General features: G+C 46.0%; 1 protein-coding gene across 1 annotated transcript; it reads right to left on the bottom strand.

The window, feature by feature from the left end:
- Positions 1 to 36120: 36120 nt before the first annotated feature.
- Positions 36121 to 69642, bottom strand: LOC119437218 (uncharacterized). The gene is made up of 8 exons (XM_037704267.2): positions 69622 to 69642; positions 67829 to 67908; positions 65595 to 65665; positions 63022 to 63273; positions 60223 to 60353; positions 55783 to 55877; positions 49008 to 49119; positions 36121 to 36381 (listed from the first exon to the last, which is right to left on the bottom strand). Exons 1-8 carry the CDS (start codon positions 69640 to 69642, stop codon positions 36250 to 36252), a joined length of 894 nt encoding a protein of 297 aa, XP_037560195.2. The 3' UTR covers positions 36121 to 36249.
- Positions 69643 to 72089: the final 2447 nt, after the last annotated feature.

Below are 72089 nucleotides of genomic sequence, written 5' to 3'. Positions count from 1 at the left end.
CTCAGATAAACCGAGCATTGACAAGGTGCTATCATTGACTGAAAAATTTGGTATGGCTTCTATAGTGCCCAGATAAATTGGTCAAAGAGCTCAGCTCTTTGGTTTGGTTTATGGGGATGTACGCCGGACCCAATATGCTGGTATAGAATGGACAACCGTGCCACCTAAATACCTTGGTGTACATTTTTATCAATATAAGCTTAGTGCACATTTCTGGCGAGAACGTGTACCGGCACTTCAACGCCATGCGGTTACCTTTACGCCACACCGCCTTTGTATATTTGGTAGAGTGGCGGCTTGTAACTTGTTCCTGGCTACAAAAATCTTTTATGTACTGCAGATACTTCATTGTGCCCGGACTTATATTCAACGATTTCATAGTATATTTGCTACTTTTGTGTGGTCCTCTACTTTTGAGCCTATGAGACGAGATAATATCTTTAGACCCGTATGTTCTGGCGGACTTGGCCTAGTGCATCTATATGTGTGACAGATTGTTTGGCGTTTCTTCTTTTTTTCGAGATACTTCACACCCAATACTACGATCATTCATGCAAGTGAACTTAGTCAATGCATTACCCAATCTTGTAGTTTCATCCCAATAGTTTGAAAGACCTTGTTTGTGGGGTTTTATGTATGAAGTATATTTCGCTGTGCAGTTCCTCTTGGTTCGATTTTCTACTGAGTATCTCTACACAGTGTCCAGAAAACAACTGTACAAAGATTTGATATCAATGATTTTTCCCACCTCCCCTTTACGTTCTACATTCTCCAGTTTGCCAGGGAATGACGTACTTAAACGAGTCCGCAAGATGCCTTTATCCCCATGTACAAAAACTATTTTCTTTGATTTACACAGTGAAACATTACCTGTCAAAACTTGGTTGCACAAAAAAGGAATTTTTGTATCCACTGTGAATTCTCGCCTTTGTGATGTACCTGAGACTATAGAGCATTGCTTCATAAGTTGTAAAGACGCAATATTGTTTTGGGATGTGCTCCAAAGAACTCTCAAGAAAGACTTCATTTTTAATCACCATACCATCCGATACTTGATTGCACCCCACGCAGAAGACGTGCCTTTTGATATGTTTTTCTTAATTGGACTACACAGCTTATGGAAGACGCGCATGTTAGACAGAAACGCTGAACCTGTTGTTTCGGCGAAATTTCACTACGATCAAATGATTGGTCACTTGAAGGACATATATGACTTGACAGGGTTTCAACCGGATTGGTGCCATCTCTTGTTACGTTGCTTGTCGTTGCCACCTTCAAGGATCAAAGTTACTTGCCACCTGTTTAAGAACAAAGCTACTTGTAGTTTTGTGCGTGCAGCTAGGGTATGCTTAACGAAAATTTAGGTCATTTCTAGGCCATGAATATGAGATGTGTTGGCTGGTGCTTGCACGTTTTTCGCAGATAGTATTTCTCTCGCATATACATGATGCAATAAATACCATGTGAGAATAAAAAAGTGGCTGTGTGGCCTAGTGGTTACGACTCTCGCTTTGAGACCGGGGGTACGCGGGCTCGACTAAGCGCGATAGTGTCCAAAGTTTGCGAAAATGGCCCTCGTCGCGAACAGTGATCCGTATGCAGTTACTGGTTGTGTCAAATCGGAGAAGGGCCATTTCAGCAATGAATATTGATGGACCACTGTGTTCTAAGGCGTCTGTGAGCGCCTGCTTCGGAATATATGTTACGTGCACTTAGTTGAGAGGCCTGATCAAAACGATCTAGCGGGGCCGACTCACCCGTTCGGCGTGCAGTCTTCTTGGTGACACTTGGCGGCGATAGTAGACGACGTTTCTCTTTCCCCCGTCGTCACGAGGTTCGGTGGTCCTGATGGAAGGGCCTGCTGACATGTCGGGACCAGCTGGCCTGTTAGACAGTTTAGATGACGGTGTAAACTGAGTCGCATCCATGTTCTCGTTTCCGTCAGATAAAGTTGAACAATCACTGCATTTCGATGGAAGGCTCGTGCGTTTAGGGGTTGTTGTCATAGTAGACGTCCTGATGAGAGCCGGAGCGGGAGACGTGCCGGGTGTAACAGGTTCACCACCGCTGCAGCCGCGGCCGCCGGTAGCGTCCGAAGCGTCTGGCAGCGTCTGAAGTGTCACACTAGGATTAGGGTGGTCAGTTCACAAAACATAAAGAAAAAGGACAATACAGTGAACCTTCACTTGAACGAACTTGAAGGGACCCCAGAAAAAAGTTCGTTAAAGTGAAAGTTCGCTGACCTGAAATAGCTATGTTGCAACTTGTTATCAGGAGCTAGAGAAAACATCAGCTCTTGAAATGAAATTTGAACCCTTTTATTTGCAATGCTGCTTATTTGAATGTGAATTTCTGCTTATTTAGCATGTTTTGAAGAATGCAATAATTTTTGCTGCACTTGTGCCCTTAGGACGGCAGTGGTCATGAATCACTGTGTCCAAGCTCTCATTAACCTTCTCCGGCACACTCTGCTGGGCAGCGAATGACTTCAATTTTTTCAAGTACATAAGTGCTTCTTTAGCTGAAATTCTTCGTGCTTCTTCTACAAGGGTTACTTCTTCCTCATCCTCTTCTTCCTGAGGTAGGACGCTCGTTACAATCTCTTCTGTAGACAGAGTGGCGCATGTCTCAACGCGAGAGTCACAGGTGACATATATAGTCCTCAAAAGGCAAAGCGCTGCCTGTACCCAGTCTTTCTGACAATTCCTTCCAGCCACCGGGTTCAGTGCTGTCATCAGTGTATCAGCTGTCATTGGCTGGCTACGTATGTAGCCAGCCAATCTAGTTTAAAGCTGAAGGGGTTCGACTGTTCGTCACGCGGTATGAAGCGCCGTTATCAGCGTAAAAAAATGGCCTCCGCGATGGGAGCCGGTGGCGCGCCGCTGGCGGAACTTATCGCGAAGGCCACGGTAAAGCTATGCTACAGAAAGTGCGGTTGCACTTGTGATCAGTATGGCGTGGGAGCCATTGGATGGTGTCACAAAACATGTTCATAGAACTGAAATGCGTTCTGCACTATATTTCATTAAAATGAAATACGTTAGCATTGGTTCCTATGGCGCTTTGGCGGGGGACTTAAAGAAACGTTCGTACAACTGAATAGTTCGTTCAACTGGCCTTCGTTCAAGTGGTATTTTACTGTACTTGTCCGAAAAATTAGGGGCAGATTCACACTAGTCGTGCAAAGACTGGACAAACAGCGAAGCTGGCGACCCCACCTAGCTTTATCTCGATTCGGGCAAGTTTTTGCGAGGTTATCCTTGGAGACTCAGTCACGTTTTGCGCAAGATCACCCCAGAATCATCGACAGCCCAACTAGCAATGAGCACTCGGTCATTAAAGTGTCGAGACGCTTCTGGACGCTCAAACGCTTTTGCTCGGTTTCGCGGGCTCGTAACTCCGGTACCTCTGGGTATCGCCGCCGCTTCGGCGGCGCAGTCAAGGTTAATCCAAATAGGTCGTGAAGGTTCGGGCGAAAAGCGGTTCAGAACAAATTGTCACCGACATCAGCAAGGGTGGTTATGATAGCTGCGATTGAAGTGCGACTATGTGAGGAGGGAACAAACATTGGGAAGGAAAACGCATTTTTTAAATAAAACGAGACATGGCTTGATTCACTGAACGAAAATAAAATTCCTAATCAATTGTATATATCGGTGGCGAAGAAAAGAAAAGACAATTCTAGTCAAGTTTCTCATTATCCATAAATACTATTGTTCAGCGCCCAACATAGGAGGGGGCGTTGCCACCGCTATATCTTGCAATGCCATACAGCTCTTGAAGTGTACAGAAAGGCGCACTCGTAAACTTCACGTGTTGCAATACGCCCCCCCCCCCCCCCCCCATACACGTTTTTGCTTCTGGACGTTTGTCTCAATTACGTGGCAATGGGTAGTTTCATCGTTTCTTAACCTGTTCAGTCAAAAGTAGTGAGTTACGACCGCCAGATAATTGTTTAGCTGATTTTGTGCGCTGCGCTGGTCGACGGGCTTGGCGTCCGAAGATGGGACCAGCCCTCTACACCCAAAGCTTTCGTCGGCCTCCAAAGAAAGTATGTTCTGTGCGGCGGTGCGATTTAGAGACTCGTACGGCTCCCCTTTTCCTGTATCGCTTTCTGCGCTAAAAGCTCGAAACGCCCATCAAATCGAATGGCGGGGCATTTGAATTACAGCTCTAATATACAGGCCACCAAAACGAATTTCGCGCCTTTGAGAACAAAATGACGTCACTTCTGTTTTTAACGGATATGGCGTCACATTATTTTTTCTTCCGCCAGAAGTGTTCCCTCGTCACACAGATGGCGCTAAGCCCCGTGAACCGCCTGGTGAATCACCATGTTTTGAACGTATGCGCTTCTATGGAAGCTTCGCTACCTTGGCGCAATACTCGGGATACTCTGCACGGCGCGGTGACATCATGGCTCGGCAAAGCTAAGGCGAAGCGATGTGGCGCACTCGATGACATCATGGCTCACGCAGCTGTGGCGAGGCTCGGCGTGGTCGACGCAGCTGGGGCGAAGCGTTGCTATGATGACGCATGGCTGACGTCATCGCCAGGGGGAGGTTTTGCGGCGTACACTCGACGGACCATGCCTCGAGCTTAAACACCTTCACTAGTTCACAGGGGTATGTGCCATGTGCCCCTAGGATCCTTTCTGCACAACCGCCAGGATCAGCCCAGATTTTCTGTCGGCATGAAACGGACTTAAGAAAAGCTTAACAGCTCCGCTGTAAAAAGACTGGCTTTGCGGCGTAGGCTCACCATGTACCCGAGATTCACTCCCTCAGCAAGAAACAAGCAACAGATCAACGAAAGAAACTGGTAAAACCGAGCAGAGAGAGAGAATAAAACATTTATTGGTGAACATTAATACTCATTTTGTGGTTGGACCTCCTAGTTCGGAAGACCATTGGCTTTTGCCGCCGTCCGGGCTCGGTTGACCAAGGCCTGTTGCTGTTCTGAGTCCGAGTTGGACAGGGTCGCCTCCCACTCGACTATCGTCGGATTATGCTTGGCCGATATTTTCGGATTCTGTTGGCACGCCCAGACCATGTGGCATAACGTGGCCGTCTGGGGACAGAATTTACATTGCGGATTGTACGGCGTAGGATCTATCTTTGATAACACATAAGGATTAGGAAAGGACAATGTTTGTAAGCGTCTCCATGCTACCTGCGTTGCCTTATCTAATTCGGGATCAGGCGGAGGTAAACTGCGTTTACTCAGCCGGAGGTGTTGCAGGATCTCAGAATATGAAAGGAGGGGCTGGAGAACGTCTTGGTCAGCGAGAAGTTGTGCTGTGTAGGAATCGGCGGAGTCCCGGTGTAAAAGTTATCGGGCGGAGGCATGAGCAATCTCATTGCCTCGAACTCCCGCGTGGCCTGGTACCCACAGCAGCTGTTTCCACTGACCCTGTTGACGATTGGCCGCAGCCTGTTGCAGTACTGACTGTGCGAGGCGGCCGACTTGACCACTTGCGAAATTACGATACGCCGCCTGGGAATCCGCTAGGACAAATGTGGCTCTTGGATTACGCATGGCTAGGTCTATACCGGCCTCCTCCATGGCTGTGATGTCTATTCCGGTGGCCGAGGTGCAGTCTACCACCTGTCCCCTGTGTACAACGGTCGCCGTGGAGCGGTTGTGCAGGGGTCCGGCGGCATCTACAAAGAAGGCACCTGTTTGATCTGAATACTTGTCGTAGACTTTGGCTCTGGCAGTTGTCCTGTTTTCGTGGTAGACGGGGTGCATATTACGTGGCAACGGGCGAGTGATGATATCCTGCTGCCATTCTGGTGGTAGTAAACCAAGCAGAAAGACAGTAGCCGAGGGGAGGCACGTCTGCCTCCGCCATTGGCGCAATCAAGCCCCCCCTGGCTGCAGTGTATCCGAGAGTCGAAGTTCCAAATAAAAGGATAACGGGAATTGTGAGATACTCCAATATCCACGAAAAGGAATTTCAAAGATTATTACAGCGAAGCTATATATATGTTGCTAGGCGAAACCAAAATCCGTCCGTCCGATGTGCGCAGAAACTATCATCATCAGCAATGACTCGAGCGTTATCTTCTTCCACAGCCGGCTCGTAGCGCCCCTCGACGCAACCGCGCGAACGCGCATGTGCCACTGCTCCCGTGTTCGTCGTCGTCGTCTTCTTTTGTAGCGTTAGTTACACTGGCCTAGCCAAGCCCGTTTCGCGCGGCACATCAAGAGCCGTGCTGCGCATGCGCAAAAATCAGTGATGTCACATGGCTTGAGCACCGGAGCCACCGGAGCCGGCACCTCTCGCGCACTCCGCCGCCGCCGCGCGCGGCTCACCGCCGCCGGTCTGCGCATTCCAGAGGAGTGACGTCGTAGCCGTGGTAGACGCCGGCGCGCGCTCGCTGTGCAGTCGCCGTCTGACACTGCGCTGGAGCCGCTGCGCTTCTGACTGGCGTTTGCCAGTGTGGTATAGCCATGGAGAAGGAGAGCGCAAATGCTGCTCAACAGCGCAGAAGAACGGAGAAGCTTGACTGATCGGATCCCGAAGTAGTTGCCTGGCAATTAGCGGTTGAGCGTAGGAGACAACCAGGATAGCTAAGAATAATCAGCTGAACCTTTGCTAACGCTACGTATATCCTGGCATAGCCGAGCTAAGCCACTGCAACTTTTTTTCGGTATAGTGATGGGAGCAATCGAGAAAAAGAAGTGATCTATTATTTCGTCCTCGGTACAGGAAATGAATGGGGAGGAAAGCACCATACCAGACCAATGTAGGCAAAACTTTAGCGAGGGAATCCGACAGTGTAATTTGGTGATCACCAAATTACGCTCTCATTTGGTGATCACAATTACGCTCTCTTCAACCGCAAGTATCTCTCGTGGAGTATCCCTTGCTATAGCGGATCAATCCACAGACGTGTAAGGTTTCCCGGCTTCCTGCAGCGCAATGACCCGTTCGGTCATGCTACGGTTGTACCTTGTACAGGTTGCTGAATATCCGCTGTTTACCTACCGGCAAGGAGCTTGTGTAGGCTTGCATTACGGCTACACTTGCCACTGATAACGTAAAGCTCTCACTTCTGCTTGTGTCGCCGTTTCGCAAACAGCTCAAAAGCTGTAAAAATGAGCATTGCCGGCTCAAGTGCAGTTCCTGAACAGAAACGTGCGCTAAGCCGTCCCTTATTCTCTAAGTACTTCGTCGGGCCTTTCATTAGCAAAAACTCGAATCACTAGAACTATATCACCAACGATAGAGGCGGAACGCAAATACGCTCGTATACCGTGCATTGGGTGCACGCTAAATAACCCCAGGTATCAAAGTTAATGCTTTAATATGGCGTGCCTCGTAATCAAGTCGAGGTTTTGGCAAGCAAAACCCCTGAATTAATTACGCTGGACAGCAAATACACGTGATTTATTCTCACGCCTTGTGCGAAGCTACAACTAATATAATTAAATACGCATTAGATGTATGGACGAAGGCGCACGAAATAAAAAAATAATTGCCATTTTCACCTTAGCAATCAGCTGCGTCAGTCATAACTGTCTTGATGTGTCTCACTTCACAATTCCCGCATCGTAAACGACATCGTCGCTGACTTGCGTTGCTGATGCATTGTTTGTAACAGCAGGCGCGCGCTGGTGGTCCTCTGCAGCGGCGGAGCCACCGGCCGGCCACGATGGATCACCTTAGCCCGGAGAGTCGACTGCAGAGACCAGGGTGTCCAGGAAGTCGCCCTGGTCGAACAACGAACTCACCACTTCGTCGCCGTCGTCCAGAAGCGCGGGTGACCGCTGTACAACAAGTCGCGTTTTTGTTGGCTGAATCCGCGAGCTAACGTCAATTGAGCGGTGGCACGGCCCTTCCTTTGTTCGCCCTAAGCAGTGACGGTAGCAGAGGCCCTGTGAACCGATGGACGTTGTAGGGCCGCGCAGCCAAGTAAGCCGACACCGTGGCCGTCATCCCAGGGACCGGCGTTCGTTCACCGGCGTACGAAGCCTTGCGCTGGTATACGGCGCCTTGCTGGTGGCGCTGAGAGAACGCCACAGCTTGCCCAGGCGGCTGCTCACGCGCTGGTTGGTTGCATGGCACATGTTCCTTTGCGTCGATGGTGGATGATGTTGCTGCTGGAACACCGTGGTACTTCGACCCTGGGCCACGGCCGTGGAAGTACTCGGCTGCTGCTCCTGGTCCCCGGAACGGTCGTTCTCGAGCTTGCCGGCAACCTCCTTGGCCCTGTGCTCGTGCTGCTTGCGCCAGTGGGCCCCACGCACTTTGTACACGTAGTCCGCGTACTTTCTTCGGTGGACAGCGGCAGCTTCGGCCGCCTTGCGCTGGTACGGCTCCTTGCTGGTGGCTCTGAGAGAGAGCCACAGTTTGTCCAGGCGGCAGCTCACGCGCTGGTTTTCGTTCGTGTTCTCGGCGGCCGCCAATCCCCACTTCTGCGCGAACAGCATGAAGGCGTTTGGAGGTCGCGGAATATGCGACCGAAGCTCGCAGCTATGCTGGTCTACGATGGAACCGCCAATCCGGAATCGGAAGCCTGACCAGGCACTGCCACCGTCGCTCCTCCAGCTGCTTCTGCGCTGTCTGTAACCGCAAGCACTGAATGCTTCGCAGGCGCGTACTCGCTGTCCTCTGCTGCAAAGGAGCCAGAAACCGACGGCGATGGATGACCTTCACCGGAAGCCTCGTTTGCGGAGCCCAGGGTGTACAGGAATCTGGCCTGGTCTTCTTCGTTTTCTTCCTCTTATGACCTTACCTCGTGGGGCTGTTTTGTTTTCCTTTTAACTCGTGACTCATACCCACTACAGGAAGTTGGCCAAGCCTTGAGCGGATAAAGCTGATGAATATAGAATATATAGTGCACTTGCAAATTTGCGAAAAACGATAAAATCAACATGACAGATGCAAGAAAATGAATGACGTAGCCTGAAATAAATTGTACTACTACTGCTGTTACGACTAATAATAATAATAATAATAATAATAATAATATTAGTCAATAATATTCACAAACGAACTAAATTTAATTGAGAAATCACTTGGAGTCAATAATAAACTAACGGACGGAGGCTATCCCGACTATAGCGACTATCAGGCACTGCCGGTGCTGTCGGTGGAGGAATTCCTCCACCGACTATCAGTAGCGCATTATCTTTCTTTTCAATTCTACACCCTCGCCGCCAACACACTCTCGCTCGTTACCTCACCCACCTGCCTGACATTTTCTCCCCTTTAGAAGAACCCTACCTATATATACTGTGCCGAGGAGAGCATATGTCGCCTTGAAGAAGACAAGTCCACTTGTCGAAACGTTGGCTCATGCTCTCACCTTGTTCTCGTGTTGCTCATCGTCTTGAATTTCCATCTCCCGCATTCCCCGTGTTTCCCCTTTTGCAATGTCAAAACGCGATCAACTAAACACTGCACACGGGCATGCAGTGAGCAATATGTCTGAGAAGCGAGCCATTTTTTTTCTTTTTTTTTTTTTTTTTTTTTTTTTGGGGGGGGGGGGGGGGAGCTTCAGCATAGTTGAACACACTCAACACCAGATTTCATCTGACAGCCTTCCAAAACTTGTTTGGCGGTTGGTACAAGGCGTCCTTTCAGTGGTTATGGCGTCCAAAATTTGCTGCGCGCCGTGTACGTAGACTTTCAAACCACGCACCGCGCCATGAATTTTTGTGGTCATTGTATCCGGGAGAGGGGGGCGTGGCTGACGCTTCACAGATGGCACATAGTAGTAGTAGTAGTAGTAGTAGTAATAGTAGTAGTAGAAATAATAATAATAATAGTAATAATAATAATAATAATAATAATAATAATAATTACCAATTAATCAATCATTTATTTATCGTGCCCAGGAACAACCATGAGGTCTAAGTGCTGGCGCACGTATACGTAGAAAAATAAATACAGCAGGGGAATATCAGTAAAAAAAATGTCACAGTTTCGCCCTAAGGGCGAAGCGATGAATGCGATAGCAACACAGCAATGTCATACGAATTAAGGTGAGCGGCTTTGGTAGCAATATGAATTGTAGTAAACATGAGCTGATTAAGTAAGCAGGTGTGCTGCGGCGTAAGTAGACCGACATGAAGAGAGACTCGATGACCACGAGAAGGCGCGTGTGAAACGGTGGTGTTGATGAGAAGCGCTTCCCGTGGGCAGCGCGTGCGAAGGGACACACCTGTAGCGCTGCACTGCCGACCCGGGCAGCATTGCATGTGTAGCGTGCGTTGGAAAATGTGGCCCGACTATTACTAACTGATTGAAGAAGCGTGGTGTGAGCGCGCACAAACAAACATGAATAGATCACACTGAATGACTGCAGACAACGACCGTCAAAACGCTGGCAGCGAGCGGATATATACGCCGCAGGAGCGGGCGAAGATACGTGCGGTCTATCGCTTCAACGGAAACTGAGCGGCGAATGCGCATAAAGGTCAGAGCCGTGTGGAGATAAGAGACGGTGCGGTCGAACGAACGACGAGCGCGGTTGTTGGCAGCGTAGAAGTGCATGCGCCCCCCCCCCCCCCCCCCCCCCCGCTCCTTCCGGCGCTGGCTTCCCGCTTCCTTGCTTGCGCGTGGGAGAGATAAGAGACTGTGCGGACGAGCGACGAGCGCGGTTGTTGGCAGAGAAGTGCCGGCGCTGGCTTTCCGCTTCCTTGCTTGCGCGTGGGAGATTGAGTGCGTTCGCTCTCCGTGATAGCGCGCGTCCCCGCACGCTGCCTCTGGGGCATACGGCGCGCGGCGAAGATTTTATCTATACGGAACCTCACGGCGACGCCGACGGCGACGGCGACGGCAGAAATCCGGTTGAAGTGTCCATATAATTGCTATCGCAATAAAAAAGAAAACAACGAATAAAAAAATAACAATATTGAAAAGAAAAGTGTACACACAACAAGCCGCAAAGTGCATACATAAGAAAAGGAGGAGAAGGGAAGTTGAGCAATATCTGAAACTAAGAGACAACGCAAAGCTCAGAACTGAATAATGACAGCGAGTTGTGAAAAATATCAAGGTCATGAAACTGGGCGTTATAAAGACTATTATGTGGACGGCTGGTGATCTTGCGCGAAATACGAAACACGATACAACTGAGGAGTTCGGGGCTCATGAGGATACCGTGAAGGAGTTTGAAAAGAAACAGAAGGTCAGCACAATTACGTCGGCAGCGAAGTAAGGGCCATGACAATAATAACCCGACAGTGCTAGAGCAAGGTCCAGCGTCCGTGCTAGCAAAGCGGTGATGATATATGCTTAGAAACTTTTTCTGGGCCTGATCTATAATGTCACTGTTGGAGCTAGAGATGCCGTTTCAGACGACCGACGCGTATTCGAGTTGAGGAAGACAGATTGTTGTGTACAGCCGCCCAAATCTTTAACTAGCGTGCGCGAGCGGCGACTTTTCTTTGTGACAGCGCCATATATACGTCCCATGCCCCCACTCATGAGATAAGCCGAAGAATATGGATCGTTCATTTGTTACTTGCTGACGCAAACGCTTTTCTTTCTTTTCTTTTTTTCATCTGTATAAAGGGCCGTTATCTGCACCGTGCGTGCTTATAGCTTCAGTCATATCGAAATGTCATGGCTAAGGGAAGCCGCTAAGAAACTTGATCTGGCTCACGCACCAATAGTCAGGATCGCAAGGAATAACCTTCGTTACCGTCATAAATATTACAAGCACTGTGGCTGCATCTGAACAAAACAAAAATGTGTTCGTAAAGCATCTTATGATACGTTTAGGGCTTGCTGAAACGCTAAAAAATAAAAAAAATGAAGGAGTGCACCAATTCGGTTGCGCGCAGGCCGTCCAGTAGCGGGTGAAGTCACCGCAAAGCTCCACTATACGGCAGACATGGGACGGGGGAAAGGAGTCGTATAGCGCCGGTACGAGGTCGCTGTCAGCCTCATAGATGAAAACAGATGGAAAAAAAAAGCGTTTGCGTCAGCAAGTAACAAATGAACGATCCATATTCTTCGGCTTAACTCATGAGTGGGAGCGTGTGACGTAGCGTTAAATTTTATTTCCTCGATTGCTTGCTGATCTTCTGAATATAAAGCACGAGCAAAACCATTTACCTACTCAAGCTGCCTGTTCGTCTGAAGTGCGCTAATATGGGGTGACGTCCTTATGAAGGAATAGCCTAGCAGACGATGGGCCCAGCTGAGCGCGCTTTGTGGGCATGCGCTTACTCTCGCCCTGTTGGCAACTTGGCTCCGTCGCATGGCGCTGACGCACAGAAATGTCGCCGCTCGCGCACGCTAGTTAAAAAGATTTGGGCGGCTGTACAACTTGCGGAGCGGTGTAGGAGAATTGAATTCTCTCGATAGTCTGCAAACAGAGCCAAGAGTGCGCATACCCCGCATTGCAACGCGTTTAGTGTGAGTTGAAAAGTGTAAGGTTGTATCAAAACGTACACCGAGATAATTGATCTCACGGACCCTAATGGTACAGAACCTACCAAATAAGAAAAAAGAAATTCTTGCTGTTTTGCGGGTGAAAGTCATGACTTTGGTTAGGTTAGGTTATTATCTGTGCACCATTTAGAAAAATAAAGCAGGTCGGACTGCACGATGCGACAATCATCAACAGTGTGAATTGCCTTAAAATATTTATGTCATCGGCAAGGAATGAAGAATGCCGAATGGCGGAAAGAACGTCATTAATAAAGATTTTTAAAAAGGAGTGGTCCCAGTACTGATCCCTGAGGGACACCGCTAGTTTCCCCGTAAGAAAAAGACGTTTGGCCATTGACGTTAACATACCATGATCTATCAAAAGATAACTCCGCAAGAGATTTACAATCGACGATTCAACACCAAAGTGTGTGAGCTTGATCAGAAGCAGTGAGTGGCGGACCACATCAAAAGCTTTGCTGAGGTCACAATAAATGGCGTCAACTTTCCCCCTTTGGAGTGCCGGTGAGGAGATCTGTGTCACGAAACTTGTGAGATTTGTGATAGTGGAGCGGCCGGTGAGGAATCCATGCTGACTCTGGATCAATGCGTTCTTCACAGTAAAGGACAGTATGTTGTGAAGAGCAAGCTCAAACATCTTACACGTGGCACAGAGAAGAGAAATCGGGCGATAACTTGAGCCATCAGTTTTACAGTCAGACTTAAATACATGAAAAACATGAGCAGTTTTCAACATGCGAGGGAAAGTGGAAGTATTCAGAGAGTTATTAAATATAGATGTCACATCTGGTGCAAATATACTCCCGTAAGCTTTTAAAATTGCGGAGGGGATGCCATCAGGGCCGCAGGATAGGGAAGGCTTCAAGCGCTTAAGGCATTCGCTGATCAGCTTTTCATCAAACAACACAGGAATAGACGTAGGAGCCGTTGTGTGCTGCTGACTGACACCATTGTTGAAACCTTAAGGTTTATATAAGGCAGAGAAATGGGCAGCAAAACAATCCGCGGCTGCTTGGACTTCTATTCCTCTAGAGTCGAGCAGGTGAAACACTCTACGCGATTTCTAGAGCGCCTTGCAGATATACTTCCAAAATTCCGCCCGCCGGTCGGAGACGCTCTTCTCCAAGAATGCAATATATGAGTCATAATCCCGCTTATAGAGGCGCTTGCAGAGAGTTCGAAAAAAGCGGAATTCTTCTCTCCACTTATTAAGCACAGGACTTTTGATTTACGGTGCGCGCGATCTTTTACTTTAGGGCAGTGAAATCGGGTGATAATTCATATGAGAACCAGTGGGGATATTTTGAGTGTTTAGGACTGTACTGAGGAACGTATATGCGCATACTGCTCAAAACAAGCTTCGGAAACTGATCTATTTGGTCATCGACATTGGTTTTATCTGTGACCAGTGACCAATCTGTGGCGGAAAAGAAATCGTACAAGCCAACATATTCATGTGCACCCCGCTTGAAAGCAAAGCGAGAAGATTCATTAAAGCCATTGGAGGAGCTCTGCCTCAAGGCTGACATAGAGGCAGTTACCTTAAGTGAGGGGTGAAACTTATCGGGACGGACAAGGGAAATGTCAGAACGGGAGACATCTATAACTTGAGCATTCGAGAGGCAAATGTCTGAAACGTTGCCACAGGAATTGGCGATCAAGTTGTGCGGCTGAAGAGAACAGAAGGACAGAAAGTCCAACAACAGGCTGCATTTGTGCTCTATGTAATGATTATAATGCGAATATGTAAGCGTGTTCCAATCAATTCCCGGTGTGTTAAAATCACCAAGAAGGATTACTATGTGCTTGCTATGGGAGGATAAGACATTTTCATGAGAAGAGATGACCTCATTAAACAAGACAGGGGAAATATTCGGTGGTACATAGAAAGTTCCGATTAACAATTTTTCACAGCACACTAGGCTGATTTCAAGCCAAATCGATTCCTCAACACTTTCTTTGTCGTTGCGCCTTACACATCTCAGTGTCAACAGCAATAAGTACACCACCACCTTTTTGTTTAACTCCACTGAAGTCCCTGTCACTGCGGAATACATTGTAATGTGGGGGAAAAAATCTGAAGAGAAAATTTCACTGCAGAGCTATGTTTCGGAAATAACAAAAATAGGAAAAGACGACGAAATGACATTGGCGAAAAATTCACGTGCCTGGTGCGAAGTTCACGAACGTTTCGGTAGAAAATGTCCAGATTACACACCACTTTGAACCTTTTGGGGTTTTCTCGGAAGCATGAAGCATGCCGTCGTGTAGCACCCCACGGAAAGGCTTAAACAGGCATCCCATTGACCACATAGACGGGTCGTTCAGGCGCTTAAATGCTTCATCATCGACGGCTTCATCAACGCAGACGAGAAACGAGGCGTACGAATCGTGCCTCGTCTTGAGGCGTTTGCAGGCATTCGGCGGTGCTCCGACGTTTGGCAGGTGAGCAGTCAAATCAGCAGACGTGGACACAAAAATGGCTTTCGGTCGCGGGGCGCGTTTCGCCACAGATATTCTCTTGCCCTCCCCAGCTCCAAAACAGGTAGGCCGACGTTCACTCCATGTTGCCTTGGAGAGCGGGTCAACGGTGGCAGCACTCGGTGAAGCGGTCCGGACGGTCGCAGCATACGTTTTCTTGGACGGGTGGAGCGGCAGCACAGCAGGAGAAATGGGCGCAGAAGGCTTGCCAAGCGCATCACGCAGGGAACGCACCTCGACCCGTAGCGCGCCTATTGACCCTTTTCGCGGAGCAGTTTGTTTTAGAGAAACGAGATGGCGCTCACGGCGGCGCGCCATACCTCTCCTCAGAGACCGCGCACGAATACGAAACCATAACTGCTTCTACCTTGCTTCTGTGCGATCAGCTATCGGAAATGCAACTGAGTTTTCACTAACACACTGTGCTCCAATCATGCTAGATTGAATCATGTGGATGGAAGACGTGTGCAGTAGTTGGCTGGAAAAATAGTGACTGGCATTTAAAGAATAGAATGAATCTGTGCGGCCAAGTTCGCGGACCGCTGCTGCAACTGTCCGAACGTGTTACCGGCACTTCGTGATGTACGGCTTTCCTCGGGGATACAGAAATTTGCTCATCCGCCAGCCTTGTATCGCTAACCTTCAAAGAAAGGGCTTCATCCCCAGAACTTCGGCAAGAGTGAGTACCACTCGTTAAACAATGACGAAGGGAGTAGCGCTGCTTCCTGTCATAGTAAGTTTCGCGCACGTTATCTATACACATCTGTCCCAAATGGCAGGAAAACTTACGCCCACTCTATCGCCGACGTATCAAGAATAAGCGAATGGGCGCACACTTGAATATATGCCCACTGTATACGCACAATAAATGAGGGACTACACCGATGGCGCACGAATGGTCGAAGCTGAATGTCTTGTGACGGTCCGCAAGACTAAGCGAGTTACTAGCTGTAATATATATTTGCTACAAGGTATTACAGTGTACAAAACAGCTACGTTTCAAGCCTTGTGCGCAGCAAGAACAAATGTATCGGAACTGAGCACACCCGCGAGCGATTAGGCAGAAAATAATCAGACAGTGGCCGCGTGCCGAGGAACTTCACTGAGTCAGAAACTGACAAGCATGCACTCCTGCACAATACTTAACGAATAAAGAACAAAGAGCAAAACACACTAATCCTGACTGAATTCATGAGCGGAATGTTTGGATAGCTTGGCATAGATATTTAGCCCCGCATTCAGAACAAGCACCATATACGCTTTGCGCCGTTTGGACACAGCTTAATCGGCTCCGAAAGCGCTTTTGCATGTTCTCTGAAGGTGTGATCAAAGCTTTGTGTCGTCCACCTAGTCACCGTCTACGATACCTCCGAAAACAGAGGTTTTCTAAGGCGCGCCGGCGTCATACACTTCCATTGTAAACAAGAAGGCAATGGAGGCAGTTGAGGCAAGCAATGGCCGCGTCACCACGTGATCTAACATGGCATCGCCCACAGGATCGCCGCGAAAAGGGTCAATAGACCGTTTTTTCATAGGCGCCGCCATTGCGTAGGCAGTTGCGCCATCTATGGGCAGTTGGCATGCTGGCTTGGGCGAACGCCCGTGTTTTATGCTGTGGTATACGCTCAGCGGCAGTTTCTGGTGGATTTTTTCGCACTCGCGCGGTCTATTTAGCATGAAATGGCGTCTTCTACGTGGGGAATGGTCCTGTGAGGCGTAGTGGAGGAATTTAAGTCTGAATTAATTAAGCGGCTGGAGTAACTGCTGGTGTTAGGGCGGACGGAGCATCCAGCGCGAGGCGTGCCCGTTTGTTTAGCTTAAAATCAGCCTCGGATATCAGTTAGGTATTTCTGAAAATTCGTTTCACGAATGTTACCTTACTGAAGCATTCTCAGCACTGTAATTCTAAGCTCTGGCTTAGCTGCAACGAGTAGTTACCAAACATTTGACGATCCTGGGTACCGCGTGGGTACCGTTCTGTTGGAGAATAAGTCGTGCTGTTTACTTTGACAAGCGTTCAAGTTGTTATGTGTAGATACACTGGGCGACTGCCTTGTTTGCTGGTCAAGGTTTCCGCCTACACACAAAATAGTTTGGTTAATAATAATCGCATACCGTACACTGTGAATCACACTTTTCGAGTGGTCGAACGACCAGCTGCAGACTGTGCGAGCGCCCGAGGCAGTACTAAATGATGTGTTATAGATCTGTTTGTTCTATATACTGTATGGTCCAAGTGGTGTAAGCATGCGGCACGACCATGCGGAGTTTTATTGCGTCGTTATCCCGTGTTCTGTTTTACTTTGCCGCAAAAGGACATATGAACTCTTTTTTTTTTTTTTTTCAGTCTCATAAGTTCAGTCATTTCGACGCATTCACCCACGTTACGGAAATTGTGTTCTTACAAATAGCTGTTGGTTTCTCTTTATGCGATCCCCTTTGTATATTGTGCCTTACAGGGCAAAAAAGGCAATGCCGATCTCAGCACGAAGTAATTGTGTGTATCATGTTGGCGCCAACCGTAGTGCTGGCTGTGTTGAGCAAAGCCTTCGGCCTCTTGCAGGAGGCTAACGTAGACATAGTGATTTCAAGTCTACTAGACTTAAAATGCGTGAGAACGATGCCGGTGGCTAATGCAAATGTTTTACAACAACTCTTCGTCGAGTGAAAACCGACACATCCAGCATAGTTCATAACACATACACACACCGCGGCTGATGATGCGCGTCGCATTTTTGCACATCCAAGAGAAATTTCCAGATACTGCAGCGACTGCTGCACCTAAAGGCTACACAGTGGTTGTTCGACGACCTCGTAAGAACTGACATCCCATAAATTGCAGTCAGAACTATCTAAAACACCTCCGAATCGTTCCGCAGCGCGCGACCGGCAACACATTCAAGCCGCGTCGCGCCGGCTCCCACAAGCCAGAGAGGAGGAAAGGCTCGTCGCGCGCCCTTTCCTCCTCGCCCGATGAAAAGGTCTTATGTCTCGGCCTGCTGAGTGGATGCCAGCGCGTTTTCCCTGCGCAAACTTTCGCTGCCACACCGCAGCCGCACCACCTCATCGCTGAGAGAAAGGATATTCTCTCGAGAGCCTGAAGGAGAAGGCCACGGAGGGCAGCAATAATAATAATAATAATAATAATCAAAATAATAGTAATTATACTATAATTATACTAATAGTACTATTATTATTATTATTATTATTATTTCTTGTAAACACAGCAGATTCATGAGGCCTGCCAAAGCCACATTGTGCTTGACTTGCAGAGCGTTACAGACAGCATACAAACTGTTACAAGAAAACAACAGTAGCGAAAAAAAAAAAAGAGCGGTTAAATTCGTATATATACGCCGATACGCACATTATGCGCATCATTATAATACATGAACGTATATACACGCATATATTTCTTGCGAAGCACATTTGGCGCGAACAATTTTTGACCGTACCACGTGATTAGATTGCACGGTACAATAAAAGGGAATACATGACTATAAACAACCAACTAAGTTTAGGAACTCACAATAAGCACTCGAGGCGTGCCGGTAAAAACTTCGTTTTATATACATCTTTCAAAAAAATCGATATCAATTGTGGGGTTTTACGTGCCATAAACGCGATCTGATTAGAGAGCTTTAGATTAGGCTACACCCAAGCGTTGGGGGACGCAACCTTCCGGCCTACCAAAGAATGCCAAGCGAACACGAAAGAGCGCGCCCGTAATGGTGCTTGCGTCCACCAACGCTTTGGTGTGGTTTGGGTACACCCTATTCTAAAGCTCTCTATTATGAGGCACGTCGTAGAGTCGAATATAGGATAAATTTTGTCTTTAAAGTACACCCAAGTACACGGACGTTTTTGCATATCGCCCCCATCAAAATGCGGCCGCCGCGGCCGGATTCGAACCCGCGACCTCGAGCTTGGCAGCGCAAGGCCATAGCCGCTATATACCGGGTGCCCAAAATTAAGCTTTACGGAATTTTTAGAAATCGCCTGTGGCAGCTGGTAGCATAATTCTTATCGTTGAGCTGGGTTATTCGATGAGGCGGACATTAGTAGCACGAGAAATCGAAACACATATTCAACTAATTAAAAAAATTTACTAATGGACTTCTTAGTTAATTACTCAATTACGACACATATTGCAATTTACGAATCGTAGCCGGTGAGTTTGCAAGACGCATCCACTTGAAAGCAATTTCCAGGATGACACCAGTTTCGAGATATTATTTCCCAAAGTGTGATACAAAATACATGGGTGTTGCAGTTACTTTTTATGCTTGAATGTATAAAACAGCATTTTGGTAAAAAAGTAAGTGGAACAACAGCGCATTTTTACGGCGAGTTTCATATGGCGCATATACCTCCAAACTGGAAATTCTGCAAATTCATTCCATGTGGATGCGTCTTGCAAGCTCAGCGGCTACAATTCGTAAATTGCAATATTTGTCGTCAAATAATTAACTAAGAAGTTAATTAGTCAATTTATGTAACTTAGTTGAATATGTGTTTCGATTTCCCGTGCTACTAATGTCCGCCTCCTCGAATAACTCAGCTCAATGATAAGAATTATTCTACCTGCCACAGGCGATTTCTAAAAATTTCGTAAAACTTAAAAATGAACACCCTGCATAGGCTGCCGCGGAATGTAAAAGCCTATTTCGCCCGCATAAAGAATCTACTGATTTCTACTCATTTTACAAGCAAAATTCTACTACTATTTTTTTATGACCTATAGCAACACTGTCTTAGGACATTCCACGCTAAGTGTCCAAAACGCGCCACTCGATCAGCTCAGATTTCCTTGTAAAGAATCACGGTTTTTTACTACATCGCTCAAAGTGATTTTCCAGTTTATTTCTGCCGAAAAAAAATTCATTGTCACGCGGCGTGCTTACAAAGTTTGCTGAAGTAGGTGAACCATTTTTCTGTGAAAAAAAAATAATATAAAGGGTACTTTAGTGTACAAACGCTGCACAATTTTGCCTGTTGGAACATATACATAGTTTTTTCTTTAATATGTAATGTTTTTTATTAGCAACGTCGGTCGGCAAAAGTCCTTTAAAAGCCTCAAATTTTGACGATAATCTGCCGTATTAACCACTTTTGCTTGCAAAATTACTATTTATTTGTCCACTGTAATTATTTTATTTGACTGTCCTAGAGCTGTACTCTATAGTAAAAATTATTTTGCGCCAATGCATATATTGTACGAATTTTCTGAAAGAACATGACAAGCATGCCATTAGTGCATTTGACAGCCGTCTTGTTGGCGTTTCATTTTCGTCATTATTATTTTTTTTTGAGCGACATATGAATTTTTGAATTAGGCTCGTGTATATATGTGTACACTCGGCATAGTTTCGTAACACCAATTCACCGCATAACAAAATGTATGTCATGCTAAGCGTTGCCCATTGCTCGGCATAGCTAAATAGTGCGCTATGCGGCAGTGGCTGTGTGGCACTGGTTATGTGGCACTGGCTATGTCATCATCATCATCATCACCAGCTTATATTTACGTCCACTGCAGGACGTAAATATACATCTCACCCCATCTAGTTTTCTGCCGTCCTCGACTGCGCTTCCCTTCTCTTGGTACCCATTCTGTTACTCTAATGGTTCGCCGGTTATCCATCCTACGCATTACATGGCCTGCTCAGCTCCATTTTTATCTCCTAATGTGAACTGGAATATCTGCTATCCCCGTTTTCTCTCTGATCCACACTGCTCTCTTCCCGTCTCTTAAAGTTAGGCCTAACATTTTTCGTTCCGTCGCTCTTTGTGCGGTCCTTAACTTGTTCTGGAGCTTCTTTGTTAACCTCGAAGTTTCTGCCCCTTATGCCAGCACCGATAGAATGCAATGATTGTACACTTTTCTCTTCAACGACAGTGGTAAGCTCCCAGTCAGGATTTGGTGATGTCTGCCGTGTGCACTCCAACTCGATTTTATTCTTCTGTAAATTTCCTTCTCATGATCAGGGTCCCCTGTGAGTAATTGACTTGGATAAACGCACTCTTTTACAGACTCTAGAGGCTGACTGGCGATCCTGAATTCTTGTTCCCTTGCCAGGCAATTGAACATTATCTTTGTTTTCTGCATATTAATCTTCAACCCCACTCTTACACTTTCTCGGTTAAGGTCCTCAACCATTTGTTGTAATTCGTCCCCATTGTTGCTGAATAGGACAATGTCACCTGCAAACCGAAGGTTGCTCAGATATTCGCCGTTGATCCTCACTCCTAAGCCTTCCCAGTCTAAGAGCTTGAATACTTCTTCTAAGCATGCAGTGAATAGCATTGGAGAGATTGTGTCTCCTTGCCTGACCCCTTTCTTGATAGGTAACTTTCTACTTTTCTTGTGGAGAACCAATGTAGCTGTGGAATCTTTGTAGATATTGCCCAAGATATTCACGTATGCCTCCTGTACTCCTTGATTACGCATTACCTTTATGACTGCTGGTATCTCTACTGAATCAAATGCATTTTCACAATCTATGAAAGCCGTATATAGAGGTTTATTGTACTCCGCAGATTTCTCGATTGCCTGATTGATGACATGGATGTGATCCATTGTAGAATAACTCTTCCTGAAGCCAGCCTGTTCACTTGGTTGATTGAAGTCAAGTGTTGCCCTGATTCTATTGGAAATTATCTTAGTGTATATTTTATACAGTACTGAAAGCAAGCTAATGGGCCTATGCTTTTTCAATTCTCTAACGTCTCCCTTCTTGTAGATTAGCATAATGTTGGCATTCTTCCAGTTCTCTGGTACACTTGAAGTCATGAGGTAATGTGTATGAAGGGCCGCAAGCTTTTCAAGCATGATATCTCCTCCATCTTTTATTAAATCGACTGTTAATCCATCTTCTCCAGCCGCTTTCCCCCGGGTCATGTCTTGCAAGGCCCTTCTAACTTTATCGCTATATTTATAAAAGGAGCCTCTGTATCCTGTTCATCACTACTTCTAATTAAAGTAGCTTGTCTGCTCTGGGTACTGTACAGGCCAGTATAGAATTCTTCCGCTGCTTTTACTATGTCATCGAAATTGCTAATGATATGACCCTGCTTATATTTCAGTGGATACATCTTGCCTTGTCCTGTGGCTAGAAATAGACATACCCGATACGAAAAAGTGGGGATAACTCACCAAGGAAGACAATGTCTTCAACAATACGCGATGGTTACATAAACGAACAATCAAACGCGGTAAAAAAGTCCGACGTTAAGTCTGACAGCGTTGAAACACGTGGGCTTAACTACGGAGTTAAGTCGAGAGCGCGATTCGAAGAAGCGCCTGGCTGTTGGTTCCTCGCTGCGGTGGTTGCTGCCGAAGACGGGGGCTGACTCGGGTCGCGCGTCGGTTTTGTCGACGACCCCGGCTTGGGGTACCTAGCCTGCCGTCCACTACTTGTCTGACCCACTATAGGCGCGTCCACTCGCCCAGACTTCGTTGCCAAATCTGTCCTTCGCTGCACGCCGGCGATCACGTGAGGAACCGGTCGGGTGGCTCGCGGGACAATAGGGAGGCCTACATAGTGCCAACATATATGCGAACGTCCACGCGGATTCGAACGTTTCCGCACGTGTGTATCCTACTGAAACCTTGAAACCTAGACTTTGCGCAACAGAATGACATGCAGAAAGAAAGCTGCTTCTCACCGCATATCGGTGTGTTATGCCTGCCTGCATGTCTCAGTCAGTGGGAATAATGTTCTGTACGGTGCGCGCGAGCGCAGGGCAAATTGTAAGCGCCGCGGACAACATCCTATTACATTTCGTGACGCCTCGCGGTCAGTGACAGGGACTTGCGTCAAAAATCGAACTAGTTTTGCGTGCATTGAGAGTTACAAAACCATCATAGAACCAGGGGCGGATCCAGGTTTTTTCTGAGGGGGGGGGGGGGGGGGGTCAGCTTCTGTCAATGATGATGATGATGATGATAGTAGCCTTTCTTATTTACCGAAATTCACCGTTTCTACTCATGATAAACCCGCGTTTTATACGTCTAGAGCAACACCTGTAGCCCACCGTGGTGGCTCAGTCAGCTCGGGCGTTGCGCTGCTGAGCACGAGATGGCGGGATCGAATCCCTGCCACGGCGGCCGCATTTCGATGGAGGCGAAATGCAAAAACGCCCGTGTGCTTGCGTTGTAGTGCACGTCAAAGAACCCCAGGTGGTCAAAATTAATCCGCAGCCTTCCACTACGGCGTGCCTCATAATCAGAACTGGTTTTGGCACGTAAAACCCCAGAAAGAGGCAGAAGACCTGTAGTGAAGCCAGATATCTGTTTCTCCGAGTTTATAGGTAAAGGACGTTACTCAATACAGCCATGTGCTTGGCGACTGTGCCTGATAATACAGGGTGTTGAAAACTAAGCTTTACGTTTTTCTTAAAGTTAGGCACTGGGAGGCACGCGAGGACCACCTGTGCAAATAAGTTATGTAGCCAGGGGGGCAGAAAGTGAGATCATAATAATCGCTGTGAGCAGCCCAATTAACTAAAGTTGAACAATTATTTTTGTCGACTGCAGTAAGTGGGTATGTTTGTATTGAAAACTTAGAGGCAGTCGTGTTCTTTAATGCATTCAATAAAAAGTTAATTATTCAATTTTAGTCAATTCGGCTGCTGACAGCGATACTTATCATCTCACTTTGTGCCCCTTGGCCACATAACTTATTTGCGCAGGTGGTCTTCACGTGCCTCCCAGTGCCTAATTTTAAGAAAACCATAAATCTTAATATTGAACACCCGGTATATCTAGCCTGTATTGCTTCTTAAAATAAAACTTGGGATGATCTGTTGCAGGTTCGTTATAAATGCGTAAGCACGGGTCCGTCTTTGGAGTTCTGTTGGGACACCTTGTTTTCCTTAAGGAGATTCTTTGTGTTCGGCTGAGACACCTTCGTTTGCTTTGGAGCTCTAACGCGGCAACCACTACGCTGGTTGTTTACGATATGGGAATCACCGCGTATGAAGACTCACGACACCACCTACAAGAAGAACGATGTAGTGTCGTAGCCGAGAGCACGAACCAGCGCCTTCATGTTTTGTTTCCCACGCGACGCCATCCTTTTACACAAGGCGCGCATCTGCTCCCGTTTCTCTAACTACGCGACGCCATCCTTGGCCCGCGCACTGGCGTTGGCCGCTTGCGTCACGCTCCCCCACTTCGCAGCCGCTGCTCGAGACTTCGCCCCGCTCCGCGAGAACGCCGACTCAGATAAATGGATCCAGCGGCTTTGACCCTCCTATGCTTAATGTACGGCAATAAAACTGCGAAGTTACAATGAAAAACTTGTAGCGTACGAACGGTACTGTGCTCGTACCGTATTGTCAATGTGTAACTGTGATCACAAAAAAGTTGTCGTAGTTTCACCCGAAAGGCGAAGCATCAATTGCGATAGCAACTTAGTAGAGAGCTATACGGAGTAAGGATAGTAGTTTTATCCGCTGTACAAACTTGGACATGCAGCAGCACCGGCAACACACAGCACTGTTGTCGACGCCGTCGGCGTTTTGCCCGCGTTCGCACAAAATGCGTGTGGCGTTGGTGACTGTTGCCGGAGCCTCTGATATAAATAGGCACTTGGTTCCGCAGCTAAACGTCGCCTCCCTTCCCTGCCCCCCCCCCCCCCCCCCCGGCCTTTCGTGCGTCAGAAGAAGGCGCGTTTGCTCTACATATATGGTGATTGTAAAGAAGGAAAGAGACGCCTACTTCTGCAGCCCTTAAAGGGAAACTGAACAGGTTTCCAAAAAAATCGAGTTATAAGCACCATTTGATACTTTTGAACACCCTGAACACGAAAATCGACAAGAAATTTGACATGGCGCAGCCAAAAACGCGTTATTAGCAAAAAAACTCCGAGCTGTGACTGGGCGGCGCGCGGCGCATCCGGCTCGCATCGATGATTGGTGGAGCGCACCGTGACGTCAATCCATGGGTCCACGAGAGCCCGCCGCAACGTGACAGCTTCTCACCAGGTACTGCGACTACCTTCTAGATGATTTCGCACGGTTCAGTTGCTGTTATGGATAATTTTGATCACTTAGGGGTGATTGGCGTGACACCATACGCGTTTGAACCAGTGGCCCGACAACGAGAAACACCTGCGCCAAGCGCGAGCGCGATCGCCAGCGCGGAAGTTGGAATGGGCGGAGCCCGCCGGATCCGAAGACCTAATTGCGACATTTGCCATTGCGGCATTTGTGCCAGACAAATATACGCCGCACGGAAGTGATTTTTTTTTTTTTTCTTTTTTTTTTTTGCAGTATAGCTGTGCTGTTTTGTGACCCACGGTGCTAGGAGCAGCGTTCGACATTGCCTTAGCAGTCAGAGTGAGATTGTATTACTTCATACCGCGCGTCCTTATAACAGAACACGGAAAGAAATACTCGTTTTGTACACAGTAGAGAGACTCGTTTTGTACACAGTGCATTCTAGTGTTGCTGGTTTGCAAATAATAAAGTGCGACTGCCGAATTGCCCTGAAGGTACACATCGCATGGAAATTATTGTATTTGCAATATAATTTAACTCAGTGTAGATATTACTTCCACCGATGCATTCTGCTGTGCTGTGACCGCAACAAACAATGCGTGCAATCATTGCTGTATTCTATCTTTCAGCGAATGCGGAGACGCACTGTCAGCACAGTGCATTTTGCAGTTACCAAGTTACTAAGATAACAATACAAGGTGCAGACGTGCCAGACAAATATACGCCGCAGGGAAGTGAATTTTTCTTATTTTGGCACTATAGCTGTGCTGTTTTGTGACCCACGATGCTAGAAGCAGCGTTCGACGCCGCGACGGCGTGCTTGGGCTGCTTGCAATGTCGTGCGGGAATTTGACTAAAAACAAAAAAGTGTGCCACTGCACGTTGTTATGCATATCTCTGCGGTTTACTGTAGTTCTATTTTATGCTTTTTGGCCCTCGATTCCCGGTTGTGTTGAAACGATCAGAGGTAAAAGCCCACTCCTGTCGTTTCACGCTTTTGAACAATCCGCCGCTTTCCTTAAAGCAAGTGATGTAAGCACTCAGGCGTATGGGCACTTAGGTATCCGATTGAAACTTTATTTTAGGTGTCTTTTCTACGTGACGTATATTTCTGTTGCGACAGGTGTTCCTGCATGCACTGCAGTGCAATGGAAATAGAAGAAGAATGTTTGTGCTGCCAGGAAGTAAACAAAATTCTTGCAAGACAGAAAAAAACAAAGTGTGTCACAGAAAGCTGCTCTCGGTGGCGGCGATTCATTTCGTTTATGAGCGAAGATCGATGGCACCACGCCTGGCCTTAGTCGACCAGATTTCACCGGAATTCCCATTGCACGCATCAGCGATAAACTCTGATGGTAATCACTGTCCCAAAAATGTTTTGAACAGAGAAGAGTGGTTCTTGAAGGTTTGAAATTAATTCGTTTCACCGCTGCGATCCACTGAGCAGCTTGTTTTTTCTGCCGTGGGAAATTGTGAAAGATGACGTCGTCTCGGCCGCCGTTGGTCGTACAGCCGTAAGCAGCGCAAAAGGACGGCATGGTGACACTGTATGCTTCTTAGACGAAGTTCTTGCGGTAACAGTCCTTTGAAGCGTTAGCCGGAAACGCAGGGTGGAGATCTTGATCATTTGCGACAAAGGCCACGGATACAACCCGACTGACGCGCAAAACCTGCACACGCTTTCCGCGCGGGTGCCTGGGACCCCTATATTGACGTCATTTCCGCTAGCTTTCCCCTTCCGCCGCCGCGGGCTGACTCCGCGAGCCGCGGTGGGCGGAGCATCGCTGCGATTTTAATTCTTAATTACGCCGCCGCTACTTGTATGATGAAAAAACAAAACTTCGTACCGGGGATTTCAAGTGTCTGCGCTTCAGAAAAACGTCACTTTTTAGAAATCTAAAACCTGTTCAGTTTCCCTTTAAGAAATCCTTAGAGGCAGTCGGATTTTGTGTTCTTGAAATCTTTGTGACTGTTTTTCGCTCACCTTACGTCCCATTATGTTAGTTGCTTGCATGCTGAGCCGCTTCACTGACCAGGAAATCAACATATATTGAACATTGCCGTCTGCAAAATGAACTTTAAGTGGTGAGCAGCCATGTGCAAAATCCGACGAAACAACAGGACTACACAGCAAGCGACGATGGGCAGGAAATGCATCGTTAGAGGTTGCAAGTCAGGTTACCAGACCTGCAAAGAAAAATAAATTTTGTTTGATGTTCCTTCTGATCCAGAATGCCTCAAAGCCTGGGCTCAAGCGATTCCTAGGAAGGACCGTACGCTCTGCACAAAGGATGTAGTTTGCAGCAAACATTTCACAGACGACACGATTTTGAAGAAAAGATACTTCTCAGAGCTAAGAGGAGAGATCTTGCTTGACGTACCAAAGGGAAGCGTTCTTTCGGAAGCTGTAATTTCTTGCATTTTTCCATCTTCTCCCGCACAACCTTTGCTGGGCCACGTACCTTGCACAGCACGTTGTTCGCCCCACTGTTCTCCCCACAGTGCTGAACTTTCCGCCATGTAGTAACCATTCAAACCATAAAATGTAATTCTGGACAACACGAAACGGTACCTAATTGATGTACGCACAGCAATTGGTCCCGGTACCGTAAGTGGTTGCTTCGCAACTGAGGAGTGAAATGCTTCTCGTTTACAAACAGTCACGCGCTCTCGTTCAAAGTTCTGCTTTGCTGCCAATCAAAAGCAGGCGTGTCCCCCTCCCTGTTAGTGCGCTCGGAGACCCCGCAGCGAGATTGCCAATGCGAGAGTACTGAGTACTGTCAGCAAGCGCGCGTAAGCCAAACTCTTTAAGAAATAGAGCCGCAAAACACGATATTTTAAAAAGCTTCGGATCAAGCACGTGTCTGTTACACGCGAACAAATAGTAAGTTGTAGGAAGCGCGAGAGCCAGCTTTTAATGCCAGCATGTTTCCCTTAAATAAGCAGAGAGACCGCACCTGCCACATGCCTCAGAGCCATGCATGCCACATAGAGACGAGTAATCTGTAGCAGTAAGAGCGCCCGTCAGGGAATTCAGATTTCCCGCGAAGCTCCGGTTGTAATAGCAACATTAGATAAAACCTTTTCTGTCTTTAAGTTGCATCGCACCGCCGATAGGTATCTGCTGCCGGCACTGGGCTGATCGGCGCGCACCTTTGCTACTTTATCTGGACGATCTCGCCTCGCAAGCAAGCCGAGAAGTGTCCCCACCTAAAGAGTATACATCTTACACCGTGATCAGGATGTAGCTGGTGCTCTTAATCTTTGACATTTTTGCACTGAGTCAAAGCGCTACTACTGCTTGCCGCGACAGCTGCTGACGAAACCGCGGCAACCTTGCGGTTATGAAGGCAGGCGGCCGACGCATGCCTGCCTTCGAAACTACCATTTGCTGCACCAAGTATGGACGAATCCGCAGTTGCCATCGACACGACCATGCATGGCGACTGTGCAGTTATGAAGGCACGCAGCTGACGCGCGCACCGAGACAAAATGAAACTACTGCTTGCCGCAACCGCTGCGGACGAAACTGTGGTGGCTATCGACGTGATCACAGATGGTAACTACGCACTTATGGAAGCACGCTGCTAGCCGCCAACGCAGTGTACGCGCGGCGATTAACGCAACAATAAGGGCTTTGAGGGCACAAATAAGCAGAAAGCATTCGGGCATTGCTGTCAGTCACGTATCTCGTACGATTGCCACTGAGGACCATGGCGATGTGGACTGCGCAGCTACGTCTTTTGACGCTAGTGCCGTTTTTGCTATTTTGCGGCGCGCATTTGTGGTGCTCCGCGCATTAATTTTTTATTCCTCCGACGTATATGTCAGTACGCACGCTATCGGCTCCTACCCTATTTACAAACGGGAGAAGTGCGCATGTTGGTAAGTTAAGGCCTCCGAGATTGAAGTGCGAAAGCTTAGACGCGCTGCCCGTTTTCAATGGTTGGGTGGCTACAAGCTGCTTGCGGATTTATTGCGCAGTTCGCGCACTGCCGTTACGCGCTGTGATGTGCTTTTTCACACTCGGGAATGGGTAATGGAAGTTTCGCCGCACACACTTCTGAAGACGAGTTCGTGTCTCTTCTGAAACCTCGCGAACCATCCTTCTGACACTCTGAACGATTCAATGTTCCTCATTGCAGCGTACGTCTCACTTTGTGCCATGATGAGGTCTGCTCAAAGGAGATGCGCGTTGCGACAGTCAGTAAGCCACCGGAGCAAAGCTTGTTCAAGCTGTGGATGAGCTGCGGTTTGCAACCACTTTCTTGAAGCATGAAACTTCCCGCTTTCGAAGGCTTGAAGAATCTGTTGTTCATTTTTCACGTACATTCCCAACGCTCTCCGCTTCACATTGTACTTGGTCATAATGTGCTGTTGTGATTCACCGTTTTTCAGAGCTTGCAAAATTTCCACTTTAGTCGCAAAGTTCTTGGCTTCGTACTTCTGCCGCTTTGCCAGCGTTGCCATCACTGTAGCGCACGATGGTGGTGGCATGCAAACACGGTCACAACGAAAAAAATAACTCCGCAAGAAGAAACAGTCCGCAAGAAAGGATGTTGCCGACTCGACAACACAAGGGAAAATGGCGTCGAAGGCGCACTGGAGCGAGGAAACAAGACACCGACGTTTGGTGACGCTGCGATCACCCCCACTAGTTGATGACGATGGCGATACCTCTTAGGTTTCGGTTTTACTCCAGTAATGCCAGCGCTGCTTTATCACACTTTCGTGCAGCAGCAGCCATCAGCGTTTGTCCGAATTAAGCGGTGCGGGGCCAAATTCTGACGAATTAACAAAGGTTTGGTCCCATAGACTAACATGCACTTTGGCCGGGACCAATAGCGCCGCCTGAATTATCCAAATTTCCGAATTAACGGGTGTCGAATTAACGAGCTTTTACTGTAGCACAACATCGATCAAAAAGCCGAGGACTGCTTTGGCATTAAAAAGCGGTTCTTCACTAATAAACATCATGGGATGAAGAGGGATATGATAGCGGTATGCTACAGGAAAATGTTTTCTTCCCTCCGCTTTGGCTTCCCAACACTCCAACAGGACGTGGAGGACCGTCAGCCTCTCACCACGTCTACCACAAGTTGGTGGTTCATAACCAGTAAGCAAAAAATTGTGGGTGGCGTACGCGTGTCCTATTCTAAGAAGACACAATAGGACATCAATTCGTCGTGTTTTCGTAGCCGAGGGCCAGAAACCTAACTGTGGCTTAATCAAATGGAGCTTATTATTAGTTTCAGCGTCCCACAAGCATTGCCAGTGGCTTCGTGGTTTCTTTTGAAAGAAAAGCTTCAAATCTGTTGTAGGAACAGCAGCTGTAGAGTTAATAGCATGTGATGTGACTGATGTGGCCATTTTGTCTCCTAGCACATTCCCCTCGATACCTCTATGGCCAGGCACCCAGCATATTACAAGCTGGTTAGATATATACGCTCTGCATAGAGTGGAATAAAGCTCAATGAGTACTAGATTTTTCTGTTGACTTTTACGCCGCTTTGGGAGTCTGTAAATATCGTTTTTTGAAGTTTTGATTTCTTTATGTGCTTTACAGCTGACAATAGTGTGTAGGCCTCAGCCGTAAATATGCTTGTTGCATAAGATCCCGTAGCATGTGACTTAGAAGCGTCTTAGTAAAATTCTAGGCACGAGTACTTGGACTGGAGTTCTACGAAATGCATTCGGATTTTGACCTCTGAAGCGTGCTTTGTAACTTCTACAAAGGATATATCACATTCTATTACCTGCCGCTCCCAAGGTGGTAACAGCTTGGCTCAAGGCATTAAATGATGTTGGAGGAGTGAGATATCCATTTCTTCACTAAGCTCCCTGACACGCAGTAAGAATGGCTGTCTTAAAGCGGGACGATTGTGAAAAAGCATAGCACACGTCATATCGTTAATAGTATTAGAACACAGATGCTGATGATTAGAGTGGACTTTGAGAAAATATGTGAGACTGGTGTATGTTCTCTGCAGATGGAGTGACCACTCATTTGATTCGACGTATAAACTTTCAATAGGGCTTGATCTGAAAGCCCCCATGGCCAGGTGGATACCCAGATGGTGGACAGGATCCAGCATCTTCAGCGCACTAGGGGTGGCAGAGCGATATACCGTGCTACCATAGTCCAATCGTGATCAAATGAGACTCTTGTACAGATTCATTAAACACTTGCTGTCGCTGCGCCATGTTGTGCGAGATAAAATTTTCAGTAAGTTCATTGTTTTTAGGCATTTCACTTTGAGATATTTTATGTGTGGAATGAAAGTAAGTTGAGAGTCAAGTACAATGCCTAAAAATTTGTGCTCTTTGTTCACAGGTATTTGTTGCCCATACAGTCCTACACAAGGATCTGGAACCAGGCCTTTCTTTCTTGTAAAAAGAACACAAGAACTTTTGTGGGGGTTCACTTTGAATCCGTTTTCAAGCCCTGTTGTACTTATCTCTCACACACTGTAAGGTGGCAGGATTTGAAAGCTATTTGTATGTCGTCTACGTAGACGGAATAAAAACTAGCTGGCGGTAATGAAGCATGAAGCGTGTTCATCTTCACAATAAACAGTGTACAGCTGAGCGCACCTCCTTGGGGTACACCAGTATCCTTGAATTGATGCAACAATACATTGCCGATTTTCATGCGGAAGGTACGTTTAGACAAATAGCTTTCTATTATGTTTAGCATATTTCCACGGATGCCCAATCCCGACAAGTCTTGCAAAATTCCGTAACGCCAAGTTGTGTCGTACGCCTTTTCCATATCGAGGAATATCGACAAGAAAAACTGTTTGTGTACAAATGTGTCACGGATATGTCCTTCAATGCGCACAAGATGATTAGTTGTGGACCGCCCTTCTCTGAAGCCACACTGATAGAGATCAAGCATATTGTTCAGTTCACGGAAATGCATAAGCCGGCGATTCATAATTTTTTCTAAAAGCTTACAAAGGCAACTTTTGAGAGCTATCGGGCGGTAACTTGCCACCAAGGAAGGGCCTTTACCCAGCTTCAAAACTGGAATACCATTAGCTTGCTTCCATGAGGATGGGATGTATCTGGCAGCCCAGACAGAGTTGAAAAGGCCCAGAAGTGTCACCTATGTGTCAGTGTGTAAGTTTTTAATCATGTCATACATGATTCTATCAGCGCCCAGTACAGAGCTCCTGCATCCGCTCATGGCAGCTCTCAGCTCGGCAATATTAAATGGACGGTTGTATGGTTCCTTTAGTCGGCATTTACGATCCAGTGACTTAAGTTCAACTACTTGTTTATATTTTAGGAATGCTTCCGAGTAATGCATGGAGCTTGACACACCCTCGAAGTGCTCAAACAGAACATTGGCCTGGTCTTCCAAGGTATTCCCTTGGTCATCAACTAAAGGCAATGGGTGGATTTCCTGCCCCTTTAGCTTTCTTAGGCATTCCATACTTTGGACTTTTGGGTGTAGGATGTTATGCCACAGAGGAACCTCTCTCAGCTAGCCCTCTTTGCCTGTCGCTGCATACACCTTCCCTCGGATTTTGCCCGTTTAAATTCTATAAGATTTTCTGCAATCGGGGAGCGACGCAATGTGCCCCACGCTTTGTTCTGTTTCTTTCGTGCCAGCCTGCACTCCTCATTCCACCAGGGGACCCGTCTTTTACATGACAAACCTTTTGTTTGTGGAATGAATTTTTCAGCTGCATTGAGTATAAAACCAGTAAAATACACAACTGCGTCATCAATATTAAAATCGTTGATAAAATCTTGTGTTAAGTAGGTGGACTCTTTAAAACCTTTCAAGTTAACTGATGTTATTTTCCAACGGGGGGCATGGTTTGGACTGTCATGTTCCTCCATCAAGGCCAACATCACAGGGAAGTGGTCGCTGCTAAATGGATTCTTAACGACATTCTATTCTATATAAGGAAGGAGGGTAGCAGAGCCTATCGCTAAATCTAAACAAGAAAATAAACTATGGTGCATGTTATAATAGGTGGGCTCTTTTTTGTTAAAGAGACATGCACCAGAGGTTACCAACAAGTAGTGTATAAGCCAACCCCTGGCGTCACACCGGGAGTCTCCCCAAAAGTGCTGCGAGCATTAAAATCACCGGCAATAATGTATGGTTCCGGGATCTGGTCAATTAGAGCATAAAATTCTGTTTTGCCGAGTTTATAGTGTGGCAGTACATAAATACAACAGATTGCTACCAACTTGTTGAAAAGTATCCCTCGCACGGACACCGCCTCTAGTGGTTGTCTGAAGAGAGATTTCTGGCATGCAACAGATTTATCTGCAATTATTGCTACACCTCCGGACGAGGCAACAGCATCATCACGGTCTCTACGGAAGATTGCATATTGTCTGAGGAAGTTTGTTTGTGTGAGATTTAGATGTGTTTCCTGAACACACATCACTTTTGGCTTATATTTATGGAGGAGTTCTGTGATATCGAGATTACGGAGAAGTCTTCTCACATTCCATTGTAGGATTTGTGTGTTCATTTTGATAGATTTTTATGCTGTGTGTTCAAGAATACAAAGTTAGTTCACGGGCTCTTTCCAGGCGCCGTGACACGAGATTTTTCTTTTTTGGAGCGGTCAATGGAATCGCGTGGCTCTTTAGGTGCTGGCTGCGCCCTCATGCTTGGTGTTGTGTCCATGTCCTCTTGCGAGGCGCTGGACACGCACTCTTGCGGGTGCTGGGTTTGCTTTGAAAGCCTCGCCTTAAAGGACGAGACCTTGGTGCCCACCAGCCCGAAGGTTGATGGGCCCCGTTTAGATGGCGGTGCAGCACTGGCTGCACCTGCCGAGGGGGCAAATGGCATCACCGCTCGCTCACTACATGTGTGCCAGACAGCCGCCGGGGACTGTTGTGGCGCTGCCCCCTGATGCGCCACTTTGGCAAAGCTGGTTTTTGGCAGGTACAATACCACCTGCGTGCCTCCTTGAAAGTTATGTTTTCCTTTACTTTAATAGTGACCATTTCCTTTTCTTTTTTCCAGGACAGGCACGACCGCGAGTATGCGGCGTGCTCCCCATCACAGTTAACACAATGTAAAGAGCTTTCACAAGACTCGGAGGAGTGTTCATGAGCACTGCATTTCGCACAAGTTTCACGGCCTCGGCAGTTTTGTGAACTATGGCCGAGCCGCTGGCATTTGAAAGATCGGAGAGGATTTGGCACATATGGCCTAACAAGAAGCTTGATGTATCTGGCCTTGATGGATTCGGGCAGAACACTTGAGTTAAAAGTATCAGGTGCTTGGTCTGGATTTCCTTGCCGTTGAGCCTCATCTTAATCTATTTAACATTGATTAAATTCTGCTCACTGAAACGCTCCAGGAGTTCAGCCTAACTCAGCTGCAACTGATCATCATCTGATACAACACCAAGGATGGTATTCATGGTACCATGTGGCATTACTGTTACTGGAGCATCTCCAAATGACACTAGGTTGGGCAGTTTCTCGTATTGTTTCAGATCATGGAGCTCCAAGAGGAGATCCCCGCTTGGCATCCTGGATGCTTTATAGCCTGGTCCAAAACTATCAGTCAAAAACTTTGAGACAAGGAAAGGTGAAATTGTTCGTACTGATTTATGTGACTTTTCAGGGTGAATAACATGAAAGCGGGGGAAGTTCTGCGTTTGGCGTCCAAAAAATTGGAAGACATCTTCGGTGCGCCCTCTTTTCTGACGGCAATCAGGGAGTATGGGGGAATGGTTCAGCTATAAGTATTGGTGCATTTTTCGGCAGCAACACCGGCCACCCACCATGGAGCCCAAAGAGGGGACGCTGCAGGACCTGGAAAAGCCAGGTCCTGCAAACGCCATCTGTACGCCACTACTATAACCAAATACATATAACCAAGGGTGGTTATAACACACAAGGTTAACCCTCGCTGCCTGGAAAGTTGGAAGTAAACAGAAGAGAGGAGAAGACAGGAAAGATGGAAAAGAAAAGATGCAGATTGGAGAGGGGGATAGGAAAAAGCAACTACCGATTTCCCCCAGGTGGTCAGCCCGGGGGTGCCGTGTACATCAAGCGGAGGCCAAAGAGGTGTGTTCCCTCCGTCAAGGGGCCATGAAGGTCCAAACACCCGGTTTCGGCTCAACCCCCAGGATCCCCCTTTCCCCGGTCACGGCTACGCAAACACGTAGGAATAAACACAGGAGGGTCCAACCCCCATGTGCTCGGGTCCGTGGTGTCACAACACACCAAATGCTTGCTGACGCAGACGCCCCTGCGGGTTTCCCACACTGAGTAAAAATAATAAACATGAAGCAGCGCAACACGACAGGAACCAAGAATAAGAAGCCACATATACAGCGCTAACTTTCACCTAAAAGTTTCATTTGATCGCACGTGTTATTTATACAATGATAGCAGATCAATCATAAAACCAAGGAGACACGTTTCCACCTAAGGAACCTTTTTTCTTTCTCCAAAAGAAAAGAGGTTTCTAAACCAACTGGCACGGCAACGTGCCCTAGCAAGTAGAGACGGTCGACAAAACACCTGGTACATGTGAGATGCAATGACCCATATAAGTAGGTGAAAATAATGAAAATATAAATTCAGGAGCGAATGTTGGCTGACAACTAAAAATATAAATGTTGCATTGAAAGTGGAGCTCAGATAATGACTACAGCATGCTTCAGAGTGACATAAACAAGCCAATGAGCATCAAACTTGAGAAGAAAAATGCCGGTTACTTTTGCATAGAAAATAAGAGACACTCTTTAAATCCGTATTCCGAATGTAAGAACATTTCTGTTTGTTTTGCTCCCTCTTTATTGTGGCATTGATGGCATGGCTATAGCTAGTACGACTTTCACGTTTTTATGATGTAAGACTCGCACTTCTCAATATGGCTTGTGAGCAGTTATATAAATCACATGTCCGGCCAACCTCGGAGTATGTGTACACTGTATGGGACTAGCCTACAGGAACTGATAAAAATAAACTGGAAAGAGTGCAGTCACTGGCGCCACGATATGTGCTAAACAAACCAAAATGTGACGGGTAGTTTAGTGTCATGAGGACCAAAATGATGCTCCATTAGAGAACAGTGGAGGATTATACGCTTCATCTACGGGTTATTCTGCAGTCAACTTCCCTTAATTCGACTCTCACAGAACTGACCATGTTGATCGAATTAGCTGGGGGGTTATATAACACAAGATACATAAAAAACGTCAAAACACACTGCTGATTCATTTGGCAGTATTTGCCTGAATATGACATGCCCTCGAATCAAATGCCCGCCTGCTTTCTATGTGTCCAAAGTAGAACACTAACATAGAAATAACATTAAAGCTCAAAAAAATTTAAAGGACGCTTAAGCTTCGCCTTTAAGAGTGGAACGCGATAGCATTCAAAGATCCCTGAATGCTTATCAGGCTTCCAAGCAGCTGCAGCTTTCTTTTTCTCCAACTTTGCCTCAGCATGCGGCTGCCAAGTGGCGAGCGCCATCTGGATGGTATCTTTGCAAAGAGAAAACAGCGGCACGCCGCTGCATGAGTGGCAGAAATGCTGGAAAACAGGCTTGTGTTTGTGAATTTCTGCCCCCCCATAACAGCATTATGTTTCCTCGTATATTCAAATTACAATCTGACGCTATCATGCCTGTAGGTTGTGGTTAAGACGTACTTTACGATTTTTCCGATGTATCTTACTATGGGAAATCGCATCAGTTGACTAACGCCTCTGCGCCATGCGGAGAGCCTGCGTAGTTGGGGTGGATCGGAAAGATTTTTTCCACCAAAGATGACAGCGATTACGCCGACACCAACACTGCCACTGGATTTTCTGCGACACGGGGCCTTTAACGCTGTCGCGTTAAAATGTAACAATTTAATGCGCGCCCAGTTTTTCAGCAAGAAAAATGGGCTATATGTGTTACACAGTGGCCGCCAGTTTCCTAAAGTGAGCTTTGCAGCCTGGTTGTTAAAGATAACTTGGCCGCAATACATTTGTGTTATGCGGCAAGGCATACGAACGCTGCCAACGCGGTTTTTGGTTCAATTTTTTTGGGGAAAAGAAAGGCGCATGTTAGAATCGAGTAAATACAGCAATCAGACATAGTGAGCTACCATTACTATTGCGATAGCAATTATACGGACACTCAAGGTGCATTTCATACCTTATGCATTCTGCAGCCCAATTGGGCTGCAGTATGTATAAATAAATAAATAAATTTCTACCATCTGTGCCACCGTGGTGTTCCGTATTAAGTCCAAGAGCGATAACATCGCCAATAATATGTGCGAGTGAACGCATGCGAGGATGAGCCGAAGAAGGTGGCTCAATCTCGCGCACGCAAGAGGAAAGCGGGGAGGAAACGCGCCATCTTCCGTCGCGTGCAAGGCACCTGGGGGCGTTCTACTGCGGAGGCGGCTGTGTATAGTGGGGCTGCGCAGGCACTATCTTGAAAGCAATTCGTGATGGAGACAGAGTGCATCGAGCGCTGACAGCTTCGTGTGCGTTGTGTTCTCGCCACTTCGTTTGCGTTGAAACGAGAAGCAACAAGAAGGTCAATTCGCTCGCTGCTGCAGCCGCGGTTTCTCACTCGAACGTTTTGACAGCGAGTCTGCACGGACATCAAGAGAGATGTGTTCATGTGTGCGTGTGACACAATGCTTGTGAATTTAGTTAGCAAGCAAATGTTTACAAGTTTATACGGCCAATAAGAGTACTATCCTTACTTCGTAAAGTTGTCGACTAATTTGCTGTTGCAATCAATGCTTCGCTTTTCAGGCAAAACTAAGACTATCTCTTGGAGAATTGTTGCCCTCAACAAATACATGAGATAATAGGCAAGTCGACGCTCATGCCTATTTTACTCGGTGGTTAAGCCTGATAAATCGCACAAACGTGAATTACTCGCCAGTACGCACCCTCACTGTTTATTGACGATGTGCAAGTAGAATACAAAAACATAAAAATTTTGCTTAGAATAATACACGAATAAGCAAAGGATACTCATTAGGAACCTTGGATTATTAGAATCGCACCTTGGCGAGGAAGAGGCCTTTAAGTTCTTGTAACTTTGACCACGCCACTACAGTAGAACCTCGTTGATACGTTCCCGCTTACTACGTTTTCCCAGCTCCTACGTTCATAATCGCGAAAAATAAACATCACCCCGTAGAGGCATGTGTTAATAAGTTCCGGTTAATACGTTCCCGGAAAATACGATTATTCGGCAGCAACGTTCAGCACTGCGGCAAACTGCGGTCGTATGATACATTCTGCAGCAAAAAATTATCATTCAGGTGGGCAAAAAGGCCGCTCTCATGTGCTTGTGAAGCGCCAAGTGGCAGTTGGCCTCCACGCGGCTTCTATGGGCGCTCAATATCCCCCCTCCACGACTTCTCTGCATTGCTCGTTCGTCCGAAGTGATGAAACGCGGTGACAGCGGCGAGCAAATTGACCTTTGCGCTACCTCGCTTCAACGCGAACTACTAAGCGGCGAAAACAGCACGCGGCGGACTCCCGTCGCAGATCGCTTTCAAGATAGGCCACCAACGCGATTGTATCACCGAAGTGGAACGTCGCAGAATATACACTCTGTTTCCGTCCACCGAAACCTTTCCGTGTTGCTATGCTGGCGAAAATCCTCTCCTTCTGTTTGTGCCAGTACCGCACACAAGTTTCGGGTTCGCCGAATGGTACCGCAGATTTGGTGCCGCACTCGATTCTAACTTGCACGCGCAGTTTTTTTTTGGCTCCGCCGCATTAGCCGCACTATAATTTGCTGTACAGTCACGCCGCTCCTGCTGGTGGTGGTTGATGCAAGGTGGTGGCTCAGTACTGTGCAATTCATGACAGTTGCGGTTGGTAGCGGTAGCATGCAGCCGAGGATGGCGATGAGGAAGCAAAAGCCTTTGTCGATTAAGGACAAGCCGAATATCCTAGCGGCTGTCGACTGGAACCCGAAGAGGAAGCGAATCGACATAGCGAACGAACTTGGACTGCCAGCGTCTACTGTGAATACTGTTGTGTCGAAGTGGAAAGAGATCGAGAAGAATGCCATGGTATTCAGCGGCGCAACAAAGCAAGCTCGTGGAGCTCGTCATGGGGAGCTGGAGGAGGCGCTATTGAAGTGGTTTAAGCAAGTGCAAATCTCCGGAGTTAACTTTGACGGCAGCGTGCTTAAGGAGAAAGCACTCGAAGTTGCCGATCTTGGGATTGACGACTTCACCGCCTACAACGGGTGGATAAGTCGCTTTCGAGCTAGGCATGGCATTGCCTACCGGCAGGTGAATGGGCAGGCAGCAAGCGTGAATCTGGCCGACGTCACTAAGAGGTTATCGCTGCTCCCCACAATAATTAATTCTTTTCATCCACGCGACGTTTGCAACGCGGATGAACTAGGTCTTTTTTATCGAGTTCAGCCTAGCAAGTCGTTAAGCATGAAGGGCGAGTCCTGCCACGGTGGAAAAGTCAGCAAAGAACAAGTAACTGTGTTGCTTTGTTGCAATGAAGACAGCAGTGATATGATGAAGCCGTGGATGATTGGGAAGGCGAAAAACCTGACATGCCTGCGGAACATCGCTCGTCTGACTTGTATCTACAAGAACAACACGAAGGGGTGGATGACTTGGTGGTCATCCACCCCTTCGTGTGGTGAAAAAGCCTTTTTCACCATGGGTGGTGAAAAAGGCTCCGAAATACTTTTTTGCATCTGGTGTGAGTATTGAGGGTAACGTGATGCCTAAAAAATATCTTAGCAATTTTTATGGCGGCAACATATGACACGATACATGAAGGACACGCCTGCATGTATCGGAAGTTTCTCAAATGTTATCGATGTTCTGTTGTCACCGAACCTTGCGTAATCTGATTGCATGTATGCACGATGCAAATGCTGTAGTACTTTCTGGAAGAGATGCGGGCACCAGCAATTACTCTGGAACCTTCGATGACTCGAGTATAAAAGCTGACACACTTGATCCGCTAATCAGATTTCGACGATTGCCGACTGTGTTCGCTGCTATCGTTGTGCTTTGAGTGTAGCCTTTTTTTTTCTGGGCTAAGGTTCTCTCGATAAAGAGTTTCATCATTCAGTTTTGCTACTGCGTTTCTGACCGTCACCAGCACGTGACATCTGTTGGAGGTGCTTTTATGTTCAAGCACCGAACGTCCCCACAAAGCCACGATCCAAGCCCGAAACCCGAGGACAGCACCAACGCTGCCAAGGACCAGCAAGCTAGCTGTAAGCAGCAAGGACTGCTGCCAGAGTACAGACTTCTACCTAAAAAGGCCAGGAAGTGCACGGCTACGACGACGGCCCCAGTCTTGCCAACATCAACACCGTTCATTCTCAGCAGCCCAGGAAGCCACCGATGTTCCACAGATCAACATTTGAGGACTCGTAAAGCTGGCTGGAGGCGTATGAAAGGGTCGCTACATTTAACAATTCTGCAACAGTGACAACAAGCTGCGCCATGTCTTTCTCGCATTGGAAGACGCCGCCAGGACATTGTTCGAGAATCGAGAAACCACGTTAACAACGTGGGCCATGTTCTGCAATGGCTTCTTATAGACATTCACAAGCGTCGTGCGCAAAGAGTGAGCTCAAGCTCTACTAGAAACTTGAGTGCAGCTGCCCAATGAGACTATCGCAATCTTCATGCAAGAGATGACCCGTCTTTTCCGGCACACCGACCAAGAAATGTTGGAGGAGAAAGAAGGTCCACTTCCCGATGCGGGGCATCAACTAAGAACTTTTCAAGGGCCTGATCCGCAACCCTCCGAAGACCATAGCCGAGTTTTTGACAGAGGCAACGACACTCGAGAAAACCCTGGAAATGCACACTAGGCAATATAACCGCCATGTGCTCATGCCGCAGCGAGAAATCCAAGCAATGGGCACCGACGACCTGTGCGAGACTATCAGAGCGCTCGTGCGCCTCATCACAGCTTCAAGTGGCTTCAATTGCAGACGTCGTATGCGAGCAGATGCAAGAGTCACTGGGAGTCCCTCAATCGCTGCAACCTCAGGCCGAAGCGAGGACGAACGCCGCCATAGCGCGCCGTCACGTTCCCCCTCTGCACCAGGGCCCGGTAACGCCGCAGTTCTGTCATCTGCCGCCACCAGTACGCCAGCCAGTCACCACGCGCACCATTCCAAGGAAGACCGACGTTTGGCGCATCCCCGACCACCGTCTGCTCTGCTACCACTGCAGAGAAGCGGACTACGTCTACCGCTTATGCCCATACCGCACAATGGGCCTGCGGGGTTCGCCGTCAACGCGCCATATCCAAAGGTTGGCGAGCGGCCACGTAACATCGCAGACTGCCTCACTGCTTGTCATTGGAGCCCTCGACGACCATCCTGTTCGCTGTCACCAGGCCGCTACCTGTCGCCGCAACGCCGTCGATACTCTGGCCCAGCCCAAGGTCGGCCCGCAAGCCCACATCCGGAAAACTAAAAGCGGGGATGGAAGTAGCCAAGGAAGTATTGTAGCAGCGCTGGGAGTAGCAAATTTGGCACATTGGAGCAGGTTGGGAGCAGGAATTGCATTTTGAAGCAGAAGGTGCACATTTTGGAGCATGCTAGGTAAGGCTCAACACGAGTGAAATACAGACAAATCAGGATGTTCTTTATTTGACTTTGCAGAACATCATTAGGTTCCGGCTAATCAGTTCTGGGGAAGCCTGCAGGGTGGAGGAAAATTCACTAATGGAAAAAAATGTCCTATACCCGACAAAGGACATTGCGTATATGCGTTCCTCAGAAACCACTATTAAGATACATGCCGTACGTGCCAACTAAACGTGGCCAAAAAAACAATACCCAAGAGATTTACGCAACCATCAGCCACTGTTTGTGAATAGGCGATTGTTAAGAGTTTTCAGTTTCATTGTGAAGCGACTAATATTCAAGTTTAATTATCTGACATTATTTACCTCACTTATTGGATAAGGATATTGAGTAATGCAAATCCTAGGTTGCTTTAAACCCTTGGTTGTTTTAACACCCTCCACAAATTTTCATTGACATCACGTCGATTAGGTAAGTTCAGAAACTTTGCTAATTTGATACATTCATGCACAATGATCAAGAAATACTGACTGTGACAACAATAAACAATACCCATCAACATACAGTGAATGTCGTCGCATAATGCCTTCAATTATTTTTAAAATTCTTGGAACTTTCAGTAGGCATAGCAGAGTACCACAGAATAAATGTGAAGTTACTTTGTTGGTCACTGCATGTTTGCCAGTACTCCCCATAACTTGGCAGAAAGAAATAAAATACAGTCAAATGTAGATAATTCGAACTTGAAGGGGCCCGAAAATTTGTTCGAATTAAAAGAAGTTCGAATTAACGGAAGGACGTATTTTTGAAGTATTCGAGCACCATAGCAAGATGAACGAACGATGCGAGTCGCGAAATTTCGCGGCGCACAAGCGCATAGCGAGTTGCGCCTATGCCGGCCAATGCTCGGTTCCCGATAACGGCAGAAAACGAAACTTCAGGGAGCAGACGGTGCCGCCATAGTGACGGGCGCGCGCGGAAACCGTCGAAGGTGAGGGAGGAGGGCGGCAGGAAAGCGGATTTGGCCTCAACAACTCCACCGCTTCAGTGGCAGTGGCTTCGGTGACTCTTCTCACCCTCTCTCAACTCCCTCGCAGCTCCCTCACCTTCGACTGTCTCCGTGCGCGCCCGCCACCGGTACAGCTGGCTCGGTGCGGATTAGCTCGCTCCTTGAAGTTTCGTTTCTGCTGTTATCGGGAAGCGAGCGTTTGCCGGCACAGGCAGTTCGTTGGCCAGGCTAGAGTGTACTAGACCATGTTCTAGTATACTCTAGCCGGACTGGGCCTCTGCCGCTGCATGAAGTGGTCTCTCCTAAGCTTTTGCTCTATGGCAGTGTCGGAGCAAAGCCGGTCGGAGGCGCCGATGCGTTATTTGGCGCGCTGCTAAGAGCATTGTCGGTTCGCGGTATGTTCGAATTACCCGTCGCAAATGCTTTCGCGTTCGAATTAGCGAGCGTTTTCGCCCATTGAAATATACATAACTTTGACGGGACCAGAGCGTCAGTTCGAATAAACTGGCAGTTCGAATTAAGCGTGTTCGAATTAATGAGATTCGACTGTAAAAAATAACTCCGACATTTATGAAACGAATATAGGGAAAAAAGTGTTCAGTGGCTTTCCGACCAGCATTGCCGACCAATATATTGCACAAGCTCGATTATTAGGGCCGATTCATAAAGTCAATGTAAAACAACGAACAATATTTTTACTGCCTAACAATGGTTAATATTCTCGGACTCAATCTATGCAACTTGTGTCGTGCACATCATTGCTGCAAACGCAACTTCTGCTGCTCAAATAGTCTTCGACCCTTTAGTACAGCTATTTGGCTACTACGGTAGACTAAAACTACAACTTTACATTCTTCGTTTAGAATATAAAGTACCCGGAATCCAAATTTCAGTGATGTTTACGGTTGCCATTGGATATCTCTGGTCAAGAAGTTTCAGGAAAGTAAGCAGCTTGTTTGTCAGCGTGCTGCACTACCATCCTGATAACTAGACACGGTGCATGTACGAAATATATTTTAACGTTACACGCATGGCGTTCGCCATTAATTGACGAAGATTTACCAATAGGGCATACAAGTGAGCCCTAAAAAATATAACGACAGACCGTACGACTTATTCATTCAGCTGACACACGGCTTTCTTTCCCGACTGCCTCATAAAAAGAGTGCCAGTTCAAATAATCTTTAGCTGGTCCGCAAGTTACGGAAACTCGCAAGACTTATAAAAAACATTCGTAATGCATTGTATAGCACAAAGGATTTTCGTTTTACTGCTACCAAGTTACAATGCGCCACCAAACACACCCACACTTCAACGACGCCAACGCTGAAACGCATTGCTTTAGCTTGGCTTCTAGTGCTAAATGCTAGCCAACACACGGCTGAGTGGCTGCCATTGAACACGAACATGCCACCAAATTTAGCGACTTCAGTTGAAGTTAGCGTTTTGGCGCCAGTTCGCGCAGCTCGGTGGTTTGGCGCAGGATGACGGAATTGGTGCAGCAGTTCCATCTCTGGTCCATATATCCTTTGAGGGTCAGAGGAGTAAATATTCGGCACTGTGAACAAGTCCCAAATGGTTGGTGCCGTATATTGACTATGCTGTCTGTATGTTTGAAAATGCAACAATGTGTCAAATCTCTGTTGGGCAGCAAGTGTTGCCTCTCTGTGTAGGTCCAAGATATATTTTTTTCTCGAGCCGTAGTCTTTTGGTTTTCATTCCATAGCTTGTTTTCACCGGCATAGTGAGCTAACCACTCGCGCATCCGTGCCTGAGCAGACACGCAGCGGTTAGTTTTGGTTTTGTCTTGCAGGCTGTTTTTGTTTGTTGCACTCACAAAAACTGATGTCTGTCTGGTTTCTAATCTCTCAACGGGTCACCGTTAGATGCTCTCTCATTTACTGCTTACAGGGGTACGATTACATCTGTTCACAGGCGGGCGCTGGTATGCACAAACAATGCCGCCATATGTGAACAATGCTGTAATGCCTGTGTCTCCCTTCTTGAAAGTCGCAAAAACTTATTGCCCCTCGTAAGCGGTGGAACGAAGGATTACTGCAAGTTTCTCACTCATTTCGATTTTCTGAGGGGTGCACAACGATCAAGCTTTCTTGCGTGCCCTCGCATACACAGTTCGATTACGCAATGAACGTGCACACCAGTTGCTCGGCTACAAGCGAGTGAAGCAGAGGTTCATCTAGTGCAGACTCTTGCCCAAGTGCTAAATCTGAATCAGAATCACTGGACTGCAGCTATTCAGGCAAGGAACTTCAGACAAGACGAAGTCTTTAGCATATGCAAGTCCACCAGAATTCATCAATAAACGATGCATGTATACCTATGCAAAATATTTTTTTCTCACTTCATGGTCACTTTAAAAAAATTCGGTAAATCTTTTCGATATAGGTTACCGTATTTACTCGATTCTAACGTGCACTCGTTTTCCGTCACCGAAAAAATAAATTCCTTTATAGTACCGCGCACCTCATGCTTTCGTACAGAAATACAACTTTCTCACATTTGGAAAAAACAAAGATTTACTCCTGATGCACTAAAGTTACGATGAAAAAAAAAAGTTGCAGTTTTGCCCGAAAGGCAAAGCATTGATTGCGATAGCAAATTAGTAGACAGCTATACGAAGGATAGCAGTTTTATCTAATAACTTGCTAACATTCGCATACGAACTAAATTAACAAGCACGGTGTCACGCGCGCACAAGCATACATGAACACATCTCGCTCGTTGACCGCGGAAACTTGCTGTCCAAATGCAGGAGTGATGAAGCGCGGCGAGTGAATTGACCTCCATGCTAGCACGCCCCTCGCTTCAACGCGAACTATAAGCGGCGAAAACACAGCGCAGCGCGGTGGACTCTCCCATTCACAGATTGCTTTTAGGATAGGGCCAAGGTCGAAGTGGATCGTCGCAGAATACATCCTGCTTATATCCACTAAAACCCTTCCACACTGCTTTGCATGGCGAAAATGCTCTCCTCCTATTTGCGTCCGTCCTGCACGCAAGTTTTGGATTCTCAGAACACTCGCAATGCGTCTCGATTTCCGTCTGTCTACGCGCATGTGTTCACTTTCCTTTTAAATGCGGCATCATGATGAACTCGGAACTTTATGCTGATAGAGCAAACGCAGAAAACGGGAAGACAGACGGTAGACTAATGCCTAAGCACACGTACTGCAGCACACGGAGGAAGCTACGGCAGCTAGGCTCAAAGCGCATACCGTATTTACACGATTGTAGGTCTACCCATTTTTTCAAATTTGACAATCCAATGTTGGGGGTTGACTTAGAATCGAAACCAAACGGTGTACCGCTAGTAACGGCAACAGAAAAGAGAAATCAGGGGCGCCACGGCATGGTTACAACTTTGCACCTACGTTTCCATGGTTACGGTAGAAGCGTAGCGTATTAATTTACCGTATTGCATACATATTAATTGCGCGCACCACGAGCGCACAGCTCTTGTGAGAGCATCGATCATGGAAGAGCCGCCGTTTGGGGGATATTGGTAGTAGGCGGAAGAGCTTTTCTTTGAGATACGATTGTTTTCTGGGGCCGTGCGCATCTGTCACTTCTGCTGTTGTTGGTCTTTATTCTATGCTGTTGTGCTGAATCGTCGCAGCTGTCATGAGTGCCATGAACTTTTGGCGTTCGTTCACAGCAGCGTTCAAACAGGCTGCTATCCTCCATGATGAGGAAACTAACAACTGCGCAGCAGGACGCATGTTTGGAGTCAGAGAACGTGTGGTGGGGCAGTGGCGGCTTCAGCGTGACGAAATTTTCTCATGCGACTCCAAGCGCCGTGGTTTTCGCGGGCCGAAATCGGGATGCTTTCCGGAGCTGGAGACGAAGTTTGCGGCATACGTGACTGATCTACGCGATCGATCGCTGTTGGTCACATGTGAAATGATCACGCAACAAGCCCGTGTCTTCGCTGCGGAAGCAGGGATTCCAAGGAGTTATTTCAAAGCTAGCAGGGCCTGGGCATCCAAATTTATGAAGAGGGCTGGCTTCTCCCTACGTCGACACACCAGCGTGTGCCAAAAGTTGCCGTCCGCATAAGAGGAGAAGGTCCTTGCCTTCCATAGGCACTTTCTAAAACTTCGCGACTCCCAACGAAATTTGCTCGACCAGAATGGCAATGCTGACCAAACTCCCGTATACTTCGACATGACCAGCAATACGACAGTTAGCATGAAGGGAGCACGTGATGTGAATCTGCTCACAACGGGCAATGAAAAGCTCTGTTTCACTGTCATGCTTGGCGGATGGCACCAAGCTTCGCCCGTACATCGTGTTCAAAAGGAAGACGATGCCTAAAGAAACACTTCCCAAAGGCGTTGTGGTACAGGCGAATGCAAAGGGCTTCACGACAGATGAGATGGTAGTGCAGTGGTACCGTCTGATGTGGCTCCCGAGACAGGGGGCATCCCTTATGAGAGAAATCCCCAACCTGCTAGTGCTGGACTCATTCCGGGGCCACCTCACCGCCAAGATGAAGCAGGGCTTGAGAAGGAGCGCACCGCCGTGCTCTTAATCTCCGGTGGCTTGACGAGGCTGCTTCAGCCTCTCGATGTGGGGGTCAACAAGCCTTTTAAGGACCTCCTGCGCCGTGAATACGAGTAGATATCCACAGAGAACCGCGAACTTACCCTAAGTGGGCGTGTGAGGAGGGTCTCCCTGGTTTCTGTGTGCGGGTGGGTGCTTTCTGCGTGGGCGGCTGTACCGCGCGAGGTCGTGGTGCGGTCGTTCGCAAAATGTGGACTCACACTTGATGACGATGTGCTGTGGGACCGCAGCACCTATGACAGCAGCAGAACCAGTGAGGTCGACTCCAGTGACGATGAGTAGTCATAAGCAACCCCATAAATAAATTCCCCTTGTGTGAAATGCACTCGCATGGTTTTTCTTTCCCCCCTTTTTTTTGAGACATGCAATTTTGGGAGGGTCGACCTACATTCGAGTCGACTTACAATCGTGTAAAGACGGTACGAGGCGGCCGTTTTGAAATGCTGTTGGCTATATGGAAACACAGATTTAGGGTCGCACTCGATTATAACGCGCACGCAAGCTTTCGGCCTGTTTTATCAGAAAAAAGAGCATGTTAGAATTGAGCAAATACAGTACTCTGAAGATTTTAAATTTTTAATAAAAAATGAACCCTGGCGTGTTGCATTTGATGAAAAAATTGACTCTTAAAGGCGATTCTGAACTCCATGCGACCTACAAAATGAAACCATCCAGAGGATCGAAATAAGGTTGCTACTGGGGTCAGCCGGCATGTGTGTGCTGGCTGGTCAAGTTCAAATTATTCAGTGGGGGCCAATTTCAGGATCAAAATAAAAATGTTGTGGCCACAAAAACGTATTGTCACTGGCCTGGCATTTCATACTGGATAAAATTAACTAAAAATCTAGCTAACCAAAGTCGAATAATTGCAGCCTACTCTACTCAACCATAACCCCTTCAGGTGCAGTGTATACAACTGTGCAAACCAAGACAGTGACATACATCTTGAAACGCACTTCTCGTTTGGCATGTTTGACATGTTCTGCAAGTATGAATAGTATGTCTAAAGCACATCAACAAAATGATCTGGAAGGCAGACGGCTACATGCTTGCTTATGGTGTCAGCATGCAGTAATGTAGCGGGTTCACCATCAGACTTACTTCTAAGGAGCCTGGATTAGTAGTTCTTTCCGAGTATGCTAGACATGACATGGTTTATGTTCTCATATCTGATGTTCCTGTAGAGCAGGGGTTCTCAAGCATGTTAGTTCCAGGGAAGCCTGCTAAGCTCCATGAAGTTCCCTTCTGAATTATTATGTCCTAATTCCGAATGTCGAATTATCCAGGGTTTTAAGAAAACAACAAATGAATGCTTACTACGTCAACACGGTTTCATTTACTGAATGAATCGGAAAATATTGTTTCTATTTTGCACAAGAGCAGTGCAGAAGCTGAAATTCTCGTTATCTCAAGACTGATTAGAGCTAGCAGCGGCGAAGGCCTCGCGACATCCTTCGCAGCGCGGCCGCGGCGCGCCGTCTCCATCTAAGACATGCTTTTCACTACCCACTGTCATAAATATGCAATGAAATTGTGATAATTCAAACCGCTTCATTACAACGGTGTATGTGCCGCAAAATGAGTGTTCCGAGATCGGCCGCTCACGCGCGTTGAGTTAGGCGTCGGCCGCAATGTACGAAAAATGCTGTGACAACGGTGCGAAATGCATTCTCTCGTGAAGTTGACACGTTATTGACTGCCTTCAGCACGTCTCTACCTTTGTCCCACGCCATCACAAAGATTTCCCAGACGATGGTTTCAGTTTCGTTTCACATACTACTAATTTCACGTCAACAAAGTTCCGCCACAACGAAATTTTTCATGTGTCTCGTGAATTTCGTTGTAGTGGGACTCGACTGTATGTACCTTTGAATATGCAGAGCATAACACGTCACCACATACAGTTTACAGTGTTCAAGTACATTGCAGATTTAGCATGAAGAGGTATGGGACTGTGCCCAACTCACCAGGTTCCACATCCACGATTTTCTGCTGGATTTCAGCAATCTTGTCACTGTGCGTTTGCAGTGAATGCTTGAGCTCTTGGAAACACAAACTGCATTCGGCCCCGTCTTCAGCCTGAAGTGCAACAAAAGTATCTCGTTGGCATGCGTGATGTATCAAATAAGCTGTCGAGGGATCAGAGGATTAGCTAGAGTGGTGAGATAAGAAAATTTGTAGGCAGAGGATGGGGATTAGTTGACAAGACATGGGCAGCTGAAGATCCTAGGAGAAACCTCTGTCCCACAGACTGATTGATTCATGGAGTTTATTGTCCCAAAGTGACACTGAATTCGAGTATAGTGGGAGTGGCTGCAGAATATTTTCGACCACAAGTTAAGTTCTTTAACCCTTTGCGGTCCAATGTCGGGACAACACAACATGGCCGTAGCTGTCTGCTGTCAGGCACCGCCCGACAAGGGGGTTCGGGGGTTAAATTTTGGGGTTTTTCTCACTGCGATTCGTGTGCATTCTTAGTATACACAATGCGACATCTCTTGAGGGATAAATAAACTTTGTTTGTTGAACTTTACTTCTCTTTTCACTAAGGTGCAGCACAATGTTCAGCACGGCTTCTGGATACCAGAGCGCTCTCACTTGCGCAAGGAACAGCACGTTCGCGCGCAATAAGCACGGTGCGCCATCTCTTGAGGGATAAATAAACTGTTTGTTGAAGGTTACTTCTCTTTGCACTAGGGTGCAGTACAATGTACAGCACGGCTTCTGGATACCAGAGCATTCTCACTTGCGCGCAGAACAGCACATTGGCACGGTTCGCCGAGAATCATGACCACTATTTCATCGCGTGCGTTTTACGGTGGTGCATTTAGTGAAAGCTTCTAGGGGTTTCCATTGTCAACAGCTTTATTTTGAGGTGTACACAGCTGCAGAATCATGGTGAGAAAGAACAGTGACACCTGCAGAACCACGGCAACCTCATCCTACAGCTGGTGGGTGACGCGAGGGCTACAGCCAAAAAGCGAGGCCCGTCTGGGTGGAAGGAGTGCAAAGAAAGGCTAGATGGGAGGAGCCATTTATCTACAAGCTCCCAGGCTGAAGCAACAAGGACTGTGCCGCTTGTAGCGATCGAAAAACAAACGGAGGCAGGATGGAAACTGTTTTTCTGCAAAATCTGCAGTAACAACCCTGGCCTGTACCCAGGACAATGCTTCAAGCGGTATCACACGCTGCTCAAATGTCGGTAGAGGACTTGCCTGCAGAATGCAAACGAAAAAATAAATATCCTGTGAGTTTTTCTTCCACAGTTGGTGGTTTTCTTCGTGGCGCCACAAACTGGCAAAATAGTTTCGGACCAGAATAGCCGGAAAATGGGTAAAAGTTTCGGACCGCAAAGGGTTAATGTGCACCTTATTTTAGGAATATCAGTGTTATTGCATTTTAGCACTATGGGAATGCGGCTGCGGCTGCCTGTAATCGGGTCTGCAACTTCGTGTTCAGTAGCAGAATGCCACTGAGCCAACACGGTGATTGCATATCTCAATTCTGCGACATGGGCGGCTTACATGATGCCTCCACTGCTATGTCATTAACACGCCTAAACGTGTTTTCGATTTGTAAAGCAATTTTCGTATCTACAGTAGAGGAATAAGATTATATCTGTGCAAAGCTTCAGCTCTATACCATTGTTTCCTTGCTTTTGTGTCTCTGGCCCAATAGACAACTGCCACAGAAATTCCGAACACATCAGAGCACACCGCTCGATAATTGAGACTCTACCTGCACGAGTTGAGCAGAAATACTGATATTTCGGCTTTGATACGTCGCCGGCATAGGTGCAGCATGGTCGTTAGCCATGTCGCAGGCGCCTCCCCGAAACAAAAACTAGCAAAGTCTAGTTGATCCAGCACCAACGGTGCCCGAACCGCAGGACAAGCAATTGTACAGCTGCATTGCTGTGCGATGCATTCTTCCACCTATGCTGGTATAGCATGTGTAGCGTTTGTTCATTCACATGTTATAGTTCGCACCTCATTCACCCCTAAGCGTTTGATTATTGTGACGAAAAGTGGCCTTATGTTTAGGGATGGGTGAATATATGCAGTTTCAAATACGAATAGTCAGTGTGTAGTATTTGATTTGTATTCAAAATCAACTATTTCGTACTTTCGAATACTCCAAACTAACCAAAATGTTTCCAACAGCAGCCTGGTTCACCTTAGATTGGCTACGCAAAGTACAGTAGACTTACATTCATTTGACCTCGACGGAACTGACGAAATTGACTGAATTATCCGGTCAGTCAAATGATGTAAGACGTAGAAAAAAAACATCAAAACACACCACCGATTCATTTGCCAGTATTCGCCTGATTCTAACATGCCCCTGAATCTAATGGGCGCCCACTTTCTATGTGTCCAAAGTAGAGAACTAACACAGTGGTGCAACAGCCAAAATAGGATTTGGAGCAATTTTTGGAGCAGGAAAATGCAAATTTGGAGCAGGTTACCGAGAAAAAAAACTGTTTTGGAGCACTAAATCCCAAATTTGGAGCAGTTTCACAAATACCTTTACTCATAAAACGCCATAAAATTTACCCTGCATACTAAACGCACCCCCCAAATTTGCATTGGATTTCTGGGGGGAAAAAAGGTGCGTTCATTACGCAAGCATATACGGTAATTAATATTAGCAGCGTAGGTGAGGGCAGGGGCACGATCGGAGATCGTTGTTCAAAATGTGCGTTCAGTTTCGCCGTTCACGGTTGACCTAGGCCAACCCTGGGGTTCCGCAGGCCCCTGCTCGGGGTTCTGCGAGCCACTGACAAATTTTCCGTGGTCCCGCGCTCGCCAATTAAGTGGCTAAAATGGCGACCAAGAGCTGTGCTCGATCCACAGCACATCACAGCACGTAACGGCAGTGCGTGAACTGCGCAATAAATCCGCAAGCAGCTTGTAGCCACCCAACCTTCGAAAACTGGCAGCGCGCCTAAGCTTTCGCACTTGAATCTCGGAGGCCATAACTTACCAACATGCGCATTTCTCCCGTTTGTAGATAGGGTAGGTGCCGATAGCTTGTGCACTGACGTATACGTCGGGGGAATAAAAAAATAAATGCACGCAGCATCACAAATGTGCGCCGCGAAAGAGCAAAAACGGAGCTAGCGTCCAAAAACGAAGCGGCGCAGTCTGCATGGCTAGGGTTCTCAGCGGCAATCGTACGTGATACATGACTGACAGCAACGCCGGAATGGTTTGTGCTTATTTGTGCCCTCGAAGCCCTTATCGTTGCGTTAATCGCTGTGTGTAAAACCACCTTGGCGGCTAGCCGCGTCCTTCCACAAGTGCGTAGTCGCCATCTGTGATCGTGTCGAAAGCCACCACAGTTTCGTCCGCAGTGGTTGCGGCAAACAGTCGTTTCGTTTTGACTCGGTGCGTAGGTCGGCTGTCGCCATCCATGATCACATTGATAGCGACTGCAGATTCCTCCATACTTGTTGCAGCAAATGGTAGTTTCGTTTTGACTTGGTGAGTGCACTGGCCGCCTGCCTTCTGAACCGCAAGGTCGCCATTCATGATCGCGCCGATAACGGCCGCAGTTTCGTCAGTAGCGGTTGCAGCAAGCAGTAGTTGCACTTTGAGTGCAAAATTGTCATAGAGCACCGGCTACATCACGATGAACGGACGATTTGTTGGTGACCAGCTCCCTAGCGAAAAAATAAGCGGATGTGCACGCGGTAGTGAAAAGCGTGTCTGCAAATAAGACGCGTGCCGCAGCCATGCTGCAAAGGATGTTGCGAGGCCTTCGCCGCTGCTAGCCCTTAATCAGTCATGAGATGACAAGAATTTTAGCTTCCTCACTGCTTTTATACAAAATAGAAGCAATATTTACTGATGCATTCAGTAAATAAAAGCATGAAGAAGTAGTAAGCATTCATTAATTGTTTTCTTGATACTCTGGATAATTCTACATTATTTTAATCAGGGCGACATTTTAATTTCGGATAATTCGAGGGGGGGGGGGCATTCCTTGGTGCTTCATGGAGCTTAGCAGTGTTAACGAACATGCTTGAGAACCCCTGCCGTGGAGTATTCGTACGCGCTCCGCTCATGACCGCGTGTACAGATACGGCGAGGATCTTGTTGAGTCAACTGGCAATGACGAACTGCTTTCGTTACTGCAAGCAATGCGCACTCCGTGTCTCCGCGAGATTTTACTGCATATACAAGATGCCGCACTGCAACCAGCAGCGAAAATATTCTTCAGCGCGCACCACCAAACATGCCAACGTCTCGTCTGGGCGTTCTGCATCCTCCTTGAGCCTGTTCATGCGGGACTGCTCGTTGACCGTCTTGTGCAGTCCGTTAACGCTATCTTCCATCTCTTGAGTTCACTTACGCCGCTGCTCCGCCACCTTGTTCACAGCCCCGCTATAAATTGGCAACAAAGACCAAGAACCAATCACAAAATGCCGTCATCACTATCAGCTAATGTTTGGTGGGAACACATTGCTGGCAAATCTTGTCCATCTCGGGAATGGGCACTCTTATGGTAGACTGAGGAGTCAAACAAGCTCACCCAGGTACAGCTACTTTTGCTCAGTGAGGTGGTGTGGCTCTATCAACTTACTTAAGAAATGCAAGAAACGAGGTTGACGTTAAACTTGATACTGTATTTACCCAAATCTAACCCACACAATTTTTCCGAGAAATTAAGTCAGAAAGTCCTCTGCGCATTGCATTAGGATAGGAAACCAAAACCGTGTTTTTGGCACTGGCAACAGCCTACTGTCAGAACTGTCAGAGGTAGAGTCATCACAAGATGGCGACAGAGCACATTTTCGTGAACACTGCCGTGGGTTCAGTTTGGGCTCAACTATGACCTATAGCGGCCTTCTTGGGCAATCAGCAAAATTGCGCACGACTATGCAGCAGATGCATCGGAGCATATGGCTGCCAGCATTTTTAGCACTGTGCCAAGCTTGATATCTACACACAGCTGCAAGGAACGCTGCCAGCCGCATACTTCAACAAGTCCAGTGCAGTCACGTAAAGTAAAATCTAGCAAAAGTGATAGTAGTATCTGTAGAAGTGATTGCTCGAGAATAATACTAACCCTGTGTGCTTGGTATCTGTGGCCAATAAAGCACAAATGGCAAACGGCCACTTTCATTATGAAAGCTAAAAAAAATCACTTCTGTGAAGGTATATCTTGCACGTCTCGTTCTTTCCGATTTCAAATGTGTGGGCAGGCTATATTTTTCTTTCATAAATCGGGAGCACGTTACGCTCGGGTGCACTCTTATTTCTTTAGTACCTGTGGCAAATGGGTGCACATTAGATTCAAGGGTGTATTATAATTGGGTAAATATGGTAATCGAGTCTCTACAATTCACTCTTGACATCAGCCTCCTGATTTCTGGTGTACAAAACCACCTCTTGTCAGTCAGACATTGGAATATATAAAGGAACTAGAACAGGCAATATGTCTCACAGGTGTCAATCTATTGTAGTCGAAGTGTTGTAGCCCAAGCGAGAGGTGCATGACGATGGCTAGAAAAAAAAAACTTGTGGTGGCACACAGTCGACATATGGGGTGGAGGTTTTATGGGCAAGCGTTGCAGGTATTTGCACAGGAGTCATGCAAACATTAGTGCAAGTGAGTAAGTCAAATAAAAAGAGGCACTGTTAGATATTGCATGGCCACGGCACACTTCTTCGTAGGCACTAGAGCAGGATATCTGGTGCAGGGTATATTGAGAGGCTTTTGGTGGACAGGCCTTATAATTACCAATGAGACATCTTTTACAGTGAAGCTGTCTATGGCTATGATCTGCAAAAAAAATGTATCCGAGATGTTGACACAAACAATTCATCATGTGGGCCGATCCTGGTGATAGTGCAGAAAGGGTCCAAGCTAAATGGCACATACCCCTGTGGGCTCGGGGACCTGTAACGCACCCTTGAACTACCCTTGTCAATGAATGGACACACGGGATTGACGTGCAACTAGAGCGTCGAGTCCTGGGCGGGTGGAGTCACCATCTATGCAAAGACCGACTGCATGAGTACCACCACGTATGATATGCCAGTCATAAATGATGCCACCATCTCGGATTGTGCGGACATACTGTAACGTTGTCATCAGCAGACCCGACGGAAGGTGCATCCCATCGTTCATGTTGGAACGTTTCGGCTTAAAGTGTTGCAGTGAAGTGGATGTGACAACGATAGAACGCAACAGATCGTGCATTGCTCTCGCATTTAGCAAGAATGTGTCTAGAATCGATGTGCAACCAATTGCAGTTTATCATAGCGACCATAAGGCAATGATCAATATCGTGATCGAGTGAATAAAAAAAACAAGACAAAAGTAAACAACAAAGTTAAGTGGCAAGTCTTTTCAACCATTTAACATAACCACCAAATTGAAAACAATAGATACAATTAAACAAAAACAACACCTTCGCAGGTCTTCATCTTCACATAGTGGAAGGGCTCTGAATTTTTTTTCCTATGAAGTTTATACTATATTATGGGGTAAATATTGTGCATGCTTACATGTCCTGTGCAGCCTTCAGTGAAATAATGTCCCTTTGATAGAAAAACGTTAGGCAACAAGAAATTGTTTTAATGGGTTCAAATCCCATAATGACACTTTATAGTAGCGTGCTTGTGCAACCATAATGCTGAATATATTTGCTTTAGAGCTGAAGGATAAGACAGAGGATATAAATTCCACAGGCATAAACTGCTGATGCAAATGTGACGTGCAGCATCTAACCTTTTAGTGCTTTGCTGGCTTGATAGGCTGGCAGTGAGGTCATCCCTTTCTTTCTTGACAGCAGCTATCTCACGCTCAAGATCACTTTTGGCTGCCTGCGTAAAACAACGAAAGGGACAAAAAATGCTGTGAGATGAATGCAACTGATGAAGTAAGGCTACACTTGCCAGCTCTTGCTTCAGTACACAATGGTGGCCACCACCTTTGCAGGGTATTTGCAATTCTCTATGGTAATTTAAAAGCTTGAAAGCACGAATACAAAATGAAAAACTACTGTATTGTGTGTGCATGAATATAATGGAATATTAAATATATAACAGAGAGTTTCGATGGCTCTGGAAGTAAAATACAGTTAAACATCGATATAACACATTTAAATATCCCAAAATTCTCAATATAACTAAGTATTCAACTTTTTATACCATCCTATGCATGGAACACCATATATTTTTAACCACAATACAGTTAAGCATCGACATAATGCAGTCAGTTAAATGACAACCTTGCTTTGTTGTATCGAAATTTCATTATATTGAAATTCGATATTTGAAAACCGAAGGGGCCGCAAAACTTTCCGAACTATCGGAAAGTCAGTAAAAGCAAATTTGAATGAGAAAAAACTATGTTGTTGAATTTGAGAATCGGCGACAAAAGATACGGTTTCATGTCACGTCCATGATATCTTTTGATCAGTATCTACAGATCATATCAGTTCACGAATTCAAATGTACCGGAGAACTGGGAAAATGCCATTATACTAATCCATAAGGAGGGAGATGTTAAAAAAATTGAAGAATTATAGGCCCAATAGCTTGCTTTCAGTATTTTATAAAATACTCACCAAGATAATTTTCAACAGAATTTTAAATCAATCAGGTAATTGAGAAATCTTCAGAGTACAACCAACCTAGATACCAGCAGTCATAGAGGCATCACGTAATCAAGGATACAGAAGGCAAACATGAATATAATGGCAAATATTTACAAAGACTGCACAGCTACCTTGGTTCCTCCACAAGAAAAATAGAAACTTACCGATCAAGAAAAGGGTCAGCGAAGGATAAAATCTCTCCAATGTGATTCACTGCATGCTTCGAAAAACTATTCAAGCAATTAGACTGGGATAGCTTATGAGTAAGCATCAACGGCAAATATCTCAGCAACCTTTGGTTTGCAGATGACTTTGTCTTGTTCAGCAACACTGGGGATGAATTACAACAAATGATAGAGGACCTTAACCGAGAAAGTGTAAAAGTGGGGTTGAAGGTGATTATGCAGAAGACCAGGAGAATGGTCAACAACCTGGCAAGAGAAGAAAAATTCAGGATCACCAGTCAGCCCCTAGAGTGTGTACAGGAGTACATTTATCTAGGTCAATTACTCACAGGGGAATCTGATCATGAGAAAGAAGTTTACACAAAAATAAAAATGGGTTGGAGTGCATACGGCAGGCATTGCCAAATCCTGACTGCGAGCTTACCAATGTCGTTGAATAGAAAAGTGTACAATCATTGCATTCTACCGGTGCTAACATATGGGGCAGAAAGCTGGAGGTTAACATGAAGCTCGAGAACAAGTTAAGGACGTCAGAAAGTGCGATGGAACGAAAAATGTGAGGCATAATGTTAAGAGACGGGAAGAGAGTGGTGTGGATCAGAGCGCAAATGTGTATAAGAGATAACCATTAAGAGAAGAAACGAGCTGGGCAGGCCACGTGTAGGGTGGATAACCGGTGGACTATTAGAGTTGCAGAAAGAGTGCCAAGAGAATGTAAGCACAGTCGAGGACGGCAGAAAACTATGTGGGATGATGAAATTAAAAAATCTGCAGGTGGAAATTGCAATCAGCTAGCACAAGACATGGGTAATTGGAGATCGCAGGGAGAGGCCTTCGTCCTGCAGTGGACACAAAATATAGGCTGATGATCATTATGATGAAAGCACAGAAGCAGTCATGCAATCTGGCTGTGTTGTATAGGTGCTACTGAAACTAGCAATTAAACCTGCAACAGTCTAGGAGGAGAACGTCAGCCTTCGAGCCACTGTGGCGGGTAGTAGTAACACTGGAACTGAAGTGTTCGCTATCCTTCATCAAACAAAAACCTATCGACAATAAATTTGGAATGGTTTTGCATTATATAGACAGATTGATAGAATGCTTACAGTATGAAGTGCAAAACATTAAAGAAAAAAAATCCGATTTATGCTCTAACAGCTCATTACTAATCAAATTAAGGTGATTAATGGTAACGCAACTGTACACTGGGTTATGAGGGATGCCGTAATGGAGTGCTCTGCATTGATTACGGCCACCGGGGTTTTCAGCACGCACCTTAATTGAAGCAGACGTGCGTTTTTGCATTTAGTATTCCCTCTTTGAAATGCATCCGCTGCGAATGGTAATCGACTTCGCAACCTTGTGCCCAGCAGCAGAACACCATAGAGTTAGTACACCAACTCTAGAGAAAAAGCTGCGCAGTGGCAACCGCCAAGGTGCTGTCATGTTGGTACCTCCAATTATTGTAACACAAAAAATATTCAAAATATGATGCCAAAACAAGCATTTACACGCAGCGCATATTTATGGACAATGTGTAGAGTTCATTCCGTGCATTTTTTCAGAAAGATCTGATGGCTACTTATTGAATATTGGTGTAAATTGTGGTGTGTGAAAGGATGCGTTTACAGGCACCTGAACTTAGATGGCACCACCATACTCGTGTTACGCATCTCATCTAAATCGCATTTTGTCATCTGTGCATGCGCAGAGTAGCAACAAGTTGGCCTCCTTGTTGTTACTAATTTAAATGCATGGGTGCTTGGCAAGCTTTTCTTTTAGAGTTGATTATATTAACTCTATCATAGCTCCCATAACACCGCAGCGAAAGAAAGTTCTCCAGGCTCTCAGTGACCGATTCCCTCGACTCGATTACTGCAAACAGCAGTTATGGGTCCTTGCTTTCTTAATACTATATACTATTTAGTGAATATCATAACAACCCCTCCCCCCCACACACACGCACTGACGTACTGCTGCCAAGATATTTACCTAAAATTTTTAAAACTCTTCAACTTCTTACTGCAAAAATAATGCAAATAAGGTTTTGCACATTATGTTTTTTCTCAGTCCAGACTGATTTAGTGCTTTGCTTTACTCCCCTTAAAGAGAAAATACAGTATAGACCACTTATAACGTAACCGCTTATAGTGCAGGACCGGATATAGTGCGGTCTTCTCAGACTCCCATTAATTTTCCCATAGCACTCTGTATACACGTATTGCTTATAGTGCAGTTGCAGGAAACTAAATACCGGCTACAGTGTGGCTGCGTGGGAGTACGGAAGTCAGCGGAGACGAACGCTCCCCTCAAACGGGCGTCCCAAGGAGTGCTCGAGGAAGAAAGAGAGACGAAGTGGAGGAGAAGGGCACGTGGTGCCAACGAACATCCAGTGAGGCTGAAACCCAAATCTTGAGTGCGAGTCGTGAAATATTACGGCGCGCATAGCGAGCGAGCACTGCGAAACTGCCGTCGGCCAACGCTCGCTTCACGATAACGGCAGTAAACGAAACTTCAGGGAGCGGGCGGCGCCAGCCCATCATTGCGAAGGGCGCACGCGGAGACCGTGGAATGTGAGGGAGGAGGGCGGCAGGGAAGCGGATTTCGCCTCGGGAACTCCGCCGCTTCAGTGGCTTCCCTCGCCCTCCAACTCGCCCTCCAAACAGCGCCGCTGTTTCCCTCTGCGCCGTAGCCGCAGTGTGCAAGGTCAACACGTGACTAGGAAGTAGAGGAATCATAAAGGAGAAAGAAGGGTTCACTGCCACTTTCTACACGTGGCTACGATAGCGTGGCTGAGACGTGGGCATGTACACGCATGTTCCGGCGCAACGCAGAATCGGCGACCTTGCGATTTGAGAGAGGGTGAAATGTCCGCTGCGTTATTTTTCTTGTTCTTTGTTTCGTTCACGCGCGACATTGAGGGGTCTCTCCTAAGCTTTTACTCTATGGCGGTGCTGGAGCAATGCCAGTCGGAGGCGCCGCCGCGTGATTCGGCTCAAATTAACGAGATTCGACTGTAAATTGAATGCAAATGTTCTAGCCGCATTCCTCGACTGTCGCATACGCGTGGCGGCTCGGTGCACATGTTTGGCATATGTGCGGGCCTTGAAAATTGGTGCTTTGGTTATAGTGCCGTACCGCTTATAGTGCGGATATTCGCGACTCCGGCGACTTACGTTATAAGCGGTCTACACTGTATTTCAACAAGCCGTGGCACATAAAGGAGATAACTGAGAAACTCCAGTGCTGAGATCAATTAGTGCACAAAAAATCATTTGTTCACTTTTCATTCAGACTGAATGTTAGCACAAGGCAGGCAGTGTACTTGACACACATTACCCGTTAAAAGTGGAATAGCACATTGAATGCCACACTCGAGCTCACCACAAGGATTTGCTGCTGCGGTGATATGCTGTTACGTTTATTCGGGGTCGGTGCTTCCGACAGACGGGTGGTGAAACTCTCGTTCTTTCTGCGTTTGACCTTGGCCGACGAAAGATGTTCCACATAGGATGCTGGGCAAGGTTGCGAAAGCAGAAAGTTGAAAAAAAAATGATAAGACAATATCCAGCATTGCACTGTCTAAACCACAAAGAGATTGCAGCAAATGTAACACATTATACGTACAAAGTGCCGACCTTCAGCTATGGTTATTCAAGGATTAGTGGAATATATATGGTCATGTGTACATTTTACGTTTTCTGGGTGACCATTTTCAACCGGATTATCAGTGTTACCAATTTACCGCTCAAAGCCAAGGTGCACCGTACTGTATTATAAATTTCTTGAATGTCACTGGTTTCACGGCGAGAGTTTTGTCTCATCTGAATGCATGCGCAATGCAAATTCCCAAATACCCACGAACACCAGCCATAACACTGGAATGTACGGTGACATGCGTATCAATAGGTGGACACACAGCTCACGAGTTTGCTTTTTGCAAACTCACACTTTTGGCAGAATTTCTGGTTCTGACAATTGCAGCAAAATGGCAATGCATATGTAGTACTGGAAAAAAAAAGAAAGTGCTGAGAAAGCAACTGAACAGTGTCAAGAATGTGGTACTATGTTCACCACGGGTTTAAAGCAAGCATGTGGAGGGATATTTGTCCAAGATTAAGATAAAGACAGTGCTGGCAAACCTACTTTAAGCATATGCATGAAAACCGTTTTAGTGATGCAGTGTATGCAGAGTTTGCTCTAGCCTAGTGCTGTTTGACGAAATTTTCCGAGCACAAAATACAAATTTTGGTGCACTTTGGAGCAGCCATGCATTATGCTGAACAACCACAGCCCCCTGTCTGCAACTCCACCATAGTTTTGTTGACTTGGGGGCACACTGTCTCCTGCCAGGAGGAAGTCCCGGTTAGCCTTCCTCTTTCCACTCATGAGGCACACGTCGACCTGTATAATGACACGAGGTCCACCCATGGGAGGCCACGCCAGGAGCTCATCACGAAGCACTTTGCAAATGAAGTTGCACCAGTCCAAGCGCATCTGCTTAGACACTGAAGTCCAGCTCGCTGTCCACAAGCTCATTTACAGTTAGAATGGAAGCCTTTGGCCATGGAATAGGTGATGCAGAGAACCTCCTTCGTCGAAATTCGCACAGCCAGCGGCCAAGGCTGTCCCTATGTGCAAAAAAGCTAGCTGTCACTGCTTTCAGTCTGCTGACCTTCAAAAGCAGAATTTCGGTGCAAGTATGAAAGATGCTTGCAGCAAGTATTCAAGCGAAAACCAGATCTCTTACCCTTGGCTCCCCATCTGTAGTATGTGACTACATCCCCGTCACAGTTGGGAAGATCTAGATTGCACCCGAGGTTTCTGCACATGCTCCAGTATTCAAATGTCGCTGGATGGCCTCAAGAAGTGCCGTGACACATGGGTCAGACAGTTGATGAAACTGGAAGTCTTAGAGAAGGAACTAGTAAACGATGCCGCAATCCATATCTGAGACTTCTCGACGGCATTTCACAGAGGCACGCTATATGAAGACATTGTAGGCACCACCAATGTCATTCGTTGATTTTTATGCTTTCGTTTTTTTGTAACAGCCCCTTTGGGGACGTCAAAGTGGTGGTACTGGCAGGGTTCATGCCATACTCTGACTGCGATTCCTCTCTGTTTGTGCCCTCTAAGGGGGCACCGCCAAGGCCCTAAAACATGGGGTCTAAATGACCGCAGTTATTCGACGTCAATTAGAACACAATGAATCGTGTTTAACATGGACAGATAACATGTTTTGCTTCATTTTCATCTGAAGCACAATTTGAAAAGCAAACTTTTTTTATTAGAATGGTTAATCTTTAGGTACAATCCTAGGGTTGCATCCTAAAGTGCAAATGTGAAATCTGAACTTAAACAGCAATAAAAAAAGTTCTGGGGTGTAACGTGCCAAACCCAGCATATGATTATGACGCACGCCGTAATGGGGGGCTCCAAAAAAATTTCGACCACCTGGGGTAATTTACCATACTTTACCACTGAACAAGGGCGTTTTTGCATTTTGCCTTCATCGATATGCGGCCACAACAGCTAGGATCCAATCCTGTGCCTTCGGGCTTAGCAGCGCAGTGCCATGGCCACTACGCCACCAAGGCAGGTTTCAACAGCAACAGTACTGCAGGAATAAATACTATGGTGCTTGTTCTGATTTGTTACCAAGGCAACTTTCTGTACAATAAAGTGCTAACTAAACCTGAGCACATACCTTTTGTGAGGTACATCATAAATACAAAGTTTATTAACAATGATTTACCTTCACACACAGATGCAAGCAGCAGCGACACTATGTTTTTAGATTACCGTAACTGTTTCAGAAACATTGCTGATGCCGATTTTACCTGCTTCTGCAACTTGGCTCAATAAACTTGCTCAATGCAGGTACCACTTGGTGTCATTTCACAATTGGAAGTTTAATATGGTCAGAAACCACTTTGTCTCAAACAGAATTTGTTTTCATAAAACACGACTCAACATTTATAAAAATGTACAAAGAGTCTGAATTCATAAACATTGGACAAAATTCGGAACGGTCAGCAGGTACGTATATACGTACTTTTTCCCCAACTCCCCATACAATTTTCACATACACCGAGGACAAAACGCATTATATGAATCTATAACTTCTGGCCATGCATGTTTTATGTACACTTCACCTAGCAAAAATTTGTTCCCACCAACCTTTCAAGTAGGCTGCGAGGTTGTCGAGCACATCATCACTGGCACTCACAATCTCTATGAAGTCTATAATGCAGCACTGTGCTGTCTTGCGAAGCTTAAGTGGGGCCACCTCAATGGTCGGGCTACAACTTGTGGCTTGAAGCGCCAGAACCGACAGCGCCAGGATGGTAGTGATAGCGAAGTGAACATTGCATTTGCTCTTGTTTGCAACACCCAAAAATAGGAAGCGGGCTCGTAGACAGGCATGGTGCCCTAAAGAGGAAAATAAGAACAATATCAATGAAATCTGAATGGTGCCTCAAACCATGTTCAGTTGAAAGCTTTTTAACAATCCCATTTAGCAGTGCAGGAACCTTACAGGGACATAGAGACAGGTTCAGCAGTATTAGAAAACTATGCTCCCAAAATAAAACCAATAAAGCCACTCTACCTTCAAAGGAGGATTGATAAGGACAGAAAATATGCAAAAATTAAAATAGGGTGGCAACACCACTGCTTTTATGCTCCCATACTAGCTCACTATGACGTCATGGAATTTGACAGTGCCTGCAAGGGCCTAGCTGTCATAAAGGAGCCATAAACTGAACTTGGCAATTTCGTTTACTTAGCAACGGCTTTTACAAAGACAACTTGAGCTTCGTGATGTCACATTATTGTCGAAGTGCTCAGGTCCCGGCACAAAATTCAAGAAATGGAACTTATTTTCACTTCTAATAATCATCCTATTACCACAAATATAACAAAAAGAATAATTTAACAAGTAGCAGTATCAGTCTAAACTGATTTCGTGTCTCTTTATGTCCCTCCAAGAAATACTGTACTATAAAAAATGTTTCTGAAATGTGCAGCAGTATTTCAGCCACAGATGATTGAAGAGACAGAATTTTATTGTTTTTCATTGCATGCTCTTTTGAATGCTCAAGTGCAATAGCACAACAAAGCCTCCATAGGTCCACAGGCACGTGCAAGCTACCAGTGAGAACCTATATGACACTCTTTTTTCACAGCAGAATCGACACAGCTGTACCAAGTAAAGCTGAGAAAGTGACACCACACAATGTCTTGTATTCTTTGTTTCGCTTCCAATTATGAATGCACACCAACATTACAAACAGATAGATTTCACATTGAGTTTCATTATGCTACCACTGCCGCAAGGCATGCTGGTAGTATACGTAGTAGTCCCAAGTGGGCTGAAGGCAAAGTGTGGCAAGAATGGTGTTGCAGTTGTACCATCACAAACCTGCTTTGCCCTTGATATCAGAAGGTAGGGCGCTGAGAATAAAAAGATTACACAAGAGAGGGATTGAAGAGATGCACTTCCCAAACTTCTTCATAAAATTACCAGGAAGTTTCCATATGAGATTGCCAGTGGCATTAGCCTGAACTTTGCCTTTTAAACACAAGTACAGTGAGAAAGTGGCAAGGACTACCATCATAATGGTGCTGGCAAGGCCACTGCGCATGCACTTTGAACATGGTGAAATCATTGTTTTCTGTTCTTCGGACATTTTTATTTCTTCTACAGAGATATCCGATACTCCTAGCTATGGTAGAAATCTGCATTAGGTCCACTCTCGCACAGTGTGGCATGCTACATGCAGAAAAAGATCAATCAATACCCCTTTATCTCCCACAACTGGGAAGCCAGTTAGTTGCTTGGTTAAGTGCTGATGCAAGAAGTACATATAAGATGGCTTATTTTTCAGGAAAATGAAACTGATGTCCCAATTGTATGCACTGGCGACAGATTTAATGGCGTTTTCACATTAGTTTATTTTTTGTGCACTCCGCAACACTTACTAGGCTGAGATTATGTTCCTTTTTAACAATTATTTAACTAGCATCAACTAAACCTTGCCACAATCTGCAACTTCACGAGCGGAGTGGGGAGGCATCACAAACTTGCCGTCCTTTTTTTTTCAAATTTATTTGTTTATTTCAACATACTGCAGCCCCAGAAGGCTACCGCAGGAGTTGGGAATACAAGATACAAAGACTGCAATGATGAAAACAACATACAAAGCAAAATCAATTGTTACCAATACATAAAAGGTATTCAACAGGCGATAAAGATTGAGCATGACCAGGTAAACCATTCCAGTGTTCTATTTTTCAGACAAAAAACTATTTAAAAACCTCGGAGCGGTAATGACAAGGAGATATATTTAACTCGTGGTGTCCAGTGAATGTTGGTCAAGCGGATCTGATGCAGTTGCCGAGTAAAAGAAATCGTGAAGAGTTATTCAGAGCATCAAAAAACTTTGAAGATTAGATGTGGCAAAGGGAAGAGAGAACAGAAAGAGCTAACATTACAAAGAGCTAAGCGAAAAATACTTGTCGTGACAATAAACGAAGCACCCAGCTTTCTTCAAGACAGACTAAATTTTGTAGATATTCACACTGAAATCAGGCTTTGTACGTTGTCTATAATTCCATTGCACATGGCATTCAACTTCATATGCATTCTGTTCAGTGGCACTTCAGTTTTCTCCAATATATACAGAGCGAGCAAGGAATATGTATTGATGTAAGAGTGCTGTTGCTCCGACCATAGCAGATTGCAAACTTACCACACAGCTGCTTCTTTATACTTGAAAATGTCTTTCCAGGGTTGAAGTTATCAATGCTGGCACTTGGGTTACTAGAAGAAATTAAAAAATCCTAAATTGTACACCTAACGATGAAATTAATTCCTTAATGCATGCAACTACAACAGTTTAACACTCTAGGAACCAATTTCGCCAAAAATCATCAGAGAAAACTAGTTTGAAATTGTTGATTCCCTTGATGGATCCCACTATCCCCTTCAGCACATACCTTGAGATAGACATAACTGGGAGGTGTGATGTACACACAGGTATGTCTATACCTGTCATAGATCAACTACATATAAACATTCCAAATGACTGAAATGCTGAAGCAGCAGGTAATGGAAGCACAATGTGTACAACATCAAACACCATGGCTGAAATTCTTGTAGCAACTTCAAATCGAACAATAAAAAGTTTTAAAACATGGGACGCAAAGATAAAGAACTGTACCGGCCAGGCGTACAAAAGAATGCAGAGAGAGTGCAAGAGGTATGGAAAGGAGTTTGGTTTTTAGGTATTTAAATCCGCTTAGGGACATTATTTTTAAAGCTCCCTATAATTGATTTATCAAAACACACATTTACTACCACCACCCCACTAAGGTCGCCAGTTCTATGCCATATAACAACATATATCCACACATATAACAGAAATGCATTATGGAAGTGGAGTTGCTCAAGTGTGCTAGTTCTGTGTTCAAAACAATGCTCAGCAAAAAATATTAGCAAGCAATTTCATTCTTTCCATTGCGCTGAAAAGCATCTACCAACAAATCAAGTTCTGCAAGTTATAATTTGCTAAACTCCCATAATGCATTTATGTAATGTGTGTATGTTCCTTTCTTGGGCAGTGCAGCTGACACGGAAGCCTCCACTTCACTTCACTAACTTAAAGTCCCCGGTTAGGGGGTATTACATAAGGGGTGGGTTTACAAATAAAGGTTACAGGGAGTGATCTTCGTGACAAACAATATGCATTAAGTTGTCCGCAAAGGTTGATGAACACGTGATGGCTGCAATGTCACGGGGAAGGCCATTCCAGTCCACAGCTGTGCGAAGAAAAAATGAGGCTGCAAAAATAGTGGTGCAAGCACGTGCAATTGAATAAAAATGGAGCTTGCCTTCTTTAAAAAGGCACACACGTACTTTACAAAAGCACAGCTTACTTTTGCAATAATTATGAGAACTGTAGTTCTACGCATTCATTGTGAAACACATTTTTGGCGATTTCGTAATGAGATTTTCTGTGTAACCGACACACATGAAGACGAATGACTGTTGGGGCAAAGGTAAAGAATGCCAGGCCCAAATGACAATTATTTTTCCTTTGGGTGTATGTAAACTAAAATCACCGTGTGAATGAAGGATATCACTAGGAATCGGTTTACAGAAACTGGCAAAGTCCTGGTGGCACGTATTAACATTGGTGCGGCTACACTAGTTTGAGCTAAATCAATGTGTCATGTTCTTGTATAAACCTTTGTCGTGTGCATCGATTGATAACTAAAGCAGCCTTTTGCACTAGAGGAATTGGTCAAACAAGCATTCGTGCATTTTCATTCATTTTGCAAGAGGAATTGTAGCTTCACAACTGACTTAAATTGTCGGCACATCATATCAATATACAGGACTGAAAAGCAAAAATAATTGCAGCATGTGCCCAAGCAAACACCCTGAACCTCACACATACCAGGGAATAGCTTTAGGAGAGGAAGTAATATTTAAAATATAAACTTTCTTCAACATAAGATTTCAAGATTGCCCCCTCAAGTAGCTTTTGGCCAAATTTGCTTTCATCTATGATGCCATTTTGCCCATGACTTTATTTTAAAACACCATTCTCACAGCACTAACTAATGGAACATTACAGTGGTCGATTTCAAACGCTCTCGCGGTATGGTTTACAGTCGACTGGGCAAAATTGAGCGCGGTGGATACATTTTCGTGGTTTATTCAGAGTACCATGCCTTCGGAGTGCTCGAAGATGCTCCCACCTTTGACCTGCGAGTACAACAGAGCTGTGACAAACCCGATCACGTGGCTACTCTGATTACTCTGCGAGCATCCCTACGTTCCGCTGGAGCAGGCTTTCTCTGGCTCCAATCTCAAGAGGACTCTGCATTATTGCAAACTGAGTTGGAGATCGGTAGGAACCAGTTGAACGTATCATAAGGCCATGCAATCGCCTCAACACCGGATGCTAGCAAGACTCACACGGTTGACAACAGCTTGAGCAGCTGCAAGCCATCCTGTAGGTCCGAGACGGCCCGAACGTTGATGTTATAGCAGGCCAGCTGCATAATAACAAAAGTACAGCACATTACGAGTGCTTCTGTTCTCTTTTTTTAGACAAAACAAAGCTCAGTTGAACGGGATTCCTGTGAAACACAACCGATGAGACAAAACAAAGGGCTTGTGGTAAGCATCATAATCAGGGTTTGTACAGGTTTCCAAGGTAAAAATTCAAGGATATTCAAGGACTTTCCAGGACCTGTCACAGGTTTTTCAAGGACTCAAAATGGCATCCAAAGTAGAATTTCTATACTCTAAGATTTCCAAAAATGACTAGTTTTATAACTCTTGTAATAAATAAATGTTTATCACAATTATAATAAAGATGTCTAGTCTTGATAACTTCTCAAGAACATAACACCAAATGAACGCTTACAACAGCGGCTGAGACTTCTCCAGTATAGGCAGGGTAAAGTTCACCAAACATATTCAAAACATTCCGCAGTGTTATTGCACTAATATCAAAATAAATAAATGTAAATCACAATGACGTTAATAATAACTAGCCCTGATCACTTTGCTAGTTCACAACAATACCGAAAAAAAAGTTCACCAAAACACAATGAACACTCCCAACAGCTACTGACTTCTCCAGTATTAACAGGGCAAGCTTACCAAAACATTTCCAAAAATTCAGTGTAGTCTTGCTACACATTCATTATAACAAATAAATGTATATTGCAATTATGTAAAACATGCCTAGTCTTGATCACTTCTCAAGTCTGCAATATTAAAAGTTCCCACAACGAGCACTCACAACAGCTGCTCAGGCTTCTGCAGTATTAGCTGGGTTGATTCATCAAACATTTCCAAAACATTTAGCATAGTGTTATTGCACTTATACTACATAATAAATAAATGTGCACCACAATTACATTTAAAATGTCCTGTCTTGATGCCTTCTCAAGTCCACAATATTGAAAAAAGTTCACAACACACAACAAGTGTGTACAACAGCTGCTCAGATTTGTCTTGTATTTACTGGGTTCACCAAACAGTTTCTAAACATTAAGCATAGTTTGATTGCGCATATTTATAATAATAAAATGTATATCACAACTATATTAAAACGTTGAGTCTTGATCTCTTCTCAAGTCCACAATATTGAAAAAAAAAGTTAATAAATGTTCACAACCATTGCTGGGACTTTTCTTGTATCACCTTGGTATTGTTTACCACAATTATATAAGAAACCTCCAGCCCTGAACACTTTTTCTGGTCACAACACAATAGAAATGTTCACAATAAACTATAGCAAGTTCACAACAGCTGCTGGGACTTTTCTTGTATAAGCTGCGTGATGTTTAGTAGCTCTTCAGCTTTACTTTTCGCTGCCTTCCGCAAGCTGTTGGACTTCACCACAAATGTAATATCATTTGATGCTTCTGCTTTTTCGGAATAGCGATCAGCTGAAACAGTCAAATCAGCGATGACTGCTTCCAGTTCCCTTTTCCTTTTCTTCACGTTGTCGATCTCATCATTGATCAGACGTCTTTTTGAGCGCCTCATGTCGTCAAGTTTCTCCTGTTTTTGAGCCTAAAGGTGCGCATTGTAGCGGTTCCTTGCTGCTGACACTGATGTCCTCAGCTTCTTTGTGATAGGGACACTCAGAATACTACCAGCTTTGTCTACTGCATCACATATCATGCGTTGCGATATGTAGGACAGGTCTGCGAGGTTCTCTACGGCAACTTGACGGTTTATGCTAAACCCACGCTCGACTGTTGCTTGTCCATGGCTGAGAACAAGTAGCAATTTGACAACAATCCAAAGCTCGACATAAGAGGAATTTAAGCCCATAAGCTGATAAAAGAACTCATCCAGCCTATTTAGACCCTTCTGAAAGAGCCGAAGCTGATTCCTTTCCTGTTGTAACAACTGTGTATTCAGCTAAAACAGAGTCTCGTTGCTTTTCGTCAAATCTGAGCTGTGATGAGAGCATCAACCACTTTCCTCAGGCGTAAGAGACACTCATCGTGCTTGCAGCACATGAGCCGTGGGTCTAGGCAGGACAGGCTTCTGACTAGGATTGACTTCAAAGGGCTTTTGTCGAATTTTTTTTGTCACAGCTATCAAAAACTGCTTGCATTCCATTTTGATCTAGAACACATCTTTTGTACTTGCTTTGCAGTCTTTGATAATCTGCTCGCACATGTGGCCTATGCCCACTTTTTCCAGTGGAAGATGTTTGTCCACATCTTCAATGTTTAGCCTGAGAAGGCAACTGATCCCTGCTGCAGACAAAATTTAGCATTTCATGAACTTCATCAGCAGCTTTCTTACTACTGTCTCCAGGTCTCTTGCCAGAAAGAAAACCATAGGTTTGTCTACTTGATATTCTATCAAGAAGGGTCTGACAGCCATGGCAACAGGGCAAAGTTCAGCTTTGCCAGGACAAGTTGGTCACGAAGGAACCCACACAAGTTCTCGAAAGATGCGCACCTTGGTAGGGTCACATTCTTACTCCTTGCTGCTTCTATGTATTTTCTGATGTCGCTCCAAAGAAGTAGTGCCCTTTCTATAACACTGACATTCTCCACCCAGCGATGCGCCACAAACTTCAGTGGGAATGTGCTCTGCCCTGTTAGATGTTATAGTTCAGCGGAAATCCGCTAGGTGGAGATAAGTAATTAAAGGGAAACAGACATCCACCCAAATGTAGCAATTTGCTACTATGGAAACCCAACTGGGTTCCTCGAAAAAAAGCCTCGCAGTTGAAGAAAAATTCGTCCTGGTCCGGCACTCGAACTTGGACCACCGCCTTTCCGGGGCAGCCGCTCTACCATCTGAGCTAACCAGGCGGCTAGCAGATGGCAGGGCAAAGTCGAATTTGTCGACAACTCAAAGCAAAGGCAAGTGTTTGATGTTATAGTTCAGCGGAAATCCGCTAGGTGGAGATAAGTAATTAAAGGGAAACTGAGACATCCACCCAAATGTAGCAATTTGCTACTATGGAAACCCAACCGGGTTCCTCGAAAGAAAGCCTCACAGTTGAAGAAAAATTCGTCCTGGTGTTATCACTGTAAAATGTTCCCTTCGTGCTGAGGAGTTGTCAAAGAGCATGCTCAGACTTGACAGTAGGACATCAAGTCCCCATTTACTGGCCACGACACCTGCCCTATAAGCATTATGAATTGTGTGCAGGCCACAAGTGCCCAGATCAACACACTGCACTTGGTAGTTTTCACGCAAATTTGCATGCAGGGACCTAAATAAATTTAGGTTAACATTTGGTCCATCCATTGAAATTTGGGCAATCTTTCCAAGCGGTAAAGGTTCGAGGGCTTTTAACTTTTCCTGGATGTCTTCAGCGGTCGCGTGCCCCATGAAGACTGATGTGAGATATCTTGTTGCGACATTGTGCGAGGAATTCCCAGAACCTCACATCTACGTCCATTTGTTTCTGGTGCAGAAACTCGTTTCCAGATTCGTCGAAAAGCACGACGTAGCAGTCCGAGTTTTCAATCTCCTGCTGCAAAGCTGCTTGAAAAAAGTGTCTAAGCCCGTGGCACGCTATGTAAGATCATTTCTTTTCTCCTCAGGAAAAAGCTTTGTCCAGCTCACTGTCCGGGAACATGCGTCTGAACAGATTGGCGGTTTGTGACGACGACCTGTATGGATAATGGCTGGTAACCACCTTCAGAGTCCACAAGATTTCAGCGTCTGTGACCATCTCATAGGTCTTACAAGCACCCTCTAAATCCATCGCCTGCGATGAAACTGCGTGGGTGGGTCTTTCGCTTGTGCTAGCATGCCGTTCGTCTGTCCTCGGAGCAAGGTAGTTTAGCACCGCGCTTCCTGCCGCCGCCTTCATTACGCCACTGTGCTTCGCACTCTTCATGTGGCTCTTGAGAGCCGACTCACCCATTGCCGCAATGTTGAACGTTTTTCCACATGGTTTACATGTGGCTCGGTGCGGATCCATCATGTCCGGCGCAACCCAGTTCTTGTAGCTGTCGTTGCTAAGCCACATGCTTTGAAATTTGCACTTCCCGGGCATTATTCTAATGTTTCTCAGATGATCCCGCTGACAAAGACGGAGGTTCACCTTTAAACTCCAGTTGTGCACAGGCATCCATCACAACACACGTGCACCACACACTCGATACCAAATACAAAGCGCCATGCTTTGAACACGGCATAGTAGAGACACAAGAGAACACCGATCGGACTCCTGCCAATG

The sequence above is a fragment of the Dermacentor silvarum genome, chromosome 1 (assembly GCF_013339745.2).
Source record: "Dermacentor silvarum isolate Dsil-2018 chromosome 1, BIME_Dsil_1.4, whole genome shotgun sequence".
Classification (NCBI taxonomy): domain Eukaryota; kingdom Metazoa; phylum Arthropoda; class Arachnida; order Ixodida; family Ixodidae; genus Dermacentor; species Dermacentor silvarum.
This window is presented reverse-complemented; position numbering and strand designations above follow the sequence as displayed.

What these genes read in the sequence shown, in the direction of transcription:
- LOC119437218 (XM_037704267.2), bottom strand. Translation starts at nt 69,642, where the DNA reads ATGGACAAGCAACAGTCGAGC. An exon ending in TATAAAGAAGCAGCTGTGTG is followed by an intron (nt 63,274 to 65,594) that starts GTAAGTTTGCAA and finishes TTTCCTCTTTAG; the next exon opens with GGCACCATGCCTGTCTACGA. An exon ending in CGCAGCAGCAAATCCTTGTG is followed by an intron (nt 55,878 to 60,222) that starts GTGAGCTCGAGT and finishes TGTTTTACGCAG; the next exon opens with GCAGCCAAAAGTGATCTTGA.